The sequence below is a fragment of the Mercenaria mercenaria genome, chromosome 10, assembly GCF_021730395.1.
Source record: "Mercenaria mercenaria strain notata chromosome 10, MADL_Memer_1, whole genome shotgun sequence".
NCBI lineage: Eukaryota > Metazoa > Mollusca > Bivalvia > Venerida > Veneridae > Mercenaria > Mercenaria mercenaria.
Genome location: NC_069370.1, coordinates 29,472,798 through 29,544,886, shown reverse-complemented (window position 1 = coordinate 29,544,886; position 72,089 = coordinate 29,472,798). Strand labels below are relative to the sequence as shown.

Below are 72,089 nucleotides of genomic sequence, written 5' to 3'. Positions count from 1 at the left end.
CGGAAAAAAAGGACATTTTTAGGGCTGTCCCACGACGAAACCGGGTTTTTCAAAATATACAAATTACATTCTGTTTAGACAATAAATTTTTATTAATTTTTTTAGAAGTTATTTATAAAAAAAAACTCGTGTTTGGGCATTTTTTTGAATTTTTAAGTTAAAACTTACCCTGCTAAATTTCTATAATGAACTTGTCCATCCTTCAATTTGGACAGTTCCATTAACTGTTACAAAGGGTGCTATCCAAAAAGATACTTACTGAATGGCGAACAGTGCAGATCATGATCAAACTGCACGGATATGCAGGCTGATCATGATCTACACTGATCGTAAAGGCAGAATCAATCTTGTCCAGCAGGTTAAAGGTTATTAAAAACACGGACTTTTTCCGCACGGAAAAGTACGGAAATACAGCTGATATCCTAAATTACGTACAGACGAAGGAACAGATAATATTGTCTTTTGATACAGACTTTCAGATAGTGTCATTTTCTATAAAAAAAAGTTTTATTTGCAGTTATTTACCCCAAATAAATATTTCATAAGCACTTTTTCCTTATTGTACGGCTAATATTTTAAGCAAAAATTGCAAAGTTCAGCAAATTTTTCCGATGGCGTGTAGAAAATTGTTTTCATACTCGTTTTTAGTCAATATTTCGTCGGCATTCAATGGGACACTAACCGGATTCCGTAGTTTCCCTTTGTCAACGGTGTAGCAGAAAATTTCACCAACGGTGCTGTAGTAAGAAATAATCCCTATCACCGGGCGACAAAGCGACAATGCGACAATGCGAGATTTTACTAATTCTCGCAAGTATGTATATTGGATTTCAGTTTCACGATGCGAGGTTTAAAAAAGACAAGCGACAATTAAGACGATAATTGTCGCCCTCTTAACCTCGCGAGGATTGTTAAATCTCGCATGTAAGTATGTTTTCGGACAAGGCGACAACGCGATAATTATCGCGTTGTCGCGTGTTGGCGAGGCGACAATTTAAGTGGCACGAACAGGATTCCGTACTAAATAGAAAAATGGCGCGGAAAAAATTGGTAGTCGCATAATGGCGGATACAAATAGTCCTCAGTTTTTTTTTTTGCTCTATAGAGCTATTTTCCTTATTTTCTTTGCATTATTTTTTGCTAAAATCACATGACAGATCTATGCTTGACATGTAGTATCATTTTCATAATGAAATGACAACATGACAAAATTTTTCATGGAAACCTAGATCATACACCACCAGTATAATTTGGGGTCTCATTTTTTAGCTGATTTTGCAGTTTGTGTGTTTGACTGAAATTATTTTTCTTGCATCAAACATGACCCCCACTTTTCTTCTGATTTTTATTTAGCACTGACAATATTCTTCAAGAAAATGTAGGTTACAGATATTTAAAATGGGTCCTGATGTGTGCTGCGGCCATTGGAAATAGGTCAGTTTTACAAAGAATAAAGAACAACAACTATTTAGTGTGTTATAACCAAAAGCCATTTAAGTTTCAAGTTTTACGATTAGAAATCTACTTGAACTGTTTTATAAGCAATTAAAAAAAAAAGAACATGTGTAAAGTCGTGTTCATAAAATTGTTCTACTACTGTTTTTACTCTTCTGTGGCGGTGAATAAGAATTTTTAATTTTTTGAAATTTCGTTTGGCCAGAACCAAAACAAAAATGCTTGTATATAAAAGTATTTTAAACAATAGCTGTTTTAGTAAAGAAGGATCTTTTGACAGATGTTGTTATTTGTCGCTGCAGCAGTCTTAATGAGGCGTGACGGCTGCAAAACATTTTCTTATAGGTTATATTTAAACTGTTTAAAATAATTCTATTCCAGTATCATATCAATTTTCAATTACAAATGAAGCGTTTTATGATAAGGTTGTTTTAACAATTCGTACGCCAAAACAGTAACCATACACTGCTACAACATAACTATGCGAAACGTACATACCAGCAAGTCCCAAAAGTGTTCCAAATAATATCAATTTAAACATTCTTAATCCACTCAGTGATTTTCTCTATATCCTTGATTAAAACTGTTCAATTATAATGTTACTGATGGGCATCTCTCACTTGTCAAAATCGTCGTAATAAAGCGGATATGGGCTGCAAATTGCCGCGAGACACTAAACATTTAATTTATATGTCCATCTTTCCATTTATTATATCTTGTTCTTTTAAATGACAACTTAAAATATATTAGACATATTAAATTTAAATGTTTGCATAATATTGCTGCACTACGGAGACTGCTAGGCATTCTTCCCAATGATATAGCCAGGAGTTGCACAATGCACTACGGAGACTGCCAGGCCTTCTTCCCAGTAATATAGCCAGCAGTTGCACAATGCACTACGGAGACTGCCAAGCCTTATTCCCAGTAATATAGCCAGCAGTTGCACAATGCACTATGGAGACTGCCAGGCCTTCTTCCCAGTAATATAGCAGCAGTTGCACAACGCACTACGGAGACTGCCATGCAGGCCTTATTGCACAATGCACTACGGAGACTGCTAGGCATTCTTCCCAGTAATATAGCCAGCAGTTGCACAATGCACTACGGAGACTGCCAGGCATTCTTCCCAGTAATATAGCCAGCAGTTGCACAATGCACTACGGAGACTGCCATGCAGGCCTTATTGCACAATGCACTACGGAGACTGCTAGGCATTCTTCCCAGTAATATAGCCAGCAGTTGCACAACGCACTACGGAGACTGCCAGGCATTCTTCCCAATAATATAGCCAGCCAGGCCTTATTCCCAGCAATATAGCCAGCAGTTGCACAACGCACTACGGAGACTGCCAGGCAGCAGTTGCACAACGCACTACGGAGACTGCCAGGCCTTCTTCCCAGTAATATAGCCAGCAGTTGCACAATGCACTACGGAGACTGCCAGGCCTTATTCCCAGTAATATAGCCAGCAGTTGCACAACACACTACGGAGACTGCCAGGCCTTCTTCCCAGTAATGTAGCCAGCAGTTGCACAACACACTACGGAGACTGCCAGGCTTTCTTCCCAGTTATATAGCCAGCAGTTGCACAACGCACTACGGAGACTGCCAAGCCTTCTTCCCAGTAATATAGCCAGCTGTTACACAACGCACTACGGAGACTGCCAGGCCTTATTCCCAGTAATATAGCCAGCAGTTGCACAACGCACTTCGGAGACTGCCAGGCCTTATTCCCAGTAATATAGCCAGCAGTTGCACAACGCACTACGGAGACTGCCAGGCATTCTTCCCAGTAATATAGCCAGCAGTTGCACAGCGCACAACGGAGACTGCCAGGCCTTATTCCCAGTAATATAGCCAGCAGTTGCACAATGCACTACGGAGACTGCCAGGCATTCTTCCCAGTAATATAGCCAGCAGGTGCACAATGCACTACGGAGACTGCCAGGTCTTATTCCCAGTAATATAGCCAGCAGTTGCACAACGCACTACGGAGACTGCCAGGCATTCTTCCCAATAATATAGCCAACAGTTACACAACGCACTATGGAGACTGCCAGGCCTTCTTCCCAATAATATAGCCAATAGCCAGCAGTTACACAACGCACTACGGAGACTGCCAGGCCTTCTTCCAAGTAATATAGCCAGCAGTTGCACAATGCACTACGGAGACTGCCAGGCCTTCTTCCCAGTAATATAGCCAGCAGTTGCACAACGCACTACGGAGACTGCCAGGCCTTCTTCCCAGTAATATAGCCAGCAGTTGCACAATGCACTACGGAGACTGCCAGGCCTTCTTCCCAGTAATATAGCCAGCAGTTGCACAATGCACTACGGAGACTGCCAGGCCTTCTTCCCAGTAATATAGCCAGCAGTTGCACAACGCACTACGGAGACTGCCAGGCCTTCTTCCCAGTAATATAGCCAGCAGTTGCACAACGCACTACGGAGACTGCCAAGCCTTCTTCCCAGTAATACAGCCAGCAGTTGCACAACGCACTACGGAGACAGCCAGACATTCTTCCCAGTTATATAGCCAGCAGTTGCACAAAGCACTACGGAGACTGCCAGGCCTTTTTCCCAGTAATATAGCCAGCAGTTGCACAATGCACTACGGAGACTGCCAGGCCTTCTTCCCAATAATATAGCCAGCAGTTGCACAATGCACTACGGAGACTGCCAGGCCTTCTTCCAAATAATAATAGCAACTTCATTTAAAGACGGAAACACATAAGAAAGAAAAAGAAATCTAAGCAACGGATATTCTGTCACATTGTTTTCTGCCATACGCATAACGTCACCTCAACAAAACAAAGTCGTATCTTATTATAACAGATACGACTTTGTTGCGTTGAGGTGACGATACAGAGTGTCTTGTAACTTGCATGTTATTAAGTACTGTTATATTAGCTTTGTATAAATTGTTTCTGTGAATGATTGCGTTAATGAAAAATTGAATATCATTGTTAATGTATTTATTCGTCTTGAAAGCTTAAAATGTGCAAAAATGAGTCCAAAGTATCATTGACTAAAACTTCAAATACCACTTGGCTGGCACTTACTTGCATTTAACTTGGAAAATTGTAATGAGTTCAGTAGCGTTATCACAATCATTATACTTACAGGGACACTGACATCAGTGTTAATGTTTGGAAGTCTGAGTATTTCTTCCATTTTGAAAGAATAACATCAACGTCACCAGAAATAGAACTGTCATCTTGTACGACTTCCACAGGGATATAACTTTTAATTTAGTAATTTACACGAATATTGTCAACGCTCGTTTAAAACTTTATCCTGTTGTGAAAACCAGTGGATACGTTTCGCTCCTCTGTGTACCGCGCAATCAAGCAATTTGCGTTTACTTACAATTATATGACCGTAAATCACCTTTTCGTGTATTACTTACTTTTGCTGGACTAAAATCAAATTTTGAAGAAAAAATCATGAAAAATAAAAATTGTTTCTGAGATCATGTAATAAAACTCTGATTGAATGGCTTGACAATCAATAACAGAAACTACTTGCCCACTTACTGAATGTTTTCACTATAAGACTATTGACCAAGCCGTTCAGAAAGTGGCTATTATTAAGCACGTACTTCCAATTTATAAATAATTGTTTTTATTTTGGCCCTAATTTTCGCACTTGGGGGAGGGGGTCGGGGTTAAATTTAAGTTAAAACAGCCTAAATGCATGATTAAAACCCTTTACCCAAGAAGAGCATTGGTTTTCTGCTGATGAGATGTGTAAATGATAAAATTGTTCGCACAAATTTGACCTTCGCAATACTTATGTATTTCCTTGACCACAAGATTACTTTCCTGGTAGCAAATTATGTATGGAAATGATCGCGGTTAGGCTTTGTAGTTGCCTCATTATCGTAAGCCGGTCACATGTGCTGCACAAAGTGGTGTATAATTGACTAGCCCCATGACTTAAAATAGAAAGAAAACGACTTAAAATGAAACGCTTTATGGATGTTCACCACACTCTCTGCACTATATATGAAGTCTCTGCGAACAACACCGCTTGATCTCTCTTAGACGCAATTGGAAACGTGAACTGCGAACTGCGAACTGCAGACCAACTTAACTGAAATCTTAGAGACTCCATTAGCTCCAAGTTTTTATAAAACGTTGAAATCTCAGTACATTTGGCCTAGACGGCTGACTTACAAAGACTTTTTGACGGGAGTAACTCTAACGTAGTAGTTTTCTCTGTGTGGAGGGTTTACTTCCCTGAACCAAACTCCAGATACAATGTGTTTATCAACGTCTGGTGTTCACAAGTGGAAGATATTTTTATTTTGTGTGTAAAACAAACACATTTTCCTTTTATTTCATGTTTATTTGACTACTTTTAACCAGATCTCAACCATTTTGAGAATCCGTACCAGTGGAAAATATATTTTATGCATATGGTGAAATTATTCCGCAGAAGTGTAATGGATGTATTTTCGGGCATAGAAATCATTCCACTTTTGATAAAGTTCGCCTTTAAGGTGTTGAAATAATGTTAAATCTTACCAGTGGTAATGCAGATTTTCAAAACACGCCATTATTTACAGCTCAATAACTAGCTATATCCGCTGTACGATGTTTCACCGTGTCTCTGTCGTGGTTAAATCATATTAAATCGCTTCTGCTATGTATTATTTCGATTCTGATAAGTCTTTTATGTCAAATAAGTGGATGTATGAGCACACTGGCCATAGCTTTATCAGATCAAGTGGTTCCAACGTTGTTTGAGCGGTGAATTTTACGCCGATCAGATGGAGAAATATGGCCGATACTACAAATTTCCGGTATTGTAAGTATGATTTAAAGGAATTTCTACCCGTTAAATAACGAATCAAATGAAAACGATGGGTGCACCTGGAGCGCAAATGTGTCTATGTTTTAGCACATATATCCGTTTAGCTGAGATTTGTGCCGTTTATTCAAACACTTCTGTACAGTCCGGCGGGGGAAGGAGATTTTTGACAGTTTTTGACAATGTCGCATCAAATACAGTGTTAATCAGGAACAAGTAACTGTTAAAACACTTTTTATGTAAAGGGCTACCTCTTAAAACAAAGAGAGTGTATTTTCACAGAATTATTCAGGGTTATTTGTGAAAAATCGGCCGAAAACCTAATGCAACGCCGTTTCGAGTGGGTCGCTATGCAACGCAATCAAGTGGATACCGTTCTGTGTCTTACTTGCGAAGTCTTATCCGTCCTAAAAGCAGTCATTAAAGCTTAACAATGAATACATTTAGAGAGTTTTATATCATTATAATGATCCCGCCATTTCTAATATATGTACTTTTACATTTTTATGCTCACTTAACATTTAACATATTTTTGTGGACATTGTCAAAAAACATCAACACCAAAACATAAAGCAAGGATGAACATCGAACAATATCATTAAGTAAATAATAGTGATAGTTCGTAAATCAAGAACCAGTCCACGGATATTTATCTCCTCCACGAATGTTACTGAACAGCATACCAAAATCGGGTTGTCTCTTTAAATCAGTACAGTTACAGTTGGTTACCGTTTAGTCCCTTAAAACCAATACATTGCGATTTCATTACTGATTTGTTGTGCATTCGAGCTGTTCATAAAAAATAAATAAAATTCGGTCCATGATAAAAGTATTGATCAGTTGTTTGTACATATTTTCATTCATATTCCTGTGGTAGCGTTCATTTATTTTCAGAGAGATAAATCAAAGAGAACGTTAAAATTGGCCAGGGAAAAGACAATATTTCATTTATCCTCCATAAAACAGAAACGACGTAATAAACCTCTGTGGTCGCCGTTCAAAAATGAAAATAGAAATGAAATACAAACACCAATGAAAGAAAATAAACGGACCAGCAATACTAATAGAGATGTGCCGCAGTTTTACTATTTAACTGTCTCTAACCAAAGAAGATAGGCGATGTTTGCCAAAGGGTACTTTAATATTCGATTTGATAAGAGTTAAAATATTGTAAAATACTGTATCTTTTGCTTCAGAAAGTTGTCTCAGGACAGCCTTGTCGCTTGCAATGTCGTAATATCTGTATCTTCCTCTGTTAATTCTTCACACATTTCATCACATAAAACTCTCTCTTTTAATACCTTATTGTAAACAGGTTTTTTTTCTTGATATTTTGGTGCTTGAAGTTTGAGTTAGCAGTCTTTTCCGTTTTTTGTGGGTGGGGTGGGAGAGGGGTGTATTCACTTTGAGCACATGGGGAAAACGCTCTTAATCGTTTGTTTGATGACACGTCTCTATTAGTATTGCTGGTCCGTTTTTTTTCTTTCATTGGTGTCTGTATTTCATTTCTATTTTCATTTTTGAACGGCGACCATAGAGGTTTATTACGTCGTTTCTGTTTTATGGAGGACAAATAAAATATTGTCTTTTCCCTGGCCAATTTTAACGTTCTCTGTGATTTATCTCTCTGAAAATAAATGAACGCTACACCAGCAATATGAATGAAAAATTATACAAACAACTGATCAATACTTTTATCATGGACCAAATTTTATTTATTTTGTATGAACAGCTTAAATGCACAACAAATCAGTAATGAAATCGCAATGTATTGGTTTTAAGGGACTAAAAGGTAACCAACTGTAACTATACTGATTTAAAGAGTCAACCCGATTTCGGTATGCTGTTCAGTACCATTCGTGGGGGAGAAAAAAATCCGTGAACTGGTTCTTGTTTTTACGAACTATTACTATTATTTACTTAATGATATTGTTCGATGTTCATCCTTGCTTTATGTTTTTGTGTTGATGTTCTTTGACAATGTCCACAAAAATATGTTAAATGTTAAGCTAACATAAAATGTAAAAGTACCATATATTAGAAATGGCGGGATCATTATAATGATATAAAACTCTCTAAATTTATTCATTGTTAGGCTTTAATGACTGTTTTTAGGACGGATAAGACTTCGCAAGTAAGACACAGAACGGTATCCACTTGATTGCGTTGCATAGCGGCCCACTCGAAACGGCGTTGCATTAGGTTTTCGGCCGATTTTTCAGAAACAACGCTGAATAATTCTATGAAAATACACTCTCTTTGTTTTAAGAGGTAGCCCTTTACATAAAAAGTGTTTGAACGGTTACTTGTTCCCGATTAACACTATATTTGAGGCGATATTGTCAAAAACTGTAAAAAATCTCCTTCCCCCGCCGGACTGTACAGAAGTGTTTGAATAAACGGCACAAATCTCAGTTAAATGGACATATGTGCTAAAACATAGACACATTTGTGCTCCAGGTGCACTCATCGTTTTCATTTGATTCGTTATTTAACGGATAGAAATTCCTTTAAATCATACTTACAATACCGGAAATTTGTAGTATCGGCCATATTTCTCCATTTGATCGGCGTAAAATTCACCGCTCAAACAACGTTGGAACCACTTGATCTGATAAAGCTATGGCCAGTGTGATGAGAAGGCAAAGGGGAGTGTAAGTTCTAATTTTATAACATTGATCTTGACCTAATTAACATCAGGTGTCTTCTACTGACTACAAACATTACATTTTAACAAGATCGTCAGACAAAACGTCCCTTATTTACTGAGTAGTAATCATATTAGACTTGAGCCAGGTAATTGTGACCTTCATCCTTGATCAATTGTCGCAAAACAATATTGCCCATTTACTGACCACAGAAAATAATTCTTTTAAATTCAATGAATGTAGTTGATAAGATTTTTTACGTCATTGAGGGGAAACCTTTTTTCAGTCTGTATGTAACTGTGACCCCAAAAACAATAGGAGCCAGCTACTGACAACAGGCAATCATCCTATGAAGATTGGCGATTGTAAGTCAAATCATTCTTAAAGTCGCTGTGACCTTGACTACTGACCTACTAACCCCCAAATTAATAAAGGTTATTATCTGCTGATCATACGCATTCATCTTTTGAAGTTTGACAATTGTAGGCCAAAGTGATGTTTGTTAGCAGAAATATTTTTCGGAATCAATTCTGGTGACTAGATATGTCTTTAACTGACCCCAAAACAATACGTTTTATGACTACGAACTTCGTTAAGTTATAGTATTTTGGACCACAAATTTAAATTGAAACATCTCTCATTTAACAGCTTTAGATTTTACGTAACCCGGTGTGCGTCATGTCATTAACGAGGACATGCAAGCATGCAGTTATTTGTTGCATATTGCATGGTCGTAAAATTCAAGTACAGTATGAACATATAGTACAGTATGCCCTTAGACAAAATGAGGATTCATTTAGACTTATTTTAAATCGGCTGGCTATATCAATATCCTTTACAAGTCTAGTGTCTATTGTACTCGAGTATCATATTAACCTGACCAATACAACTTGGGCGTCACTATGCAGTGGCCCAGTATTATTTAATCATGATGATTAAGCCTTCAAAGCCAGCTGTATTCTGTAAAGGCCCGAAATGGGAAGTCATCTAGAAATTGTATCTGCGCTGAAATGACCTGAATAGGTCCAAATAAAGATGTCTGTATTAGACACAGAAGTTAAATGCAATTTGATTGATACTGGTGTATAAGTGTAAAAAAGACATATTGAATTGTTACAGTCTAAAATCACATATTTAAAGTTAAAACAAGATAACGTATTACCATTTACACTGGCAGTGCAAGTTATATTTATACAGTACGAGATAAAATCATTTTTGTGGTGTGGCCATAAAGTTTCAATTGATACAAGTATGTCTATATACAGATCGGAAAAAATAGTTACGCATGATATTAGAAAGTATTGTGTTAATATCTACTTATATTACATGTACAGATGTAACTATTTGTCGTCAGTACTGCAGAAATGTCTAACTAAAATTGTGCTCCAGATGGACCGCATATAAATTAAATTCCAATCACTAAACCAGTGCCGAACCAGTAAATGTTATCTAAAATGATATGACTCTTTGTATAAAATACTTGGTCCATGATGTGCGTGAAATTAGCCAGAGCAGCCAGAGTAGCCAGAGTTCAGCCAGAGTTTAGCCAGAGTAGCCAGAGAAGTCAGAACTCTGGTTACTCTGGCTAGCCAGAGTTCAGCCAGAGTAGCCAGAGTTCAGCCAGAGAAGTCAAAACTCTGGTTACTCTGGCTGGCCAGAGTAGCCAGAGTTCAGCCAAAGAAGTCATAGCTCTGGTTACTCTGGCTGGCCAGAGTAGTCAGAGTTCAGCAGAGTAGCCAGAGTTCAGCAAGAGTAGTCAGAACTCTGGTTAGTTACTCTGGCTGGCCAGAGTAGCCAGAGTTCAGCAAGAGTAAACAGAGTTCATCCAGTATCCAGAACTCCGGTTACTCTGGCTGGCCACAGTAGCCCGAGTCACCAGGATATCATTTGTTCTGGTTACTCTGGCTGTTTTTAACAGAGTAGCCGAGTTCAGCCAGAGTAGCTAGAGTTTCTAGGATTTTAACATGTTCTGGCTACTCTGGTCAGCCAGCGTAGCCAGAGTAGCCAGAGTAACCAGGTACCATGTTCGCAAAATATTTTCAGTCTTAGCTAAGTTTAATTACGAAACTTAATATGTCATTTCTATCTTAATAGCATATTTATTTTCAGTTTTATGTATTTTTTACTTTCAGTTTGGTGCCATCTTTTTCAACAGAAGGAATATGAGACAATACACTGGGGATAAAATATGCCATGAATAAGATCCAGAATGGGTCAATGCAAAACAAAATACCATGACTGCACTAAATCACAGTCCAGTGTGGTATGGCATACAGCCGTACAAGTACTGAAGATCCAGGATGGATCGGTGCCGCTTCGTCGTATCTACCCTTCGTGGGAGGCAGGCTACTTTGTAAAATTACAACTTGTATAAAAAGAAAACATACCTAAGCATTATTTACAATGTATATAAACAAACAGCCTTTGCATGTACCCTTTTATTTATCTAATTTTTTAGTGTCATTTTCTGATTCGTGTTACTCTTAACTTTGTTCGAAAATCATGCCGTCTTACTGTTTCTTTGTTGTTGTTGTTGTTATTTTATTTGATATTTTAGGCTTGTTTTAAAGATTTTCAATCTACCAGAAATATATAGACCTGTTCACTTTAATCTTTGTGAATTTCAGCCTTCATATACCACACACACAACACGCAACAGGTCTAACTTTATTTACATTATAATTATATACAACAGTTAGTGCAACCTAATCATGTATATGATTTTTATGAAAAAGGGTCATACATTTTAAAATGACTCTAGTTTACATGTTTGTCTGTATTTTCTCTGGCTGTTCTGGCCAGCCAGAGTAACCAGAACCCGTGCGCATTTCAGTTACATCTGGTTACTCTGGCCAGCCAGAGTAGCCAAGCTATGTAAAAAATATGAAACAGGTTGTCCTGGTCAGCCACAGTAACCAGAGTTCTGATTACTCTGGCTACTCTGGCAACAGGTTTTACTGTATTTTCTTTGGCTATTTCTGATTAGCAGGGTAGCTAGTACCAATGGCCATCTCGGAAATTCTGGCTACTCTGGCTGCTCTGGCTAATTTCACGCACATTGGTCCATGACAGTTTGTTGTTCAATTCGTAAAAAATACAACAAATGTTTAATTCTAATGCCATGTAATATAACACTAAATATAGGGCTTGCCTATCAAAATTATTTGTTGTTTATCATGCAGACATATAGAGCAATATACTAGGTAATTTATAAGTAATGACAAACAAGCCATTCAATAAGTCTATAATTTAGATTATCTAGCATTGTCTCAGAATATGCCAGTTTTCTAACTGAACAGAGTTCGTATTGTGACTTAAGTTGTAAGTGTGGTTAAAGCCAAGCGTAAAATGTCATTTCTAGCGTGTTCATAATGTAACAATTAACAAATTTTGGCACTTTCATGGTTCAAATAGGTGCGATTATTCTGGAACCTATTATTTGATCTGATGAAGTCATCATAGAATGCAAGATCTATTGCTGTTAAAGATATTTTGCAAGTTTGTTTCAAATCAAACTATAAGTGAAGTGTATATTTGGATACAAAAGCCCACATGGCAAATTTTGGCCCTTTAAGGGGCCACTACTTTAGAACACATCATGGGATCTCGCCAGTTTTTGACAGGAACCGAGATATTATGCCAATAGAATTTGTGTGCAAGTTTGATTAAAATCAGTTGCAAAATGTGGTTTCTACCCTGTTCACAAGCCAAAACAGAAACTTTTGGCTCTTTAAGGGGCCCTAACTCTGGAACCCATTATGGGATTGGCAAGTTTTCAAAGGGAGATTGTATGCCAATACAAGTTGCTATGTTGTTTCTCATCAGTGTTAGGATTCCTCCCTTGCTCATACCCAACCTGTCACAAAAGAAGCACTGGTGGCCTCAAACCTTGAAGGATTTTTCCTCGCTAAGGTGAGTCTCTTGGATGCAGCAGACCTGATTGTCCTTATCAAAAAATATGTTCTCTGAGCCCATTTCCTTATTGAGAAGTCCTTCTGTATTCCAATGCATAACCTTGAAAGGTTGTATTGGCTTCTTTTTTGTTCCCGTGGGCCAGTAGATTTCCTCCCTCGTCTCCTGTCCAAGTTGTGTGCAAGTTTAATTAAAATCAATAGTAAAATGTGGTCTCTATCGTGTTCACAAGTAATTATGCACAGATCACAAAAGCTTACCTTGTGTCACTACGTGACAGGTTAGCTAAAAACACTGATAGCATCTATTTGAATTATATATGTTTGGGGTGGTGGGGGGGGGGGGGATATAATTACTACTGTTTTTGTACAATTTGTAAAATTTCTTGAATAGTGTTATAATGAATTATCATTACATTAATTAGATGTCTCATTTATAAATGTGACAGAGGTGTATTTGATTTATTTCTGGGGGTTGTCACAAAATAAGATTCATAAGGGTTTGTCGATATTTATTCCATTTTTGGAAGATTATGCAGATACTGACTGGTAGAATTGCAGGGTTTCCTGCAAACAAACAAACACAGGCATAAGCTATAATATGAAATAAGATAAAAGCAAATAAAAGCAAAATTAAAGCAGTTAGCTATTAGCAAATAAAGCTAAATTGCATCATTCTATGGAAAATTTACTTATATGAAAATAATGTTTTCTTGTGAAAACAACTGACAGTTTAGAAAACAGCTGAAATGTCATTATTTATGAAAACTGGACAAAAGGGAATTTTAACCAAGCAATTCATGAACAAGGGACAGGACAATGGACAACCTGGGATTTACCTGAGCTGTAAAATAGCTGTAAGTCTTTTAGAATCAGAAGAAATGTTGTAGTTGTGAAAACTACAAGTGCAGTGTATAATTTCAATTACCGCCAAAAACGTGATTTTGTGAGATTTTAGTGTGCAGCCAATCAAAACTTGTTTAACATACTCTCTCGCATCAGTGATTTAGGTATTACAATGCCAATTCATTTCGCTCACTGTGACATAAACATTAAAGTAATTATTATTCATTATGTCATATTTCTCCATTACATTCAACATGTTAGAACTACATTCCATCTATCTGTTTATTATGAGAAAGGTAAAAACAGATGTATGGATCGATCAATCCCATTTTATACATAGTTTTAAATGGGTGGGGTAATGTTCATACCCCTATATTTTCTTGATTTTGACAAAATTGCACAAAAATAGTATTTAAATAATTTATTTTCAAATAAATACTTTGCAAGTAAAGATTTCGTCGCCTTTTATTATTGTTGCTTGTATTTATTAAATGGTAAATCACGGGTTGTTTGTTCTAATTATCGGTCGTAAAATGCATAGGTTTTCCTACCCTATTTTTCTATTAAATTCTTTTTTAAATACCCAATCATCCTTCTTTAAATTGTTATGAATATAAATTATATTGTATATGTGATAAAAAAATATATTTCATTGATTTTTGGTCGAATATTTTTATTATACATTTTTGCATTATATATAGTGGGTGGGGTTAATGAAATACCCCGGATTTGCGTATTTCTTAGCCACGCCTGAAGTAGATTGCACAAAAGAGTATTTCCAACTGGATAGTTTGTAAGTAAAGGTTTCATCGCCTTTCATTAGTGTTGCTTTTATCTAATAACGGGTTGTTAATTCTAATTATCGGTTTTAAAATACATAGGTTTTCCTACCCCCTTTTTCTATTTAAAATCTTTTGAATACCCCTCATCCAGCTTTATATGGTCAAAAATACAGATTATATTGTATACTTGATGAAAAGACTATATCTCCTTGGTCTTTGATCGAATATTTTTTTTTTATTATACTTTTTTTGCATTATATAAAGTGGGTGGGGTACATAAAATACCCCGGATTAGCGTATGTCTTAGCCAAAATTGAACAAGATTGCACGAATGAGTATTTAAATAAATTACTTTCCAAAGAATAGTTTGCAAGTAAAGGTTTCATCGCTTTTCATTAGTGTTGCTCTTATTTAATAACGTGTTGTTAATTCTAATTATCGGTTGCAAAATATATATCTTCTTGGTTGTGGGCGAATATTTTTATTAAACATTTTTTGCATTATATAATGTATGTATTTCTTAGCCAAACCTTAACTAAAGTATCTAGATGATTTTCTATTCTTACAAACTGTTTCGCATATGTATTTATAAATTACATTGAGAAATAAGACCATTTTAAAGGTTACTTCTTCATACTGTAATTTTTACGTTAAATATTTCTAGTTTATTCTCTGGTATGTAGCTGCATGCAAAATTCTTTCCTAGTCGTGAATCTATTGCTATTCCGTCAGTTTGTACGTTGTGTTTTTGGCCTAAATCAAAATTGTTGTTGTCCAGTACAGTTTCTATCATTCGTAGGATATATCTAGTTGGGATTATTGGCTTAGATCTCTTTGTCAACCCCTCTTCACATGCCTGCAGGCCCTCAACTCTTGGTACTGATGGATATAGTTTGCAAACATCAAAACAAAAGAGAATGGTGTCACTTGGAATGGGCTGTTTAATCTGTAAAATCTTGTCTATAAAATCTGTTGTGTCCCGTAAGTTTTACCTATGACACAAAGCAGGTCTTTTGTTTATCAAAATTGATGTGTCTGTGTGCATTCCTACACTTTAATGTTAAAAATGTCCACCTTATATAAAGTTTGACCACAAGTTCCAATCAAGCAGCGACGGTCATAGAGGGACATAATTAACAATATTCCATGTAGAGACACGAAAATCTTATGTTGAAATTTATAATCTAAAAAGGGAGATGATTTTGTTAAAATTCACGTCAGAGTTATGGAACTTGGCTTGGTACAGTGCCTAATGACCATGAAGGCATGTGTGAAGTTTCAACCCAATAAACTTAGTAGTTTCTCAGAAAAAGACTTAATACGAAGACTTAACGTTGAAATTTCTAAGTTAAAAAGGGGGATAATTTTGTTAAAATGTATGTCAAGACGCCGGAAAGGCTAGGCGAGACAAAGACTGTCCTCTAACACTCTAAATATGTTATTTGACAAAAGCATTAATATTAATTTATCTAGGAACGTCAGTGTTAATGGCAAATTAGTACTTTTTACATGAAACGGCGGCCATCTTGAAAAAAGACGCCGTATTGGATTTTGGAACCAGTCTTTTGTGTATTAAAAATAGGTTTTGCACACTTAAAACATCTTAAAAGATATCTTTTCCTCAAAATTGACAAAATGAACTCGGTATAGGTCTGTTCAAGTCAAAAATCAACTTCCTATGACCGCCATTTTGAATGTTCAAGTGGCTTACGGGTTTTTTGAAAAAAGTAGGCTCAGACGAGTAAACATGCCGAATTTCATGCTTGCATCACCAAATGCAGTATTTTCCCGAATAAATGACTTAATCTGCCCAACTATTACCAGTTGTAGTGATACCAATCTAGTGTCTGGATTACTGTGCAAACCATGTAATAAAACAGTATGTGTTGGGGAAACTGAAAGGAGTCTGAAAGAAAGAATAAGTGAACATTTATCAATCGTCATTTTATAGATCATACTGAAAGGGACTTGCAGGTGGTAGTACTGCAAAAGTTATACCACGAAGGCCGCCTTTACAGACAGATAATAGAGGAGAAATGGATGAAGAAGCTTGCATGGTTGCAATGTTAAATATAACACATAAACTGAGTGACAGACACATGTGTAATAAAACGGGAAGTCGTTTGACGTCGTGTTTACGGGAAATGACGTTACGTCATTGAGACAAAACAAGTATTATAAAATGGATGCTACATAGTCATAGCTTCTATGCCGTCTAAACAGCTGATCGCATGTATTGACATGCTGCCGTTTGACGTCATAAGCCACTCCTGTCAAAAAATGTCAATATAAGAAGGAGAATTTAGAATGTGCTGTGCAACTCCATGCAAGGATTTCGGAAGATTTTGTATAGAAATAAATAAACATAAATTGTCATTTTTTTATATTGGATACCATTTGAATCAGTGCAAGAAAAACGTTTTCTTTACCTCTGTGATTCGGTCATGTTTTCAAACAGCGGCCGCCATTTTACGAATTTTTCCACATTGTAAGATGTCACAAATATGCAAATCATTGGGGTCAAACCTGCGGTTTCCCACGGGTTTCTTTACCAAGATGGAAAGCGAATTATTACTGCTTCTTTAAAACGGAACTCGCCTCCTCTATTAAAAAGTGAGTTGTAATATATTTCTAGACAGCTACGTAACATGTCTATGTTACAAATAAACTGTTCGGAGAAAGAGCCCTGACAAATTGACAATCTTTTGTAGTTCTAAGTTCAGTATACGGAGTACAGTATACCCGAATGCGCCTCATGTAAATTTGCATGAAGCTCTCGGCCTTCTTACGTCATTTGTCTCATACGTCACCTGTTTCGGAGAAGTGAAACAGTAACAACAAGGACGCGAGCATAGAGAATAACCATGAAAAAAATTGTTGTGTTCAGCAGGTCAAAACGCAAGAGGAATCAGTATAAGTTCTATTACGATAATAGTGAACTTGATATTGTAGATGAATTTTCTTACCTTGGTGTGAAATTCAATTATAATGGTAGATTTAACTTTTTGAAAACTAAAAAACTTTAAGTTGATCAGGCCAGAAAAGCAATGTTTGCTCTGATTGCAAAAGTCCGTAAACTGAACTTGCCGTTCTCTTTACAACTGCGTTTGTTTGATGCAACAGTAACGCCAATATTACTATATGCATCGGAAGTATAGGGTTTTGAAAATATTAAGAACAGTTTCAACTTAAGTAGATCTATTGTACATTTTTGTTTAGACTTAAATCTTCTACACCAAATGTTATGTTATATGGTGAACTGAGCATTAAACCCATAACTTTGCTTATTAAAGCAAGATTATTATGTTACTGGAGTAAGATATTGAATGCAAAGAATGACAAGATTTGTGGAATCCTGTATAGAACAATGTTAACTTTACATAATGCAGGTACTTTAATTTTAGCTCTCCATGGATTGTATATGTTAGAAAAATATGTTGATAACGTATTTCATTTCAAGGCTCTAGTAAAAACAAGGCTATATGATCAGTTCTTGCAGTCCTGTAATAGCACTGTTAATGACTCTTCAAAATGCTTGTGTACCATATTTTTAAGCAGAAACATTGCTTTGAAGAGTATCTTGATATATTACCTACATTTAGCCTGATCACTTTGTAAGTTTCGTACTACAAATCATAGATTACCTATTGAAAAAGCAGGTTCTTGGGTATTGAAAGAGAACAGCGACTGTGTGGTTTTTGTTTGAATAACTGTCTCGGTGACGAATATCATTACGTTATGGAATGTCAAGTATTTGTAAATGTCAGAACTAAATATTTGGAACAGCATTATTTGAATAATCCAAATACCTAGAAATTCGAGAAGCTTATGAATAGCAATGACAAACCTTTACTTATTAAACTCGCTCTGTTTTGTAAATCCATTATGTCGTGTTTTAGCTAGCTAGATGTTACACTTTGTTAAACCTCATTTCATATAACTCATTCTCCGTGTAAAACATATTTTGGCATATCTTCATAGTTTTAGACTTTTTAACACTTATAACATGACTAAATCCCTGTCAGTTGCTTGTACAACTATATATAATCCTTTTCTCTAGTCATTCAGAGTATTGTAAGTAGTATCCATATGTATATTCTACTTACTGTCAAATTGTTACCTTTCTAGTCATTAAAGTAAATATAAGTATTTGCAACTATTGTAAAACTTACTTATTCTAATTATGAACTTTATAACAACCAACTATATGCATTCCACACTGATGTTTTATTTGTTATGTTATACTGTTATAGTCTCATGCATGTAATATGCCATGACTAAATGAATAAACTTGAAACTTATTCTATTTATTTATTAAAACTGTTGGAAAATGATTGCTAAAGGAACTGGAAATAATTCAATAAGGATACTAAACTACAGGTTATCTTTGAACCATGCTTTTGGAAATGATGTTGAATTCAATGAATCATCGTTTCAAGAGCGATCGGTGCCTGGATTTCATTGAGATGATCGACGAAGTCAGACTTATGATGTCGTCGAGGAGACAGACAATTAAAAGGAAATTTGTTAGGGAATTGTAAATTTTGGAGGGATCACAACTTTGGAAGATTAACAGTGAGTCAGTTTACCTTATAAAAGTTCATATTTCTTTTTAAAATAACTTTTGTTTATTCAGAACACGATCGTCAATTTTCAGTATAATCGCAACTATCAAAATTAGTTTCGAGTCGCTCGTGAGACGTGGAATTTGATTCATTTCCCGTAATTATGTAATTACTTTCCATTTTCATTGACCTACCTAATTTGCATATTTCCCATGATGCCTTGTGGTCAAATTCAACATGGCGTCCCGCATAGATTTACATGCGCGATTGATACGGAAAAACATAACTAAAAGTAATCACTGGAACATTCCGGAAAGAGTCGACTTCATAGAAATGTAGAAAAAGTGGCAATCAGTTAGCGAAGTAAACAAATTTTGGCAAAATGCGTATATAGAACATACATAAGCTGAAACCTTATATTGCATATTTTTGAATGGAAGGAAATAGAGCTCTGACTGAGGCCCGATATGGGTAGCCGAATTCAGAGCTCTATGTATAGATCTATGATGCTACATAGCTGTATCAATGACTTTACATGTTTTGAGAAAGGCCAGGTGACCGAAAATTCAATAAAGAGTGGTTTTTAACATGAATTATTATACCTACTTCCCTTTGGAAGATTGAATGAATATATACAGTTAGAATAGTTTCGCTCTGAGCCTTCGATTTGGCAGAAACTTTGTGAACGCAGGTGAACGTTGCATTCATATCATGTCATGGTCTGATGGAGACAGGACAATACATTTCCGGTATCTCTTCATAAAGAATGCTCTTTATGACATTTTAATTTGTCGAACGTAAATGTTGTATGACGATTATTTTTTCACAGTTAAAGTAACCTTTCTTGATTGAAATGACATTTATTTTCCACAGCTTTTTTCAATTCAAGGATGTTTGAATTTTCTGTACGAGTGCGTTAAAAATATACGCACTTATTTTCAACTTGGATTTAGGAAGGTTGAGTTATATTCTCAGCCGTACATTTGTTCCTTGTTCTGTGTTGTTCTGAGTAACGTATGGTTGTCTGTACTTTTCGGTTTATTGGGTTGTTTATATTGATTTGTCTGTCTGTTTACCAAGCCCGCCCGCTTAGCTCAGTAGGGAGAGCGTTGGTCTAGGTTAGAGATCACCAATTGTTTTCCCATAGACTTACATTGTAACATTATGGCGTGTACGGCCTTCCATACATCGAAACATGTATATCTAATTACAAGTTTTTCAAGAACTATATCTTAGTTCTACCAAAATATCGGACCAAAACATATGAATAGTGATACTTTATTTAAGTAATTTTCGTGAAATGAGATGACCCCCTGTTTACATCATTGACGTGGCGGGAGAAATTCATTTGATACAACTTTTTTTCAATACACATAAAATGTAGCAAATTTTGTCAAAATTTATAATAAAATACTGTAAATGCAGTGAAAAAGATCAATTTTGAAAAAATAATCACTTCCTGGGTTTGTTTACATGACTGACCAATCAGAACGCACAGACGTTACCTTATTCCCAGGTATACACTTACCTCATTCCCAGTAAGTTCCCTGTACTTTTTTGAATTGGTGGTCTCTGACCTATAGATGAATGTTTCGTTTCACGTTTTCCAATTTTACAGTGATATTGTAAAACATGACCCAATACCAAATGTCTTACAAAGTTTCATCAAGAAATGTTTAGTTTTAAGAAAGATATGGACAGTTTACTGAGGTCACCCCCTGTCGATTTATATGCCCAGACTCAGTCCCTGTCGTCGTCAGATTGCATTTTTTCGCGAAAATTTCAGTTATCTGCATTTGATTTGACTTGGAAGCTGAAATACGATTCATTCCGTAAAAAATAGAAATAAGGTCTAATAATTTTGATCATTCTCTAACATTACAGAGATATAAATGATCCTTTTTGGCCCAAAAGCTCAGATAAAAAAAGGGCACACCTGTTAAAAAAAGAGGCCTCAATTTAAAAAAAAAATCAAATTTCACGCTTATTTTACACGAAAACGTCTTTCTACATCATTTACGACAGATTTGTGGCCATTTACATTACCTGTGATGGCTTCCGACGAAAGTCATGTTTTAGCTCTATTATAGGTTAGAGACCACCAATTGTTTTCCCATAGACTTACATTGTAACATTATGGCGTGTACGGCCTTCCATACATCGAAACATGTATATCTAATTACAAGTTTTTCAAGAACTATCTTAGTTCTACCAAAATATCGGACTAAAAACATATGAATAGTGATACTTTATTTAAGTAATTTTCGTGTGAATGAGATGACCCCCTGTTTACATCATTGACGTGGCGGGAGAAATTCATTTGATACAACTTTTTTTCAATACACATAAAATGTAGCAAATTTTGTCAAAATGTATAATAAAATACTGTAAATGCAGTGAAAAAATATCAATTTTGAAAAAATAATCACTTCCTGGGTTTGTTTACATGACTGACCAATCAGAACGCACAGACGTTACCTTATTCCCAGGTATACACTTACCTCATTCCCAGTAAGTTCCCTGTACTTTTTTGAATTGGTGGTCTCTGACCTCTACGGATCACGGGGTCGCGAGTTCGATCCTCGGGCGGGGCGTATGTTCTCCGTGACGATTTGATAAAAGACATTGTGTCTGAAATCATTCGTCCTCCACCTCTGATAATTCATGTGGGGAAGTTGGCAGTTGCTTGCGGAGAACAGGTTTGTACTGGTACAGAATGCAGGAACACTGGTTAGGTTAACTGCCCGCCGTTACATGACTGAAATACTGTGTTAAACCCAAAACAAAAACAAACAAAAAACTGTCTGTTTACCGGTAAGCGGTCAGAGTCGTGGCATAGGATAATTACTTGTAGTCAGTAGATAATCCTAGTAGGTTTTAAAATTCGGTAAGCAAACGCCAAGGTTGCTTAAGTAGATAATCCTAGTAGGTTTTAAAATTCGGTAAGCAAAAGCCAAGGCTGCTTAAGTAGATAATCGTAGTAGGTTTTAAAATTCGGTAAGCAAAGGCCAAGGCCGCTTAAGTAGATAATCTTAGTAGGTTTAAAAGTTCGGTAAGCAAAAGCCAAGGCTGCTTACGTTGAGTCTGAAACGGTTTCCGGACACTTACTGGAGAATATCTGTTGTAGAAGCACGTGCACGGAGAGAACATGTTGGTTAGCTGGTGGATAAGAAAAATAAAGGCGATTAAGATTTTATAAGCTTTACTTTTCTGTACAATCGATGGCTCTACTGGTCCCATAAAAAGTTTGCAAATGGCGATGTAAGAGCGTATATAAGTGGAAAGTAAAAAATAATAAAATAAAAAAAAAACAAACACAAGGCTTCATCCTACAATAAACAACACACAGAATCTGACAAACATGCATTTGTAAACAGACAAAGTGCTTATATATCCTCTATTTTAGACCGGTTGTCAGTGAGATGTTGATAACGGTTCTGTCATGCCTGCTGTGTCAACTTGAGAATCGCGTCTGAAATATATAAAAGTATACATGTGTATGCTTCGAAAATATTTTACAGAATCACACATAATTGTTACTGCATCTAGCTGTTATTGCAATTGACATTTCATAATTCCACTGCTTAGACGGGAAATAATCCAACATGTGCTTTCTATCAAGTATGATTTGACACATGATTCTTTGCATATTCAAATGTACGAAAGCCCTGGAGGGACATTACGAGATTTTATTGTTACTTATTACTTTCAATTATTTCTCAACATGTTTTATGGTAAAGTAGGCCTATAGTGTCATATTAGAGTCAGTTTTAAGTCTGAAATGGTTTAAATACTAATACCTCAATTCATAACACCCCTGCTTTATTGAGCCAAGCGGCCTTCGTGAATAGCACAGATTTTTTCTCAGTGGGACATCATTTGCTATTATCTATATACTTTTTACTTTAAGTTTTAACTTATTTGTCATTTCTTTTTAGGTACTACTTCAACTTAGTTCTTATTTGGAAAGTTAGACTAAGGATTGTACTAGTTAAGGTCAATCCCAACCTTAAACCACTAACCCTAAACCACTATCCACAACCCTATGTATAACCCTAAACCCTAACACTAATCCTAAACCACTTACCCCAACCCTGTACATAAACCTAAACCACTAACACTAAACCACTATCCCCAACCCTATGTATAACCCTAAACCCTAACACTAATCCTAAATCACTTACCCCAACCCTGTACATAAACCTAAACCCTAACACTAATCCTAAACCACTTACCCCAACCCTGTACATAAACCTAAACCACTAATCCTAAACCACTATCCCCAACCCTATGCATAACCCTGAATCCTAACACTAATCCTAAACCACTTACCCCAACCCTATACATAAACCTAAACCACTAACACTAAACCACTATCCCCAACCCTATGTATAACCCTAAACCCTAACACTACCCTAAACCACTTACCCCAACCCTGTACATAAACCTAAACCACTAACACTAAACCACTATCCCCAACCCTATGTATAACACTAAACCCTAACACTAATCCTAAACCACTTACCCCAACCCTGTACATAAACCTAAACCCTAACACTAAACCACTATCACCAACCCTATGTATAACACTAAACCCTAACACTAATCCAAAACCACTTACCCCAACCCTGTACATAAACCTAAACCACTAACACTAAACCACTATCCCCAACCCTATGTATAACCCTAAACCCTAACACTACCCTAAACCACTTACCCCAACCCTGTACATAAACCTAAACCACTAACACTAAACCACTATCCCCAACCCTATGTATAACCCTAAACCCTAACACTACCCTAAACCACTTACCCCAACCCTGTACATAAACCTAAACCACTAACACTAAACCACTATCCCCAACCCTATGTATAACACTAAACCCTAACACTAATCCTAAACCACTTACCCCAACCCTGTACATAAACCTAAACCCTAACACTAACCTACTTACCCCAACCCTGTATATAAACCTAAACCACGAACCCTAAACCACTATCCCCAACCCTCTGCATAACCCTTAACCCTAACACTAATCCTAAACCACTATCCCCAACCCTATGCATAACCCTAAACCCTAACACTAATCCTAATCCACTTACCCCAACCCTGTACATAAATCTAAACCACTAACACTAAACCACTATCCCCAACCCTATGTATAACCATAAACCCTAACAATAACCCTAAACCACTTACCCCAACCCTGTATATAAACCCTAACCACTAACACTAAACCACTATCCCCAGCCCTATGCATAACCCTAAACCCTAACACTAATCCTAAACCACTATCCCCAACCCTATGCATAACCCTAAACTCTAACATTAATCCTAAACCACTTACCCAAACCATGTGCATAAACCTAAACCACTAACACTAATCCTAAATCACTTACCCCAATGTTATGTATAAGCCGATACCATTAACCCTAAACCCTAAGCCTTAAACCACTGATCACAAACCTCCTCGTATAGTATATATTTTCCTGTTTATTTATAACTTTTATATTGTCTGCATGAGCAAATGTGTGTAAAAGTGTCTAACGGTTAAAATTATTTAATTTGGAACAATGCCGATCATCAATACATCTCGACTTAAATGCAAAGAAAACATATTTCTCAGAATCGCAACGTAGTTTTGTCTTACACTTTTATTTTGTGGAATCACGAATTCTCATTTTAAAGATAAAATATCTAGTCGAACATAGTAATTGCACAGTATTTTATTGTATGTACATGTTATCTTAACGTTGCATTATAATGAAGGCAGCCTGCCTGGTTAACTCATTAGGTGGAGCGCGAACAATAATAAAAATAGAATAAAATATAAAAAATAAAAACAATAACAAAAAAAAAAAAAAAAAAAAAAACCCAACAAAATACAGATACAAGTTACCTGCCTAACTTGCTGCAAAGTTTCTGGCAAGCATCAAGGTAGTCGTGTCTCGGAGACAGCAGCCGGTGCCTAAAGCGCTGCATTTGAGAAGATTAGGCATATTGTAAGTACGCATAGAGATCATATCACATATTTCCTTATAGTTGGCACATGGAACAAACCGAAGGTTGGCCGTGTTACGGCATAGGAATACGCCGTTTATATCGTTACCTCCGCTGGAACCGCCGGAATTGCCTTGACTGGCACCGCCAGAGGCACCACCAGCCATGTTCTGCATCATTTGCATCATCATATAGCTCTGAGGATTGAATTGACCAACTGAAAGCGAAAATAGAGATGGATTTATTACAAAAATAGACGTAGCACTTTTATAAAATGTGACTCATCGTTACTTTTTGTTATCATCGTTATCTTAGTCACAATCGTTTCATCATCATCATTATCACCGTCATCATCATCATCATCATCATCATCACAAACATCGTCATCGTCATTATCATCTTTACCATTATCGCCATCACTACAAACATCATCATCATCGTCATCGTCATCATCATTACCATCATTACCGCCATCATCACCAACATCATCATCATCTTTGTCGTCATCATCCTTATCATCTGTAGGTCAGAGACCACCAATTCAAAAAAGTACAGGGAACTTACTGGGAATGAGGTAAGTGTATACCTGGGAATAAGGTAACATCTGTGCGTTCTGATTGGTCAGTCATGTAAACAAACCAAGGAAGTGATTATTTTTTTCAAAATTGATCTTTTTTCACTGCATTTACAGTATTTTATTATACATTTTGACAAAATTTGCTACATTTTATGTGTATTGAAAAAAAGTTTTATCAAACGAATTTCTCTCGCCATGTCAATGATGTAAACAGGGGGTCATCTCATTCACACGAAAATTACTTAAATAAAGTATCACTATTCATATGTTTTTGGTCCGATATTTTGGTAGAACTAAGATAGTTCTTGAAAAACTTGTAATTAGATATACATGTTTCGATGTATGGAAGGCCGTACACGCTATAATGTTACAATGTAAGTCTATGGGAAAACAATTGGTGGTCTCTAACCTATAATAGAGCTAAAACATGACTTTCGTCGGAAGTCATCACAGGTAGTATAAATGGCCAAAAATCTGTTGTAAATGATGTAGTAAGACGTTTTCGTGCAAAAATAAGCGTGAAATTTGATTTTTTTTTTATTTGGCCTTTTTTTTTTAACAGGTGTGCCCATTTTTATCTGAGCTTTTTGGACAAAAAGGATCATTTTTATCTCTGTAATGTTAGAGAATGATCAAAATTATTAGACCTTATTTCTATTTCTTATGGAATGAATCGTATTTCAGCTTCCAAGTCAAATCAAAAGCAGACAACTGAAATTTTCACGACAAATTGCAATCTGACGACGACAGGGACTGAGTCTGGGCATATAAATCGACAGCGGGTGACCTCAGTAAACTGTCCATATCTTTCTTAAAACTGAACATTTGTTGATGAAACTTTGTAAGACATTTGGTATTGGATCATGTTTCACAATATCACTGTAAAATTGGAAAACGTGACACGAAACATTCATCTATAGGTTAGAGACCACCAATTCAGAAAAGTACAGGGAACTTACTGGGAATGAGGTAAGAGTATACCTGGGAATAAGGTAACATCTGTGCGTTCTGATTGGTCAGTCATGTAAACAAACCCAGGAAGTGATTATTTTTTCAAAATTGATCTTTTTCACTGCATTTACAGTATTTTATTATACATTTTGACAAAATTTGCTACATTTTATGTGTATTGAAAAAAAGTTTTATCAAACGAATTTTTCCCGCCATGTCAATGATGTAAACAGGGGGTCATCTCATTCACACGAAAATTACTTAAATAAAGTATCACTATTCATATGTTTTTGGTCCGATATTTTGGTAGAACTAAGATAGTTCTTGAAAAACTTGTAATTAGATATACATGTTTCGATGTATGGAAGGCCGTACACGCCATAATGTTACAATGTAAGTCTATGGGAAAACAATTGGTGGTCTCTAACCTTTACCATTACCGACATCACTACCATCTCCATTATTTCAAGCTAAATTCATTAATACACTAATGTAATAAACCTTCGATGTCGACGTCGTCGGACACGTTGGTCAAATTGATTGTAGGGATAATACACGTTTTTTTGTGTATTAACGTCTGCAGAAGCCCGCGGGATTGTTTGTGACCGAGACCGAAAAAATAAAAAAAAATATTTCACGACGATTTATGTATTGTTTTCATATGTGATGACTTGACGATTCCGGTACATTTTTTATTTACCATTCCTGTTGTTCTTGGAAACGGTAAACATGTTTTAAATATCCGTATCCCGGGCCCGGAAATAAACAACACTATCAAAAGCACATCCTGAAAGTTTTTAAGCGATTTTTTATCTCTCATTATTACAAACATAAAATTACCAGTAACTGTTCATATCATTTCACAATTTGGTGGACTCGATCACAATTTCAAGAATAATAATTTTACATTCGAGTTATATTGAGTACGGACACGCATTTGGAGTACGGATGAGTACGAACGTAGTGTCAAGTTTCCAAGCTGTTTATACAAATTCTTCGAGAAATTAGATAAAAACATACTGACTGATACTTACCAAAATCATAAATATAATACCTAAAAACGAACAATAGCACAAATTACACGCGGTACTTATTTATTCACAGTTATTTACAATGACTGAACAGACGCTTTTTAAAGGGAGTGAACTCTAAGAGAAGCTAGTGCGTATATTGATGGGGGCAGTACGTTTGGGGTTGGAAACAGATACAGCTAAATATACTATGGATTACATTGTATCTATAATGCTACAAGAAGAGGTTGTTATGGAAGAAACAAGACGCAGATGCCAAATATCAGTGTGCGCAAAAATATACATATATATCCCTGGCAAAGCATTTCAGAAATAAAAATCATGTATTAACAGCCCGTGAATTGCCTTGTTTGCACACGATTTTTCTCCCGTTTATACATGGGCGGATCCAGTGTAAAACATAGTTTTTATGCAAGAATTGTTTTTAATAGCAAAAATGAGGAAGAATTTTTGATGTTTCGGCAAAAAAATTATATAGTATCTACCACGTTGCGTAGCGTTGTATAACATACAAGAACATCGGAAGGTATAAGGCAAAGATATAACGGTGCTTACGAATGTAAAACAACAGGTGTCAAACTTGACCTAAATACGTGTGTTTGAACCCTGTTTTAGGGTCTTAGTCGTGATTTTACAAGAGGGAAACAGGCTTCAACTTTATTGAAATAAATTAAGTTGTATTATTTTTCAAAATTAGGCTAAAATAAATCGTAAGTTTAATTAGAATAGTCATCTATCTGAGTTAGTCAAACATGTTTTACACCGGCACAACTACAGGAGCAATTGATGCAGTCAAACAGTCGTTGTTTTATATATCAAAACATACAGGATGGGTTATGATTGATTTATGGAGCTCTTAGTATAATAAGATAACTTTGTGATGGTATTATGTAAATGTTGTTTACGTGTTGTCTGTCAACCTTGAAACGCATTTATATATATTGTAACTTGAGAATGTTAATAATGACCAAAAAAGATAACTTCCAGTAGAAATACTGGCTGGGGTCACAGACAAAGTAATCCCTACTGCCCATCCGAAAGGTCATCTCGCTAACAGGTGCAAATACTAATTAAGGTCATAGCTTATTAATCGAGTTGTAATAAAGCGCTCATAGACACTGGGGACACAGACAATCGAATTTCCAATCGAACGGTTATACAGCGCTCACAGACATAGTGGGGCCACAGCAGAACTAACTTCAAATAGAACAGTGAATCAGCGATCACAGACACTGGGGTCACAGAAAAGCTTATTACCAATCGATCGGTGATATAGTGTTCACAGACACACTGGTGTCACAAACAAGCAATTTAAAAACAAATCTCGCAAAAAAAAAAAAAAAAAAAAAAAAGACTATTTGTGTTGCAGAGAATTTTTTCCGGTGGAACAGACTTTGAATTTTCCACATTGGTTTGACCAGTCATGTTAATTATATCTTGGAGATAGGTTTTTGGCTAATTTCCAAACTAATGGTGATACAGCGTTCACAGACATTAATTTCACAGACAATCTAATTTCCAATCGAACGGCGATGCAGCACACTAAGACACTTAGATCACAGAAAAGCTAATTTTCAGTTAAACAACGCTTACAGACACACTTGGATCACAGCTGAGCTCATTTCCAATCAAACCATAATACAACACTCACATACAATATGGTAGAAACAACCAAATTTCCAGTCGAACAGTTATGTCGCACTCACACACATTACTGAGGGGTCACAGACATGCTAATTTCCAGTCGAACGGTCAAATAGCGCTCAAAGACACTCGGGTTACATATATGCTAATTTCCAATTGATCGGTTGTAAAGCTCTCATATGTACTGGGGACACAGACAAGCTAATGTCAATTTGAACGGTAATACAGCGCTAAGACACTGGAGTCACAGACATGCTTATTGCCTATCGAGTGGTGATAAAGCGCTCACAGACACACTGAGGACAAAGACAACTTCATTTCCAGTCAAGCGGTAAAACAGCACTTACAGACACACTGGGGTCACAGACAACCTAATTTTCAAAGGAACGGACACACAGTGCTCACAGACACTCTTGGGTTACAGATATGTTAATTTAAGATCGAACTAATTTCACAGACAATGTAATTTTTAATCGAACGGTGATACAGTGCTGGTAAAACAGCGCTCACAGACACGCTAGGGTCACATAAAAGCTATATTCCATTCTTACAATGAGATAATAATAATGCTTACATCCTTTAAGGTCACAGACAACTAATTTACAATCAATCGATAATAGAGAGCTCACAGACGCATTTGGGTCAAAAATGAGCAGAATTCCAGTCGTACAGTTAAATGCTCTAACAGACATTAAGGGTCCAGTACACGCTAATTTCCAATCCAACGATGACAAAGCACTCACATACAGTGGGCTCACATACATTCCAATCGAACGGTGATATAACGTTCACAGACACTGGGGTCACATACACACTCATTTCCAGTCGAACGGTGGTATAGCGTTCACAGACACTGAAGTCACATACACACTCATTTCTAATCGAAGGGTGATATAGCGTTCACAGACACTGGGGTCACATACACACTCATTTCCAATCGAACGGTGATATAGCGCTCACAGACATGGGGTCACATACACACTCATTTCCAATCGAATGGTGATATAGCGCTCACAGACACTGGGTCACATACATGTTAATTTCTAATCGATCGGTAATAAAGCGCTCACAAACAATGGTGTCATAGATATGTTACTTTCTAATCAAACGGTAATACAGCGCTCAAAGACACACTTTGGTCACGGACAAGCTAGCTTCCAGTAGCCAGTCAAGCGGTAATATAGCGCTCCGCTGACAATTACATTACAAACAAGTTAATTTCTTAAGTTCTGCTGACCGTTGAAAAAGCGCCCACAGACGCCTGGAATACCGGCAAGATAGTTCGAAAAGAACTTACCACGGTTTCATTAGCCACTCACTCCCACTTACAAATATGACAATCTTACCGCATCAACCTCAAGCAGATGACGTTTCAGTTGGATGTAGTGAAGCACAAATACCCCAAACCAAAACTATTGTCAGTTGTTTTCTTGTTTGAATCTGGACACAGGTTTCGTTATATATTTGCTTATTGGGTATCACAGTTCTTGATTAAAGTTTTCAAAAATTAGTTAACGGTTTTCAATTTATATATTGTTGGTATTTCTTTTTTAAAACATGATTATAATTTATAAATCTACTTAATGAGCTGGTTAATTATTATATATTAGTTATACTTGTACTGCTTTCAACCACCTTTCGCATGATATTACAGAACAACTTTTTATTTACGTCTGTCCAACTAAAATGTAATTGTTTTAAACTCAGACCGCCATACTTCCTCTCTTTTAATGTCACTGAAAAACTTAATGTCACTCTAAGTGAAAAGATTATTTCAGACATTTATGGTATAAACACACTAAATATAGGCTTCAGCACGCACCAGGGCCAATTTTAAATGTCTGAAACCAACATTTTTTTTAGAAAATTAATTAAGTTAACGGTAGAAATTTGGTTTGAAATATTTTTTTTTAAATGTCTATGAAGATATTAGGTTTATGATTCGATGGTCAAATTTGAAATTACCACAAAACCACCACCACCACCAACAACAACAACATAATTTACGTGATATGGCCTCTCTCCAGTATGCATAGTTTTATGAAATTCGCATGATACTCGTATTTTGCTTGTATACAGTCACTGGCGCCAGACCAGAAAGAAAATGCCTCTGTACATTTTATACCCTACCCCTAGGTATTCTATAAGAACCATGGTCATGAAGGGGAAAATATACTAACCCGTTTCAATCGCGCATTTCATCACGGTGGGGAAACCACGTGACTAAATCGGATAACGTGCACGCAAAAGTGCTAAAAATAGGCCCGCTTCAGGTATGTTTTTTCACTATAACCTTTTTGATCCGCAATTGTTTTAAACGAGATAACGTGCATAAACCCCGCAATAAAAAGCTCTTTCAGCGGATATATGTAACTTGATGAAACCCCCTCCCGTTTTTACGTAATCCTTGCCCAACCGATTCGAAAGATGCAAAATATTTTGGTAACGTACACGTCTGTTCACAAGTTACGCATCTAGGACAGATTCTGCAGAGAATTTTTGCTGGAATGTAGGTTTAGAATAAAGCTTGTCATTGTCCAAAGTCCTGTACCAAATATTTAACATGACTATTCATGAATATTGAAGATATCGTAAGACAAAGGGTGCGGTAATGTACACGTTGCGGTTTTCAGGAGGTAACGTACACGTCATTTTCCCCAGAGGATAACGTACACGTCAAAGACTATTTATCATGCATGTAGAACATATTTGTCTTTAAATGATTGAACTGTAAACATTTTGATATTGTTAAAAAAAGATGCAGATGCTGGAAATAGGCTGTTTTTCTTTCGATAGGTTAATATATACACAAAAATGCTACAGTGAAAATGAGCAGCGTCATTCCTCACCCTAACTTGGAAATAATTATACGTTTACTGCTCTTTAAACGTTTCTTGTATACCACTTTGTAGCAGGCGACACAAAAACTGTCTAAGTTATCTGTACTTGTTTAAAAATACTCACATTTTTATAAAATCGCAATCCAATATAGCTTAGTTTAGTTTAATAGTTAATTATAATCTCTTTAATGTTTATACATGTACAATAAATTAGGAAAAAAATGAAATAATTATCAATACATATAAGATATTTGATTTTGTGACTTAACCGAGTCTGTTATTTTAAAACTTTGAATGTAATTGACGCATTTATAGATCTATATTATCAGAATATGTCAGCATTTATAACTTAATCAATCAAGGAATGGCTATAGTCTTTAGATATGCTAAATTTAGGTCAATACTGATATGTTGTTTCAGTAAGGAGGTCTAAATGAATATCTAGCTGACCAGCAAAATGATATGTCACTAACCTCCAGAAAGAATAACATATTACTCCCGCACGATAGTTTAAACGACAACGTGTTTATATTATTGGTTGATTGTTATGGTCCCATGCATAACTGAACTGAAAAATGTTGTCAGTGATACAAATAAAGTGCATGCTGTCATATTATACAAAAAGATTTTCTGTATTGAAATGTTTTAATGAAGAAAATCATGGTTATCAAACATGTTATTCGTTCGAGTTATCGGTCGGAATTTATACTAATTCCAGCATCTTTTAACAATACCAAAAAATGTTTACAGTTCAACGGGTCATCAAAAAGATTTGAACACATGGATTTGATTAAACACCGCTGACAGACAAAACTATATGGTTTATTCCCAGAAACCTAATCGACTTTTGATATTTGGAAAGAAAACAAGTTGACATTTAAAATGGAAACTGCTAACAATGTCTACTTGTCAAAATAATATACACGTTTAGACCATAAAATTCCAACTGCTGCTCATTTTCACTGTAGCATTTCTGTATATAATAGCCTATCGAAAGAAAAACATAAAATTCCAACTGCTGCTCATTTTCACTGTAGCATTTCTGTATATAATAGCCTATCGAAAGAAAAACAGCCTATTCCCAGCATCTGCATCTTTTTTAACAATATCAAAATGTTTACAATTCAGTCATTTAAAAACAAAGATGTTCTACATGCGTGATAAATAGTCTTTGACGTGTACGTTACCCTCTGGGGAAAAATGACGTGTACGTTACCTCCTGAAAACCGCAACGTGTACGTTACCGCACCCTTTGTCTTACGATATCTTCAATATTCATGAATAGTCATGTTAAATATTTGGTATAGGACTTTGGACAATGACAAGCTTTATTTTAAACCTACATTCCAGCGAAAATTCTCTGCAGAATATGTCCTAGATGCGTAACTTGTGAACAGACGTGTTCGTTACCAAAATATTTTGCATCTTTCGAATCGGTTGGGCAAGGATTACGTAAAAACGGGAGGGGGTTTCATCAAGTTACATATATCCGCTGAAAGAACTTCTTATTGCGGGGTTTATGCACGTTATCTCGTTTAAAACAATTCCGTATCAAAAAAGTTATAGTGAAAAAACATACCTGAAGCGGGCCTATTTTTAGCACTTTTGCGTGCACGTTATCCGATTTAGTCACGTGGTTTCCCCACCGTGTTCATACTAAAATACGCAGTTCGGTAAATGTGTACTATGGATATCAACAAGTGGTAATTTATCTTCCATTGTGTACCGGTCACATTTCTTCAATACATTTTATCTTAGAAAAACAACGCGTAGTTTATAGTTATTTCAACGTTACACAAAAAAACTTGCTTGATGATCCCTGGTGAAGTTCCGTTCTAGATGAAAATAGCCTATATGTCAATCGTCATTTTACTACACGTGTTCGCTAAAATGTGTATATGCAGCATAAATGTGCAAAATGAATAAAATAAACAGAAAAGATGCAGACCAATGTACGATTTCAAATTAAAGATCATATACTAGATGAATTTCATTCATCATTTCGAGTTTTAGTGTAAAATTGTTATTGTTTTCAATTCCGTTTTTGTTTGTTTACATTTCGCCAAACAAGTGCACACTGCCGTCACGGATGTTCATTAGGGAAGGTCACGCAAGTTTTTTCTGTAACGTTGACGAAAGCATAAAATATCTTGATAATCTCAGCAATATGGAATATTGCGACAATGTGACTGGTGCACGATGGAAGATAAATTATCGCTTGTTCAATATACTAAGTACCCATTCATCGAACTGCGCGTTTAAGTTGAGAAATGTACGATTGAAACGGGTTAGTATATTTTCCCCTTCATGACCATGGTTCTTATAGAATACCTAGGGGTAAGGTATAACATGTACAGAGGCATTTTCTTTCTGTTCTGGTGCCAGTGTATACAGTATGCTATATATTTTCCTACATAATGAGTCATAATTCTCATTGTCTTTCACATTGTCTACAATGTCTGTGAGTTATGTTTAATGGTAACGAGCATAACCTATACTCAGTATGGAAAAATCGCCCAAAAATCTATTGATTTTATTTTATAAGTCAATATTGCTGAAATGACTTGAAACAGACATACTAGTAGTTGAAATATATCAACTTTAATTTAATATATTTACAAGATTGTCAGCCTTGGTTGCTGATACTTATACTTCTAAAGAATCCTCAATATAGCTCTACTAAATTAAATTTCACGAACATAGTGTATGAAAACGGTAAAACATGTACTTTGGAATTTAACCTTATAATGCCGGACACGATTGATTCTGTCTTTGCGACCAGTGTAGAGCATGACCGTACAATCAAGATCTGCACTGTTCTCAATTCAGTCAGTATATCTTTGGTAAGCACCCCTTTTAACAGCTAATGATACTGTCCAAGTTAAAAGATTGACAAGTTCATTATAGAAAATTAGCAGGGTAAGGGCTAATATCTGCTACAGATTTTTGTATATACAGACATCTGTGATATAAACATGTCGACTGAGCTGGATATTCAATATACATGTATGCCAATTAAGGTCAATATCAAATACATAATAGCTGTATTTTGCTAATAAGACTTGTAAACATAACATATTGCGATTTATACATACTAAGGCAATTCAGTTGTGTCGAGCACCTGGGATCACATATGCTTTTTAAAGATTTTCACCAAGCACTAGAACTTAAAACTTTTTAATTTAAAAGATTTGCCGGATTGTTACTAATATTCATGTGCAATAGAAAACTGCTGAAAATGTGAGTTTTCTTTCATATATTGTTTTGCTCTTGTTCTAAAGCATATTCTTCCAAAGCATAGTATATATCCATAAAATGTTCATAGATTTTTTTTATATGTAAAATATGTTCGAATATTTCTTCCAAATACTGTATGTGGCACAGTTTATGTTCGTTTAATAATCAGTGTCATTCATTATTAGATAATACATGTTTTACTGAAACATGTTTAACTTATATGTGTGTATCAGCTTAGTCCTTAAACCTCTACTCATGATGAATGGGCACTTTTGTTGTTGGGTTTAACGTCGCACCGACACAATTATAGGTCATATAGCGACCTTCCAACTTTGATGGTCGAGGAAGACTCCAGGCGCCTATCCGTGCATTATTTCATGAGCGGGTACCTTGGTAGAACCACCAACCTTCCGTAAGCCAGCTGGATAGCTACCTCACATGAAGAATTCAACGCCAAATTGGCCATGAGGGACAAGTGGTTCTAAGTCAGAGACCTTAACCACTTGGCCACGGAGGCCCCTTGAACGTGGAAACAAATATACATGTACTTGTATTGGTCTCATTCCTGTTTTTACCAGTAATATAGATACAAAATTATCGGAAGGAAACACCAACATAACAATAATTTTCTATATTCCGTATGAAGTGCTCAAAATAATTAAGGAGAAGTTGTTTTATGTCCTGCAGTTCCGGTAACACTAGTAAATAAATATATAATTTATTTCAGACTATCTGGTACGCTATATAAAGACACTTATCTAGCTAGACGACTTACGAAGGCATTCATAAATTATATCTTTAACAAATGTGAACATCAAATCATGCCGGAAATCACCTTATATGAATCAGAAAAGATAGGTGAATATATTTCGTCAAATATGCATTAAGACCAGCAACAGAAATAAATCTCTGACGACATGTTAACACATAAGAACAAGTTTATAGTACTTGTGCAATGGCAATGTATACCATGATAATTGTGTTTGTATTCAGTGCATATACGAAATGTGGTATATTGCTGAAGTCTCATCCACACTACACCGAGTAGCGTTAACGGACGACTTACGTATAACAAAATTTTCAACCCGTTCGTGTCCGTTCGCATGGGTTTCTTTTCCGTTTCTCGTGCGGCGCTTGCGCTCCTTGTCCGGCGACGTTTGTTTCATCCGGTGGAAGGTTTTCAAAATTTAGAACATACACCACCGGACAAAGTTGTCCGTTAGATGTACGGTATCAATGCGCTGATACGCGTTTTGTTCGTAACTCGTGCGTTCCCTATTCTGTACATGCCATGAATATCCTACCACTTTAGATTTCATACAGTTTGCCGGGTTTTAGTGATGAATATAGCCAGTCTATCCCTCTGATCCATGACATTCCGTGCAAAGTATGGTTGCAAATTCATTCCGTGCAAAGCATGGTTGTAAATTATCTAAATACATGTACACTGCTGACTAGCGTACAAATTAAACCAACTATAAGTCAAATCGGGTCTGCAATATTTACTATTTGTTTTGTCGTCGTTGCTTCTGAGGGATTTTTCAGATTTTGTTAGGGCCTAATATATTATGTTGTTATTAAGTGATTAAGTATATATCAATATCTATTTCAAGAAAAAAAATAATTTTAGGATTTTAATGATAACATCCTTACATCATTTAAATATGTTTCAGCAAATAACTTTTTATTTGTAAACACTACAGTATGTTCTTTGATTTTAATGCCGACCGTAACTTTGTAAATTCTTGTCCGGGCTGTAATTCTGTCATCCATGAAGGAAATTTTGAAATAGTTTGGCATAAATATATTAACCTTAATGAGACGACGTTTAATGTGTAACACTCAGACCCCTTTCTACAAGGTCAAGGTCACACTTAGAAGTCAAACAGTCTGTTTTGTGTCCGGATCGTAACCTTGCCATTCATCAAGAGGTTTTAAAAGTACTTAGCATAAATGTTTATCACTTGAAAATGAGAACCCTAGCTCCAAGGTCAAGGTGTTAACAGGGTTATTTTTGTGTCCGATCCATATTTCTGCTATCCATGGAGGGATTTTGAAATATCTTGGCGTAAATGGTAACTATACTGACGAGATAAAGAAACGCCTCATTGAAATTTGGCGTTATTTTTTTCCTAACGCTTTTAATTGTTGTGAAATGTAGTAAATCTACATGTACTCTGACCGACAAACACAGTGAACAAAAACTCGCGCGATTTCATTCAGCCATTTGTTCACTTCATGTACCTGGTCATGATTTCCTCGTGCAGTCCGTGCATGTAAACCATGTGGTTTGATTGATCGATTTTTGCACATGTACATGTGTAATACGACACACAACCATATTTTCAGCTATTCTCTGAAAAAAATATTAGTTTTCGTCATGCCGAGTTTGAATTCTGAAGAGAGGGCTCAGGTTTTGGCTATGCTTGAATGTGGGCGAACGCAGGAACAAGTTGCTAGACGTTTTAACGTCTCTCGTTCGACAATTGTGCGTCTTATTCGACGTGTTAGAGACACGGGAACGTCTATAGATAGACCACGTTCAGGTAGACCGCGTGTAACGTCAATACGACAGGATAATTATATACGTCAACGTCATTTACGTGACAGATTTGTGACGGCGCAATCTACGTCACGTATAGTTGTAGGTAACCGTGGACGTCCAATTAGTCGACATACAGTGAGAAATCGACTCAGAGAACGTGGAATTACCTGTCGTAGGCCCTACCGCGGTCTAATTCTAACGTTACACCACCGTCACCAACGTCTTATTTGGGCCCGCAACCATCGCGGCCAGCGTTGGCAGAACGTAGTGTTCAGTGACGAGTCGCGTTTCAACTTGTGGAACGCCGACGGACGTATCCGTGTCTATAGACGACGCCATGAACGCTACGCAAACAATTGCGTTTTGGAGCACAATCGTTACGGTGGAGGTGGAGTAATGGTGTGGGCAGCAATCAACCATAGGTTTAAGTCCCAGCTCGTCGTTTGCCAAGGTAATCTCACAGCCAGGCGTTACATCGACCAGATATTACGTCATGTAGTTGTCCCTTTATTCCGTCAACGTCAAGGATTAGTCTATCAGCACGACAACGCGCGACCTCACGTTGCACGCGTCACCAGGGACTTTCTACAGGCTAGAAACATTAATGTTTTACCTTGGCCGGCGTGTTCACAGGACTGCAATCCGATTGAACACGCGTGGGATTATCTCGGACGGCGGTTACGCCAACGTCAACCCCAGCCAGCAAACGTCCGGGAACTGGTAGCAGCGCTGCACCAGGAGTGGGCCAGAATCCCACGGTATCTGTTACGCAACTGGTGCGGCTCTATGAGGCGTCGCCTTGCTGCTGTGGTTGCTAGCAGAGGTGGCCACACGCGCTACTGATTTTTCTAATGCAATTTCTCCGACCGGGCTATTAAAATTCAAGATTTAAGCATAATGCGACAATGAAATGATTTCTTATTGACCATACATTCTTGTAAAGCATCTAATTTGCGAATGGAATTGTTCTTTTCTAATTTTGAATCACGGTTAACGAAAAATTGTATACCGAGTTTGAATGAGGCGTTTCTTTATCTCGTCAGTGTATAATCAGACAATGTGTCACGCGCAAGACCCAGATCCCTTGCTCCAAGGTCAGTGTCATATTTAAGAAGTCATATCATAATAGATCTTTACGTGTCCGATATATAACTCTGTTATCCATGAGGGGGTTTTGAAACAACTTGGCATAAGTGTTTACCATAAGGAGACAATGTGTTACGCGCAAGACCCAGACCCCTAGCTCCAAGATCAAGTTTACACTTAGAAATCAAGTGAAAGGTTAAAAGGGTCTGTTTCATATCCGATTCGTAACTCTGTCATTAATCATGTTACAATCTAAATATTTTAAGATTTTGTACCAATTGCAATTAGCTCAGTGGTAAAGCATACAGTCCATGTTAAACAGATCTTTTACCGTGTGGGTTCGAAACTCACCATCGACATTATTTTTTTTTCTCATATTACTAAACATTTAGATTCCTTCATGAACTATGTGACAACACAACAGAGAAGTATCATAAGCCGACATGGCAGATCAGAAAAGTTTACCATTATATCAACGATGATATTGACTAAATGCATGCATTTAAGCCATGCACATAATAAACATACTGTTGTTTTATATAAAGGCAACCATACAAATACAAACTATCAAAGAAAGAAACAAAAATATGGGAATGAAAATGAAAACGAAAAGAAAAAAAAAACACACACACACAAACACACACAAAGAATAAACATGAAAAAAACTCACGCAGATTCGACCCCACAAAATGATTACACGCAAGACCCAGACCCCTAGCTCCAAGATCAAGTTTACACTTAGAGGTCAAGTGAAAGGTTAAAAGGGTCTGTTTCATACCCGGTTCGTAACTCTGTCATTAATCAAGAAATTTCGAAATTAATTAGCAGAAATATTCCCCGAAAACGAGAAAACGTGTCGTGCATAACAACCAGACCACTAGCTCCACGATCGATGTCACATTTAGAGGTTAACGGTTTGCATGAAGTGTTTCTTGTCAGTTCCATACCTATTCCGTCGATGAAGACATTTTAAAATTACATGGCATAAACGTTCCCTTTATTAAAATGACGTGTCAGACGCCAGTCCAAACTCTCTAGTTTCAAAGTCAAAGTCAAACTTAGATTAAAAAGCAAAAATTTATGTTTCTTGTCCAGTCAATAACTCTGTCATCATCAAACATTATTTGTCACAATTTTCCCTATGATGAGTTAGTGTGTCATGTTCAAGACCCAGACCCTAGCTCTAAGGTCAAGGTTACCTTCGGAGAAATTTTTTCTCTTGTCGGAAAATTAGTCAATTAGAAAATTAGTTAATACCTTAACTATTCTGGCATATTTTGCGCATCGGACTGTAGCATTCTTGGACAAACCTCTAGGGGCGTTTGTCACTAATAGTGCCATCTCATGTTTGAGCTTCAATTCTAACTTTGAGAGTTATATATATTTGTACTTATCCCTTTAAAATGTCAAGGTCAGTAGTGGCTATTGTCAAGTTACCTTAAAGACACACCACTAACTGTAACCTTTTGTATTTCCATAATGCTGTCTGACTAAAGTACATCTCCTGTTACGCTATACTTAGGATCTGAAGACGTGCTATTGATAGCCTCGTTCTGACGACCATTCCGTTAGCCAGGCAGAAGGCTTACTTACAACATTTTGTAAGAATAAAAAATTTGTAAGCGACTGGTCCCGGATTCGAGTCCCTGACAGCCTACACATTTTTACTTACTTACAACATTTTGTGAGAATAAAAAATCTATATTTTGACTGGGATTTTTATAGTTACATTTTTTATGACGTAAAGTGTCAGCCGGTTAGCTCTGTCGGTAGAGCACTTGCTCTATAAGAGACTGGTCCCGGATTCGAGTCCCTGACAGCCTACACATTTTTCTTAATCTTTGACATTCAAACAAGTCGGCTGATTGGTTAAAATAAAAAAATAGAATTGCGAAAATAAAAATAGCAATTCTGGAAATCAAAAATATTCAGAAGACGATTAAGAATGGGTCATTCTCGGATCTTCGTTTAGAAGATCAAGTACTTCAGTCAGATTGTTCCATAATTGTAATTATACATTTTTGTATGGAGAAATGAGAAATGACAAGTGTCTAATTACAGTTTGACAGTAACAGATATAAGGCTAAGACAATGTATTACTAAATATATTATTCAATTCACGGCACTTCATGTATTAAGGTGAGTTTAGATCACACTTTGTTTCTATATACAGTGTAAGATAGTTATTATTCTATTTTTTTTATAAAACTATACTGAGAAGAGAATGACTGAGTAAGTTTGCAGACGAAGTTATGAAAACCGGACTGAGCTTGTCCACCTGTCATCTTGTAGAATAGTTGTATGATACCAGTATTACCAGAATTATTTGCACAAAGTTCATGTGGGAGGAAAAAGTAGACCACTAGGTATTGGTAGGTCTTTAACTCTTCTAACTTGTTAAATACCGATGAATAAAAATAAATGCTATAGTCTACAATTAACGGTCAATGCGAATACGTTAATGTTACACACCGATAGCCACACGAAAAAACTACATGCAGATATAGACTTGCCACAGTTATCTACTGCGAAAATCTAAAGTGGTAATTTTGACTGGGAATTCACGGCATGTGTACTTGTACGGTTCGCATCCGTTCTTGTCCGGTTCGCGTCCGTTCTTGTCCGGTGGACCTGATTCATGGCCGGACTACTACCGGACATGCAACGGATGTAACGTATTTTCAACGGACGATAACTGACAAGAACGTTTAGTCAGTTTCTCATGCGTTGCGCTTACGTTTTACGCGGTACAAATCCGTTACTAGCACGGTGTTATCCGTTAATTGAACGTTGTTCGTCCTGTATATGTGCGTTAATCATGCGGTCATTGTGCGTTTTATGCGCCCCATACACCGATCGCGAGAGCATCGAGCAGCAGCAGGGGATACCTTTCGCCAGTCGCAATTTTTCTATACGTTTGGCGTCCGTTAACACTTTACGGTGTAGTATGACTGACACATGAGAATGAAATAAAGACTAAATTCTTATAAAAAGAACATATAAACTCTTTGCCAGTTAATATATAGATATAAATTCTTCTCGTGGCAAAACATTTGGAACGATTTTTAAAATGTTCTTATGTATATACAATCAACATGATCTGAGCCAAATAAAACGTTGTAAAAGAAAGCCACTATAATTGTAAAATCTGATTGTAAAGGTAACTATTTCATCCTCTCATTTAAGAAAGTTTTGCACGTTTAAAACATCGGAAATGATGGTGTTACGACATTTATCCATACACACACAATACAGCCTGGACCCAGCATACGGAAAAGAAAATCTTTTTTGTTTTAATAAATGGCCACCAGTGAAAAAAAAAAAATAAAATGACTATGTTATTTTCTTCCTAGCTTATTTTTAAGGTTAAAGTTTTTCGGCAACCTTGTTTTTTTTCTGTCATATCTTTGATACAATTGCTTATAATTAACCTCTGTAACTTCACATAAACATTGTCCAGCATACAAACAAAGTATGTGCTGGGGCTGGGCCCATTATACCCAAGGTCAAGGTCACCAAGGTGTTATACTTGGAATTATTTTCATGTTAATTTTTGGAAAGCTTTTAAGGACATGTCTTTGGTACTTCAAAAGACAATGACTTGAAATTAAAATTATTTCTTTACTCAGTATAATTATCATCTGCATGTGTGGTTACAATCCTCATAACTCTATTTGTATTTTTTGACAGAATTATGCCCCTATCATACTTAAAGTTTTGGGCAATCTTTGCTTTCTGGATATAACTTTAGTACAATATAAGATAATGACTTAAAACTTAAAATGTATCTTCATCTTACAATCTCAATAACTCTGATTTGTATTTTTGACCAAATTATGCCCCTTTCATACTTTTTCTTTTTTTTGACAATCTTCGTTTTCTGGACATAATTTTGGTATAAGATAATGACTTGAAATTCAAAGTATATCCTTACCATCATAATCAGTACCCCTTCCATACTTGACCTTTAACGCCTCTGAGTAGTAGGGTCTTTTTATATCTTGGTGTATCTTCCTTTTAAAGTAGAAGTCTCTTCTTGAGACATAAATTCATTTTACTGTCAAATCGCCAAATAGTGGAGCTGGTTCACGGACAGCTATTGTTGTTGTTTTTTTCAAACCAGTCTAGCAAAAAATCAAGCACACGTCGAATTTTCTATGTAATCCATGTTCTGCAGTTTTTACAAAATGAGAGTCTAATAATAATAAACAACAGCTGTCTGTAAGACAGCAAAGCTCGACTGTTCGAAATATTGTCACAGAAGCAGGAAATTTTTACCCAAAATGTTAAATATCAAAAGAGTTTTAAGTTCGAAAGGGGACATAACTTGACCAAAATGCATATCAGAGTTATGGGACTTGATGCTATCAACTAGTTTTATAACCCCAAAGAAACATGTTAAGTTTCAATTCCATACCTGCATTAGTTTTGGAGATAGTAACTTGCATGTAAAACTTTAACCAGAATTTTCTAAGTCCGAAAGGGGGCATAATTTGCTCAAAATACATGTTAGAGTTACGGAACTTGATCCAGTGAGGTTGGTAATTGACCTAGAAAAAGAATAAATAAGTTTCAAAGCTATATGCATTTTGGTAATATCTGTATGTACTTGCACGCAAAACTTTAACCAGGATTTTCTAAGTCCAAAAGGGGGCATAATTTGCCCAAAGTACATGTCAGAGTTATGGGACTTGACCCAGTTATGTAGGTAATTGATCTAGAAAAAGAAAAAATAAGTTTCGAATCTATATGCCTTTTAGTAATAGCTGTATGTACTTGCACGCAAACGTTAACCAAAGTCCAAAAGGGGGCATAAGTTGGACAAAATGAAGGTCAGAGTTATGGGACTTGGTGCTATCAACTAGTTTTATAACCCCGAAGACACATGTGAAGTTTCAATTCAATATCTGCATTAGTTTTGGAGATAGTAACTTGCATGTAAAACTTAAACCAGAATTTTCTAAGTCCAAAAGGGAGCATAAATAGTAACTTGCATGTAAAACTTTAACCAGAATTGTCCCAGAAGCAGGAAAATATTACCCAAAAAGGTTAAATATTAAAAGTTTTAAGTTCAAAAGGGGGCATAATTTGACCAAAATGCATATCAGTTATGGGACTTGCTGCTATCAACTAGTTTTATAACCCCGAAGGCACATGTGAAGTTTTAATTCAATACCTGCATTAGTTTTGGAGATAGAAACTGGCATGTAAAACTTTAACCAGAATTTTCAAAGTCCAAAAGGGGGCATAATTTGCTCAAAATACATGTTAGAGTTATGGAACTTGACCCAGTGAGGTTGGTAATTGACCTAGAAAACGAATAAATAAGTTTCAAAGCTATATGCCTTTAAATGATAGCTGTGTGTACTTGCATGCAAAAACTTAACCAAGGTGTGACGCCAGCGCCGACGCCAGGGTGAGTAGATAGCTAGACTAGTCGAGCTAAAAATGATCCGAACGTGCAGAACTACAGCGCAAAATTATTTGTGTCGAGAGATCACCTGCCAACAAAGGCAACATTAATTGCCTAAGGGGACTTTATTGACATGGATACTAATTAATATAGAACTACCATAGCTTTATATATCTGTGGAAGAGTTACAATTGTCCGTCTTACAATAAAAAAAAATAGAATATTGCTTAAGAAAGTAAAATGATATATCAAAACGAATTACATCAAAATTTAAAATAGTTGAATTCAGATAATTTGTCAATAACACGACCATTAGGCATTTTATGACTGCTTTTTGTAAGCATTTCTTTTTCATCAGATAAATGTTGTTTTCATCAGATAAATGTTGAGATCATCATACCTGTATACAAGGTGCTAAAATATTTGTGATGCATACATTCATTTGTTGAAAATGCAAAACTTGTAATTGAGTAGACAGAACTCGCTCAGCACGAAAAGTTTTAATATTGTATTAACAACTTGCTTATATTAAAAATATGAACATATAAAAGGAGACTTTAACTATACATATATTTGCAAAATCAGTAATTTGCGTTACTCCTTATTAGTCCCCTACTGGTTGAAAACCAGTTTCGGGGACTATAGGAATGCGCATTTCCGTCCGTCCGTCATTCTGTCATTCCATCTGTCTTTCAGTCCTTCCGTCCGTCCGCAATTTCGTGTCCGGTCCATAAATCTGTCATCCATGAAGGGATTTAAATATTACTTGGCACAAACGTTCCCCATGATGAGACTTTCAGACCCCCTAGCTCAAAGGCCAAGGTCACACTTGGCAGTCAAATGTAAACATTGCATGAACAGGGTCAGTTTTGTGTCCGGTCCATAACTCTGCCATCCATGAAGGTATTTTAATATTACTTGGCACAAATGTTCCCCATGATGAGATGAGTTGTCATGCGCAAAGCCCGGACCCCTAGCTTAAAGGTCAAGGTCACACTTGGAGATCAAAGGTCAGTGGGGCATTTTTCCTGTCCGGTGTATAACTTTGTCATGCAAAAAGGATTTGAATATTACTTGGCACAAATGTTCACCACTATGAGACGGAGTGCCATGCGCAAGAACCTGGTCCCTAGGTTGAAGGTCAAGGTCACACAAAGAGGCCAAATGTCAGATACAAGAATGACTTTGCCTGGAACACTTCTTCTTCATGCATGGAGGGATTTTGATGTAACTTGGCATAAATGTTCACAACCATGAGACAGATTGTTTTGCGCAAGAACCAGGTCCCTAGGTCTAAGGTCAATGTCACACTTAGAGGTCAAATGCCAAATTTAAGAATGACTTTTTCTGGAGCATTTCTACTGTATGCATGGAGGGATTTTGATGTAACTTGAAAATGATGACTACCATGAGGCACGCTTGTTTTTAGAGTTATGTCCCTTTGTTTTACTATAAATAGCTTATATTGTAACTTATTTATTACAGGCCGTAGGTAAAAATTGAGACCAGTTTTCTGTGGTACAACATGCATGTTACATCCAATTGTTAGGTGTATTTTGACGTATCTCTACCTGGTGAAGAGTTTTGTGTGGACTTGTATAGAACTTTTTTTTTTACTATAAAAATATATTATAAGGATCAAACGATGCATACTTTGTACTAGGTTTATAATCTATAGAATAGTTTCTTTTTGATACCAAGTTTTACATGATCTAATATTCACCGTTCAGTCTATACATGAGAGGGGGGCTGACCCGGTATTCCTAACTAGCTCCGCCCCAACCTTCTCAACATCCAGCATAAAAAATTTGATATTCTAATAAAAGTTAAATGCGTGTACTGGTGGATTCCTCTAGATATCTGCCCAAACCTCCAACTCCTTAATCTTTCTCTGCACATAATGTGAGGCATAGTTTTCTTTTTATTGTCGAACTGCTAAACTGATACATATTTCTTAATGATGAGTGCGTTCATTCGCAGAAAAGATAAAAAAACTAAAACTAATTAAGCCTAAGTTGTCAAAACATATTGCAAATTGTGATTTAATGAACGTTTTTAGTTTGTTTTTATTGCCTTTGTTTTAACATGTAAAATGTTAAACATGGTCTTATGTATAAGAATGTAACGATGTTGTCTGTACAAACAATTAAAATTATTGTCTCTTACATTCTAAAGTATGTATTCGTCATACAAGTTGTCAGTTTATGTCAACTTTACGTCCCATATTACTGGAATTAATGAGGAAAAGTAAATTTATAGCATAACCTGTCACCGTATTATTCTTTGACGTGTTTTTATCGTGTACGTTTTACGTAGGTTTTCATTTGTTATAATTATGAAAGTTTTTATTTTCCAAACGTACTTAACCTAAAACATGTATTTCCATACGTAAAATTCCCAACAATTAGCTATAGTAAACATAAACACAAATGTCAGCCAGTATCTCGTCATGGTCTTCTTCGTGTCAAGATTGCACGTTCTTGGTATTTTGACGTATGTTTACGACGTCGTTTAAAAACACATAAAGTTTGTTGTTCTTTCTTGATTTGTTGTGTTAAAATGTCATTTTTTTTTCAACAGTATTTCATTTATATTAACGGTGTTCAGCTGACCAAACCGGTGATCCTCTTTGTTTCCGCAAATAACTTGCAACCTCCTTTGAAATGGGGAGTAAGATATTTAACATTCTTTGGAAATTATTCTGATTAGTGTTGACAGACAACAAAAATGCATTCCTAGTTTTAGATAGCAATTTCATCACTTTTAAAAAATAATTCAGCGAAAGTGCATTTTAAAAAAAATGATCTACATTTTCATACAGATAAAACATTGTTCGTCCACACCTCAGTTTCGCATATTTAGGCAAGCTTCGTGTACTTTGGTTTGGTCGCAAAATATTTCTCACCTCTTTCCAGAGTTAGAGCAATATTAAAACTAGATTGGCGCTAGACAAGAATGTCTATTTAAATCTACCAATTGCTTGTTATTATACATTTTCATATGTTATAATCATAACTGTCTGACAAGTACAAGGCGCAAGACTCTTTTCGCTCACTTAGTTGTTTGTGTGTTTGTGGAATAACCTGGAGCCATAAAATCCCTATTTCTTAGTTTGATGCTTAAATGACATTGTGTTAATGTTCTCTTTTAATGTTCTCTTCTTCTCTCTTCACTCACTGATCACAATTTCACAATTTAGCTGATGTTGGGCCCATTAGCCTTTTACATTTTAGATTTTTTTTCCCATCTTAACAGACAAGTCTAGGGGCGCATAGATAGATGAGACACATATGTTACGAGTATTAGTTTTGCAGTAAGAAGTTTCAGCTATACAAAATACTGGTATCAAACTATATTGAGGAAAAATTCAAAACATACATACCGACAAGGCCAAGCAGCGTTCCAAATAATATCAATTTAAGCATCTTTATTCCTTGCCAAGATTTATCAATCTTTATTTAAAATCCCACTTAAACACCCTACCTTTGTTCATTAATAACGTTACTGACAGACATCCCTCACTTGCCACAATATTGCCGTCGAAATCGTCACAAGTGAACGTTATACCTGACAGATTTCACCTTACGTTGTCTAACAAGCACCTGCACATTGATATATTTCTGTTACTAAGGACTGTTAGTAGTCTGAGACATTCTACATCTAATTGATTTGTTCAAATTACTTTAATCTCCTCTGTAGTTTTTGTGTAATTTTTATTTTTCCATTCGAAATGGTATAATTCATTGATATCTGTTTGTCAACCATTTTTGTGTTTTCACAAACTGTCGAAAACTTTAAAGCGTCATCGATGCTTTCTAAATAGCGTAACTTTTTCCAAATCTCAATAATAATATAACAATATATAAGGGCAAGGTACTGAATATCAAATGTGAATATGAAGAAAACTTTTCAGGGTTATTTTCTTCATCAAGATTTTAGCTTAAGAGGAATAGCTTAACGTGAAGACAGTCAGTCAATCTTCGGATTATACCGAATTTTTGCACATCAGACAGGATTTTCCCGTGTTTTTTGCCGGTGCTAGGACAACACTCTAATTTATGAATGAATGCGCAAATTCATACGCTACTATAACAAAGTAATGCTCAAAAGAAACAAATTCATTTTTGTGGTAATCGGCAGAGCCTCCATAACCAACTAAGCAGTTACTCTAGCCATATATTTCGGTCAGCACATTCAGCCAGTGAAAGATTCTTCTATTATTATTCGCGTACTTAATACGATGTGGAATCAACGCCAATATGCAGGATAAACTAGTTATTTGTGACTACAATCACAAAACAAAATGCAAATTACCGTGATCCAATTTACTTTCAAATTCAATATACCACAGCCAATAAAAACAATGACAGCTTTTTGGTATATCTTTGAATATCTTGTTTATTAATTTTTTGACTTAATTAACGAATGGCTTATAACATGTATAATGGACTCGGCTCCAGTTAATCTTTTAAATCGGGATACCGGGCAATACTTCGTTTGGGCATCCCTTAAGCAAAACAAACATATATGAAATCACTAATAGTGTTCAGCAAATAGATCTAGGCAACAAATGTCATCCGTCACAAGTTGTGGGAAACTCCAAAGTAGTCCATAAAAATCACACTGATGCTTTATGCGATAAGGCCCTTGGAAACACGGGCATTATCGCCGACGATTCGCCGGCCGCTTTCCCAGAACTAACTATACCGCGCTTAACCGGCTGCGTTGAAAAATATTTCTTTTTCCGTCAGCGCTGAGAGGAGCCGTACCTTAAGGACTGCCGTCTGGACCATAAGCACTGGTCCAGCAGAAATACATAAAACCTTGGACAGAAACGAGAGAAAATTAGCATTAATAAACTGATTATGAATAACGATTGTAATAGATCAATGTTACATCATAGGTCTGATATTAAATTTCGTAATGATGCCCGAGGAGGGTGGGCGGGTTTTTAATTTTCCCTTGTCCTTTTGCGTGTCTCAATCTGCGCGAGACTGCAAGAAAGAAAAGGACGTATAGGGGTACGAGTGACGCCACAAGTAACAGGGTGGCAGATAAGTTGTAGCCCAAATAACAGAGACTATCCAACATAGATAGTCGTCACTAGTTATTAGGCCTATATTAATGTTGCATTTAAAGTAGAAGTGAGGCAAAATGATCATTTTAATAAGTTTACTTCAGTAGAACTACAGTAAAAATAAATTGATATTGATATCAACTAGGTATGGTAATTTATTTATCTTATTCAATTTATGTGCGTAAGAAATTACACTAACAAAACTTTTCATATGCACCATTTTAACAAACAAGGGTAGTGACAGCGTCTGCATTGATGATCGAAGTCTCTTGTTCTCGAGAGAAAGCGAGTGGCCAGTTTCAAATCTGGTGTTTTTGCAATACTACATTGAAATTTGAGTACAAGGTATTTTTTTAACAGAAAACAACATCCGGGATGTACGAGTTATTACTAGGGACGAGTTTATTTAATATGAGTTACGGCAGTATTGCGCTCAGTCCTCGATTTATGTTTTTAGTGTCTATCTAATATTGTGTGGCCAATGTCATAAACCAGTGACAGCAATGACTTGTACCACTAATAAATCTGTTTTAAATGTGTCATGAAAACAACAAAACTGATATATGTATAATAAGTATGGTTATATTGAACCTGCTAAAACCTATTTTGAGAAGTGACGTTGTTTTGAGTCACCATAAACAAATTATTCACCTATTATATCCAACGTTGTTTTTAGATTTTCATAAATTTTGCAATTCACTTCAATATTTTTGTTTTACTTTCACTGCTTACCATAAAAGTCATTATTTGACATAATTTAAAAGCTGTAGCCAGCGAATTTGAAGAGGCGAATATTTAAACAATTTAATAGAGCTCTTTAAGACGTTCATAAGCATTTCCATGTTTGAAAGGCTTAATTTGACATCCCACGTTAAGAATGAACAAATACAGTCAGACTTGTTCGTTACTTATCACGCGAATTTTCGAACTTATTAAAGAATCTTTTTATACTGTTAAGTGAAAGCCGTCTTTATTACGAATGTACGAAAGGTATCAGTTTTCCAACTAATTTCGAAATAAAACATTTTCAGCATGACCGTATATTTATCTACAATTCGCAATGGGTTGTACTCTGTGTTCTTGCATAAAACCTTTAATTTTTTGCCGATTTCGGGCATGTAGAAACAGGAGAAAAAATCTGTACAAGCAAGATGATTCTCGTGAGCACGCGCTGTTAGTAAACGTTTTGGATATGCCGTTCGCCCGATGCAGAAAAAAAAATGGACACCGAATCAGTTTTAGTCGAAGACGAAATGTCCGAGACTTATAAAATCTTCATTAAAAATCATTTTTCAACCTTACTTTACTTTCAACTTGCAAAAAGTGCTTCCTCTCTTGATACGCGACTGCATTGACGTTGCAAGCCATTGCATAAAAATGATAATACGCTAACACACAATAATTTTTATCACATGTTTGACGCCGCTAGAGTGAAATAAAGCCATACCACGAGTGAAAATGACTTTTTTTGGTGCTCACGAGTGAAATAAAATTGATATTTCACTGACACAAACAAATTTTCTTTTTATTTCATGTGTAAAACTCTACTTTTATTGCGTAATTTATAAAATGTCGAAAATAGCGGGGAAGATCAACAGAAAGCATAACACAAGTGACGTCATTTTAACGACGTCATCGCCATTATGGTCCCCGGTATTCATAACGCTCGGTATACAATTTGACTTCAATCGCGACGGAGGACCGGAACTAGTTCGGCAAAAACAGTGAAAAATAAAAATGATAATCTACTGTTTCAAAACTGTATATTATCACTTTTATTTCACTGAGAAAACTCTATAATTCACTGGAAAACATAAAATAAATAAATTAATAATACAGTAGTGTAATAAAGCTTTGACGTCGACGTCGTTTACAATATAGGAGACGTTGGTCAAATGACTTGTTTATAACAGTTAAAGAAAGTATGTTTTTATGTTTCGTCAGGAAAAACTAGCATGTGATAAAAAGAATATTACATTTGTGATTTTCTACATTGAATTTATTAAACTCATTTAATAAAATTGATAGAATGCTCGACAGAGCCTCGCATTTTATTATTTTATTCAACTCGTTTAAAAAATTAAATATGAAAAGACACTATAGCGTAATATCCTCTATGTATTTGTTATTAAGGCATATAAACAAAATATGAACACAAAAGTAACATATACAAATGGATTGGACCACGAGTTTCAACATCAGCAAACGGCCCGTTTATCATGAAGTCATATTAACTGTTACAGATCTGTAAACAAAGTGACAACTCATAGACTCATATGTCTATGAAAAACTTTTTAACTATGGACTATGTATGAAAATACATGAACAGTTATAAGTGGTTAATTTATGATCGGTAAAGGGATGAAAAGAGACTGAGATAATCTGAGAAAATATAACGGTAAACAAGGTGACAAAATTAACTTTGAACTGAGATTAGATACACACACCATCGATTCACTAAAAATAAGTTGTTTTAATGGTTGAAAAAAATCGGAAATCTACAAAGAGGAAAAAGAGTAAAAAAAGAGTGGATTCATCTATATTGTTCGGCAGCCAACAGCAACGCAAACACCACATGGGCTCATCATCTACATTGACTATAACATAAGGGACGACAGTAGTTAAACATTGTATTCTTTACAAAATTTTGAACTTCTGCAAAATGTATAACATTTTCTCCGTCAGTTTACTCTACTTATTCCAAATACTAATGTGAATATTTATCAGATGAAACGGTCGTGTTTTTTGAAATAATATTACTCTTTGGTCGGCAAATAAGCGGCATCTGAAAAAAAAAGTTCTGCATTTTCGAATTTATGACCACAGTCACATTTTGGACTGTCTTTTAGATGTTTATTGAATAAGTCTGCATGTAATCTACTACAATTATTTCTAATACGGGCATGATACACCTGTTCAGCTCGATTTCCACTAAGGGAGAATGTTGGTACGACAAGGGTTTTGTATATCTCTTTCAATTTATGTTTAAATTCTATGAGTGTATCTGTTTCGCGGATATTTTGCTCTTGCTCGTCCCACAGTTTTATCGCTGATGGCATTACAGATTTTGAATATATTTCTAGGCGTCTGGGTAGCCTTACAAAGTCTGGGTTATTTCTTAAGAAGTACGGGTTAGATTCTATAAAACAGTTGGCGGAAATAGTGTATTTAAGTAATCAGGAAGTTGACCATATTTATATTTATGAACACGAATCAATATTTGGCATGTTTCTTCTGTCTACAAGAGATACCCAACCTAATTCGCGTAAGAGATTTTCTATTGAGACTGACCTAGTAAGACTGCATACTATTCTCGCTGCTTCCTTCATATTGCAATTTTTCAAAACTATCCTTTTCATAAGAAGTACAATTATCCCAAACGCTTAAGTATGAAATATAAATCTGATCGAGTGATTTTCATTTTAGTTAGAATTTAAGCATTCTCATAGATCCCAGTACTTTAGAGGCTGATGCTAGATGTTAGAAATATGAGTGTTTCAAGAGCCGTCATGGCTAAAAGTTAGACCTTAGTGTTTACGATTGTCAATGAAATTTAACTGTGAGTTTTGGAAAATTAATTTAGGTCTATCTATATCTGAAAGGGAGAAAAATAAGACTTCCGTTTTCGGAGGATTGAAGTTAACTAACCATTGTTTGGCCCATTTAGTAATTGCATCCAGATCTACATTCAAAATTGATTCCATGTATTGTGTATTCGAAGATGAAACTACAAGAGAACAGTCGTCTGCGAAAAGACGTGAAACACTAATAAGGGACTCAGCAATTATCATTGACGTAAAGGAGAAAAAGTAAAGGTCCAAGCACCGATCCCTGTGACATGCCTTTTTCATTAGAGAACGTGAGGCGACAAATACTTTTTGGGTGCCATTAGATCTACTAAGATAATATGTGATCTATTCAATAATATTTCCAGAAATACCGTATTAGTATGTGTATCAATAATAAGAGGTTAATATACGGCTTGGTTGTGCCTTCTTGCCATAATGGCACACCTAGTGTCATAATTGCCCGAGGGCCATTATGATTATGGCTAGAAGGCACAAACAGCCGTTAATTGACCTTTTTATTATATACCTTCGCTTCATACTCATCTTGTTCTTTTCATTTTACATATCTTTTCTACACACTTATGGGGCCTAAGCATCATTTGTATTGATTTTTTCATCAACAGTGCCATCCTTATTTGACAATCGATCTGAAAATGATTCAGCACCCTTTCATCCGCCGTAATGATGTTGCTACATGACGTCAAAATCAGAACGCGCTGACGTTCCGGTTACCCTGGGCCATTATGATTATGGCGCGTGAGGCGCACTGCGCCATTATGGATTCGTCAATAGAGGCCGTAATAACCTTTTTAAACGGCTTTTTGTTACTATTTATAGTAAGGTATATAATAATGACCTTTTTATTATATACATTCGCTTCATACTCATCTTGTTATTTTTATTTACATATCTTTTCAACAAACTTATGGGGCCTAAGCATTATTTGTATTGATTTTTAGCTCACCTGAGCACGAGGTGCCCAAGGTGAGCTTTTGTGATCGCCCTGTGTCCGTCGTCCGTCGTCGTCAGTCGTCCGTCGTCCGTCCGTCCGTCGTCAACAATTTGACTGTTAACACTCTAGAGGTCACAATTTTGGCCCGATCTTAATGAAACTTAGTCAGAATGTTACCCTTAATAAAACCTTGGAAGAGTTCGATATTGGATCATCTGGGATCAAAAACTAGGTCACCAGGTCAGATCAAAGGAAAAGCTTAATAACACTCTAGAGGTCACAATTTTGGCCCAATCTTAATGAAACTTAGTCAGAATGTTACCCTCAATAAAATCTTAGAGGAGTTTGATATTAGGTCACCTAGGATCAAAAACTAGGTCACCAGGTCAAATCAAAGGAAAATCTTGTTAACACTCTAGAGGTCACAATTTTAGCCCAATCTTAATGAAACTTGAGCAGAATGTTACCCTCAATAAAATCTTAGATGAGTTTGATATTGGGTCATCTAGGGTCAAAAACCAGGTCACCAGGTCAAATCAAAGAAAATACTGTTAACACTCTAGACGTCACAATTTTAGCCCAATCTTAATGAAACTTGATCAGAATGTTACCCTTGATAAAATCTTAGAGGAATTTGATATTGGGTCATCTAGGGTCAAAAACTAGGTCACCAGGTCAAATCAAAGAAAATCTTGTTTAACACTCTAGAGGTCACAATTTTGGCCCAATCTTAATGAAACTTGGTCAGAATTTTACCTTCAATAAAATCTTGGACGAGTCTGGGGTCAAAAACTAGGTCACCAGGTCAAATCAAAGGAGAAGCTTGTTAACACTGTAGAGGCCACATTTATGACTGTATCTTCATGAAATTTGGTCAGAATGTTGATCATAATGATCTCAAAGTCCAGTTTGAATCTGGGTCAAGTAGGGTAAAAAACTAGGTCACCAGGTCAAATCAAAGAAAAGCTATTTAACACTGTAGAGGCCACATTTATGACCATATCTTAATGAAACTTAGTCAGAATGTTAATCTTGATGATCTGTAGGTCAAATTCAAATCTGGGTCAGGTGGGGTCAAAAACTAGGTCACCGGGTCAAATCAAGGGAAAAGCTATTTAACACTCTAGAGGCCACATTTATGACTGTATCTTCATAAAACTTAGTCGGAAAGTTATCTTGATGATCTTTAGGTCAATTTCGAATCTGGGTCATGTGGGGTAAAAGCTAGGTCACCGGGTCAAATCAAAGGAAAAGCTACTTAACACTTTAGAGGCCACATTTATGACCATATCTTAATGAAACTATCTTGATGATCTTTAGGTCAATAGGTCAGGTGAGCGATACAGGGCCTTTATGGCCCTCTTGTTTATCAACAATGCCATCATTATTTGACAATCGATCTGAAAATGATTCAGCACCCTTTCACCCGCCATAATGACGTTGCTACATGACGTCAACGTTAGAACGCGTTGACGTTTCGGTTACTCGGGGCCATTATGATTATGGCGCGTGAGGCGCACTGCGCCATTATAGATTCGTCAATAGAGACCGTAATGACCGTTTTTTTTTTGTTACTATTTATAGTAAGGTATATAATAAGTTGGTATATTGTAGAATGTCCTGGAAGAAATCCTGCCTGTTTTTATATCATATTTGAACTCCAATTCACAATTAAGGTAATTATATAAATATTTAAACACGATACGTTCCATAACCTTTCCTACGCAACTTATTAATGAAATATGTCTATAGCTCGACGTCACACCCTTTGAATCCTTTTTAAACAGAGGCATAACATGAGCTCTTTTCCAAGAGGTTGGAAAAGAGTGTTCTCTAAGTGATCTGTTGAAAAAACAACAACAAAAAACAAAGCGGTTTGCAAATAGCTGGCGTTGTTCCATTAGTATTCGATGGATTATTTGATCTGGGCCACTCGCTTTATTGATCATTATGTTTGATAGTACATCTATCACATCTTGTCCTATTAAAACAAAATTATCTGGTGTAGGGTCAGTTTTAATCTAAATCTGGAAGATCTGTATTAGAGTCATCGACATTAGAAACAGCGACAAAGAAGCCATTACGTATAAGCGTATTTGGAGTGTGGTTTTGTGAATGTATGCTACATGTGATGATCCAGAATCAGCCTCAGAAATAATCACATACAATAAATTGGGATATATTTATGTTAATAAACACTATGTGAACTTTCGCTCACCATTGTCATTTTCAATAATGGATTTTAAAATGTATGACAGTAATTTTCTACACCAAATTGGACAATCGACAAAATGTAGACCTAATCCTATTGTGTTATCAAGATTAAAAGATTTGAGAATCTTGAATCAGTACAGAGGAACAAGAGCTGGTCGCCTGAAGGCTCAAGCCTTGAACAATAGCAAATTTAAAAGTGGTTACCGTAAACCAGTTTATCGAGGTGTAAACTTTAGCAGTATTGTATATCCTAAGAGAAATGGCAATACATTGAATAGACAAAATGAACAGCAAACATGTCTGACGCTGAATTGTCGCTCTGCAGTAAACAAAGATGTTCTTATTGGTCAGTTATTATGTGAGGAAAAGATAGATTTTGCCCTTCTTACAGAGAATTGGTATTTCGACGACAAACAACATCAATATGAAACGTCTAATTTCAATCAAAATGGCTATAAATTGGGTGTTACAAACAGGCAAAATAGGGTAGGTGATGGTGTTGCACTGGCATGAAGATCTGCTGTAAACATACACAAACTATCAGCTGGAAATTCTCAAAGTTTTGAATATGGTGTTTGACAGTTGATTTTCAAGAACATTACCATGCATAGTTGGGACATACAGACCTCTATCTTTGTCAACTAGTTCCCAGTTGTCACAGACTTCTTTCAATATATGGAGGGAGTACTACCACAGTATTCAAATGTAATGGTCATGGGTGACTTTAATCTTCACATCCACGATGGCACAAATGCAGTAACAGAATTCAACAATTCCTTGTATACCATGGGTTTGCCGCAGCATGTACAAATCAGTACACACACTGGTGGTAATATTCTTGATCTAGTCCTTACGGAAGTGGTGAATGGAGTAAAAGTAATTTATTTCCATATATTTCCGATCACTGTGCAGTTAAAATTGTGACAAATGTTAAAAGGGAAAATATAACCAGTGAGTTGGTGCTTTTTTAGAAATTTCAAAGACATGGATACAAACACATTTTCAAGTGATCTGGGAGAAATGGTCATCGAAAGTGACAATGTCGACTCTTTTGTTGATGAGTTTCAGACAGCAGTAGAAAAAATTATGAACTCATACGCACCAATTATAGAAAAGAAACAATCATCCGTCGCGCTCCAAAACCCTGGTTCACAGAAAAAGCTCCTTCATCTTGAAAGAGCGGCACGCAAATCTGAACGTTTGTGGAAGAAACATAGACAATCAGATCTGTATGAAGCCTTTAAAATAGCACGTAAAAATTACCAAAAAGACCTCAAACGTGAGAAAAGATCATCTCTGAGTGAAAAAGTTCTAAATGCCTAAGGTGACTCGAAAAAGCTTGCTTTATAAATTGGTATCTGAGACAACTGGCACTAGGTCTGAGAACCCTATGCCAACTGGACATGACAGTACATTGGCAAAGAAATTTGCAGATCATTTCATGAACAAAATCGAAAAAAATCGAAAATCGAAACAACTCGATAATTTGAAACCATGTGAAAAAGATATTCCTTGCTTAAAGATCTGAGAGAGGAAGAAGTTAGAAAACTTATGAACTAACTACAGGCTAAATCATGTGAACTTGATATTCTTTCAACAAAAGTGATAAAATCGTACTTAGATGAACTATTGCCTCTTATTACCAAATTAGTAAATTTGTCGTTGCGTGAAGGCATTTTTTAAAAAATATGGAAACAGGCAAATGTAAGACCTTTGTTAAAGAAAGTGGGTCTGGAAAAACCATTCTTGTGAATCAGCATTGATATGTCTAGTAAATGATTTACTGGGTGCTATGGAAAAGAAAGATGTTACGGCGCTAATTGCCTACAATCTCAGTGCCTCCTTTGATACTGTAGTCCATGACATTCTCGTTGATGTGTTGAACAAGCAGTATGGCGTTTGTGGAACAGAACTGAGCTGGGCTGATTCCTATCTGCGGCCCAGAAGTTGCCGTGTATGTGTCAATTCAACCATGTCCTTTCCACGCCAGTTACATTGTTGCCGACAAGGAGTTGCTTAGGACCGTGGCTCTATTTGACATACTAATATGTGGGGACACTGTTTGATGTTATTCCGTCATCGATTTCAGTTTATGGCTTTGCGGATGACCACACTGCAGTAATAAATGCTTTAAACCATCATCTACAACAGTGGAATCCCAGGCAATACAAGAACTAGAACAATGTGCTATAACAATCAACAACTGGATGAACGAAAATAAGCTCAAAATGAATACTTCCAAAATCGAAGAAAATATGATAGTTCAAAACTAGCGCTCTATGATCTTCACTGGCTACCCATCAAAGCCAAAATCACATTCAAGATTCTCACCTGCATGTATAATTGTTCAGTCGGAAATTCTCCGAATCACTTGCCCCTCATTGATGTGGGTTCGAGCCTCACTCGGGGCGTTGAGTTCTTCATGTGAGGAAGCCATCCAGCTGGCTTACAGAAGGTCGGTGGTTCTACCCAGATGCCCGCTCGTGATGAAATAATGCACGGAGGGGCACCTGGGGTCTCCCTCCACCATTAAAGCTGGAAAGTCGCCAGATCATGTGTCGGTGCGACGTTAAATCAACAACAACAAAAAAAGAGAATATCTTTCAGAACTTCTAATAAAACAAACTCAGACAAGGAACTTGCGTTCTTCAAATTCCGTTACTGGGTGCTTTGTTGTTCTTTTCAACAAGCGTAAAACGTTCAGTGACAAAAGTTTTAGTACTGTTGGGCATGCCTAAACTCTGGTTAAAAAAAACATCTACAGAATCCCTCGGGCTATGTTGGTGCACGAGCCCGTACAACCAATTCCTCGGGATTCTGCAAATGATGTTACACGAAAATAAACGTACAATGATTAATTCATACATTTCTTTTATTTTTGTTTCTGATTCGTTTTGTACAGCTAAAAATAATACACAATTTGCATACAGTGAATATCAAAATATAGTAGGGATTTTTACAGTAGATCCCTAATCTATAATCCTACTTATTTATGATCGGCACTTCCCGTGATATGATAAGCGGAGATAGCCGACCCATAACGGGTTGCAACACTCGCTAAAAATATCCGATAGTGATCGATATTTAGCTAGACGGTCTAAGGGAGATAACAATGTATAGCGTTGATCTCGATAAACAAGGAAAGATAATAGAATCGGTTTTTACCCAATTCTTCAGTATGAAAAAGAAAACACGATTTCATAATTTTTTCTACTGTAGAGCAGCTAGTTGAAAATAGAATTTCATAATTTTTTTCACTGTAGTTAAAGTAGAATTATTTCCTCAGCTTTCATGTTTACAAACTTGCTTATGAACCCAGCCTGATATTCAAGAGTGGTTGTATTCCCGCCAAGAATCTCGGAGTGTTTATGGATTTTTATCGAATCTTTTTTTTTCATCTTTGTGTTGAAAAATGTTTTTGAAGAGAATGTCAGAGTGTTCGCTTTCAAAGAGGGTAACCATATATTATCTATTACAAAGTGTATATACTAAAACGTGTGTATAATTTATCTAAGGATGTGTTCACCTTCCCAATGTAATTAGAACGCGCAATTACAGCTCGGTTCACTGTTTATATTGTACTATAATGACATCATCCGCTCGGCCACGTCACATATTTACAAACAGAAAAAAATGGCGCTTCATTTTGTTCTTGCAAACTCCAACACAGTGTTCCCTCCCCCTTATTGGTACAGTAGATGATTGTTTGACAATATTCCTGCGCGGAGGTTGTTTTTCTTGTTTTTAACTGTTTGAATACGACAACGTGTATTTTAGCGCAATTTTACTCTTATGGTTGTAAATTAAATATTGCGCGTATAATGTTTAGAGAAACTACTTTAGAATTTATGAAAGACGTATTCACAAGGCCAACAGAGTACAATCATTATACATGTACTATATAGCTATGTTCAATATCTATAGGTTTCAATATCTTTAGCTACATTGATAAATAAATAAAATCGCCATTGTATATCTCGGTCAGACAGGTTTGATAAAGATAAATATTTCATTGCAAATATTAACAGCATGTGATGTACAGATTTGAACAGTTTATAGTACACTTCTGTTGATTTCTGCACAATGCGGATAGTAGCTGTAGCCTCCTTGTATTTTCTTTACTTATTTCTTCATTTGATTGCTGGTGATACTGTTGTTGATACGAAGTATGGTCAAGTTAGGGGAAAACAGACAGAGCATGCGAACTGTTTTCTAGGAATCCCATATGCTAAACCGCCGACAAATGAATTAAGGTAAGTACACATATTATTTATCAAAATAAATATGTCAAGTCTCCTTGTCATGTATCCTGGTATAAAACTGTTGTTGTTGTCGTTTTCAATGAGAATTAACTTGCTTGCCTTTATGCTGCATGTAATAACACCTTTTTATGTATGTTCATGGCGAGACAAACGTATTACATGTACAACCCTAAAGCGCATTTCGGCGAAATCAACACTATTAGAATAATATACTGTTCTATTATTTATTTCCATTAAATGATCTGCAGATTCTCGCGAGATACGGTCTTGTCTAGTGTAATCCCTTGAGATGCGTTTTTGTCTATTGGGCAGTGCATCAACTAATCACGTGATTGAGATGTGTTTTGTCTAGCGGGCGGTGCGGTGCATCAACTGATCCCATTGGATTCGTTTTGTCTAGTGGGCAGTGCATCAACTAATCCCTCAGGATACGCTTTTGTCTAGTGGGCTGAGCATCCACTAATTCCTCAGGAGACGTTTTTGTTTAGTGGCATGTCAACTAATCCCTTAGGATACGCTTTTGTCTAGTGGGCTGTGCATCCACTAATCCCTCAGGATACGTTTTTCTTTAGCGGGCTGTGCATCAACTAATCCCTCAGAATACGTTTTTGTCTAGTGGGCTGAGCATCTACTAAACGCTTAGGATACGTTTTTGTTTAGTGGCCTGCCAACTAATCCCTTAGGATACGCTTTTGTCTAGTGGGCGGTGCATCCACTAATCCCACAGGATACATTTTTAGTGGACTGTGCATCAACTAATCCCTCAGGATATGTTTTTGTTTAGTGGGCTGTGCATCAACTAATCTCTCAGGATACGCTTTTGTTTAGCGGGCTGAGCATCCACTAACTCTTCAGGATACGCGTTTGTCTAGTGGGCTGTGTATCCACTTATTCCTCAGAATACGTTTTTGTCTAGTGGGCTGTGCATCCACTAATCCCTAAGGATACGTCTTTTTTTCTAGTAAGTAAAGCATCAACTTGTTCCTGTCTAGTGGATGGTGCATCAACTAATCCCTCGGGATACGTCCTTGTCTACCGGCCTGGACATCAACTAATCTCTCTGGAGCCGTAATAACCCGAAAACATCATGCCATATAGTCTTATAATTCAAGGTTAGTCTTCGGAAGAAAGATATCTTTATATATGTCTATGTTCATGTTCTTACTAAGGTTATGAAATTTCAATGATGTACTAGTTTGCCAAACTGAAAATACACTTATAAGACCATGCGTACACTATAAATATGTTGTTATATATAATTCCAACTAAGTGTCTATTAGATATTTTGTAGTATCTGTTTGCAGATGGCAGCCACCCGAGGACCCACAAGTCTGGACTGATGTGTACAATGCAACAGAGTTAAAACCAGGATGTCCGCAGCATGGATGCTTCTCTACAAATCCGTCTTTTGTCTGTCCAAAACAGGTAACATAAGCTTTTTTATAAAACCAAAATCTTAGGTGCGCAGAAGTGTTGAACTCTAACCAAAATAACGTACCGTTTGTTTAAAAATCTGAAATATTTCGAGCGATATAATACTCAGCGTATAACTATACACGCTAAGCGTATTAACATACACGATGAATGTAGGGATAACGCATGTTTTTTCGTGTTATAACGTCTGCAGAATCCCGAGGGATTGGTTGGTGCCCGAGCCTGTAGGGCGAGGGTACCAACGTAACCCGAGGAATTCTGAAGATGTTATAACATGAAAATAACATGCGCTAACGCTATTCTAGCATAAAATGCGAAAAAACGAATAAATGAATACATTTTCTCACTTATCGGACAGAAAAATTTCTATTTTTAGAAGTGCTGGAAAATCTTATCTCACATGGGTTATCCCACACTCCTGTGACGGACTCCTTCATGCGCTGAATATACATATTATTTATGTAAAATAATTAAAAATCAGGTACCTTTATCTTTTCTCTCCGTTCCTTATAGTGTATTTCTCGATTCAAAATTCATTACTTTATGATCAGAACGTACCGTTACGTTACAAACGATAAAACTAAAGCGGAACTTTGTTATTGTGTGTCACTGAAATATCACGACGTCACTTCTGCTTACGGACGCCAATTTCCCGCGTTTTAAGTAGTTTCATATTTTTATGCTTGTTTTTATTGTTTCTGTTGTGGTAAGTGAGAAATAGAATCCATCATTGGTGTTCGGTGAAGATCGGAAATCCCAACCCTCGGGCGCACCGCTCAAGTCTTAAACTCGGCTCAGCCTCGTTTAAGACTTGAGCGGTGCGCCCTCGGGTTGGGATTTTCTGATCTTAAGGAGGTAGGTTACCTTGTTACCAGGGTAAATTCAAATTAGTTGAACCGCAGTGATTTTTAGCTCATCTGATTTTTTGAAAAAAAATGATGAGTTATTGTCATCACTTGAGCGGTTGTCGGCGTCGGCGTCGGCGTCGGCGTCGGCGTTGCCTGGTTAAGTTTTATGTTTAGGTCAGCTTTTCTCCTAAACTATCAAAGCTATTGCTTTGAAACTTGGAAGACTTGTTCACCATCATAAGCTGACCCTGTATAGCAAGAAACATAACTCCATCTTACTTTTTGCAAGATTTATGGCCCCTTTTGTACTTAGAAAATATCAGATTTCTTGGTTAAGTTTTATGTTTAGGTCAACTTTTCTCCTAAACTATCAAAGCTATTGCTTTGAAACTTGGAATACTTGTTCACCATCATAAGCAGACCCTGTACAGAAAGAAACATAACTCCATCGTGCTTTTTGCAAGAATTATTGCCCCTTTTGGACTTAGAAAATCAGTTTTCTTGGTTAAGTTTTATGTTTAGGTCAGCTTTTATCCTAAACTATCAAAGCTATTGCTTTAAAACTTGCAACACTTGTCCACCATCATAAGCTGACCCTGTACAGCAAGAAACATAACTCCATCTTGCTTTTTGCAAGATTTATGGCCCCTTTTGGACTTAGAAAATATCAGATTTCTTGGTTAAGTTTTATGTTTAGGTCAACTTTTTCTCTTGAACTATCAAAGCTATTGCTTTGAAACTTGCAACACTTGTTCACCATCATAAGCTGACCCTGTACAGCAAGCAACATAACTCCATCCTGCTTTTTGCAATAATTATTGCCCCTTTTGGACTTAGAAAATCATTTTCTTGGTTGAGTATTATGTTTAAGGCAACTTTTCTCATAAACTATCAAAGCTATTGCTTTAAAACTTGCAACAGTTTTTCACAATCATAAGAGGACACTGTACATCAAGAAACATAACTCTATCCTGCTTTTTGCAAGAATGATGGCCCTCTTTAGACTTAGAAAATCATGGGTAGGACAATATTTCTATTATACAAAAAAAATCAGATGAGCGTCAGCACCCGCAAGGCGGTGCTCTTGTTTGTATTTCGTGTAATTTAATGTTTTAGCTGCTACAATCTCAGTTCCGTTTATCTCTGTCCCTTCAAGTACAATTTTTATCCAGGTTTGAAGTACATGACCCTCTTAGGGTATTTTATATAGAAAGAAGAAGGAAAATGCGGATATTTAACACTTTTCAGTGTATTTTGGTTTCATTGTTATCCGTAGAAGTCTGCATAATTAATAGTTTTACTAGTATGCGCATTAGCTTTCTAATAAAAGCTTAAAATGTATATGTCGCGGGGCTCGTGTTTCCATGGTAACGCATTTTCTCTCATTTTTTCAAGAATTATGTATGAAAACGGGGTTTTCAACGGCTTCAGTGCCATTCTGTTATTGACCAACATGGAATATTTGGGTAATATGATTAGCAAAATACCAAGAACTTTACATGGTACTGTGTTTTTCTTAAAGTTTAGAGTAACCATGGCAACAGAGATGTTTAAAATAGCTTATATGTTGCTTTTTATCCTAATTTCTTATAAAAAATATTATATAAAATTATCTTTCTTGATAATGTAGCTTTAAAACATCTTATTTCTAACGTTAGTAATATTTTCGTATGAACTGCAGTTAATTTAACAAATTTCACAGCTTAAAATACTTACAGCAGTGCCCGTCGTCTGACATTTTTATTGAAAAATCGTTCTGCATGCTGCTATTATTCTCATGGATATTGTTGAAATGAAAATAAAAAGCCGAAGCTGTGTTCCTTAAATAGACCAGTGTCAACGCTTTTGAATTTTACAATTAGACATATAGGTCACGGGCTTCGTTTCCATGGTAACATCAATTTAATTCAAGACACCACAATTTTATACTGAAATTTGAACAATTTTAGAGCTTAGTTTTAGTATTTAAGTAACAAATTATCAACGGAAATTGGGAAATAGGTATAACAAATCAAACTGCCCAATTTTTAGTTGTAAATGACCGTAATAAGTTACCTTTCAGCCAACTATATTCCCAATCACATCAGTTACTATCACACATTTTCTTACATTCCGCATAACATTTCAATATAATTACATAAAAGAAGCAAAATATTGATCATTTTTTCAGAGCAAAAGACTAATAAAAAGTATTTCAGCAAATAATGACTGTTTAAAAATAGTTCAAATAAAGAAAAAGCACAGAATAACGTACTTTCAAAATAAAAGCCATTAATTTTGCGCGGTAACTGACACGTAACGTCATGACGTCAATGACGTCATTTTAAGGCAACAATGTTTTGAAGCGTTTCTGCGGCAATTCATTCATTATTTCTGCATTATTAAACCATTAAACATAAGATTGGAGGCAGGTTCAAGATTTATTTCCAGAAGAATGGATATACAAATACATTTAGTTTGTCGTAAACATCGTCGTAAATCGTCACGTTAGCTTCCGGTTGGACATGCGCACTTACAAATATCAAGGTAACCTACCTCCTCAACCGAAGACCAATGATGGATTCTCTATATCCCTCAACGTCATAAATTTCCATGAAATGCGCGGGAATGTCCGTGTTGTTTTTTCACGTTGGCGTCATTTCCATTTGAATTATCCGTTTTGGGGCCGTATTACGTTTACGCTCTGCCACGGAACGCGCATATCTAAAAAGGTGTTATAACAGCGCGAGAATCTTTCTGTTTACACACGTTTTCTCTCCTGTTAAAACACACTCAAAAAGTGACAAGAACAGCAGTTTTATGCTAGAACGTGTATTTTTCACGCCGGCCGTATACAGTACTCGCTAAACGTATAAATATACACGCTCAGCGCATAAGTTTACACGCTAAGCGCGTATTTTTGTTGACCCGTTTTCAAATTTTTGACCCAAACGGTACGTCATACGAATTTCGAGAGGGTTGGAATACGAACGCGACCATCAACCCTCAACCATTACAACCAAAAATCACATGTACATGTGCAAGCATTGTAGTTAACATAATTTTCGAAAAAAAATCCTCAAAGATCGATACGAAATGAATGAAACAAAACTATAATTGAAAATTTTTAGGCTAACCTATGAGGTACTTCATTGAATAAACAATGTAATGACAAGAAATGATTAAGCAAAAATCACGACAATGGCCCACATTAAAAGAATAGTTTATTCAAATGGACCGAATGCAAGATGTTTTTCATAGTAGGCCTATGATATGAGCAAAATTTGATAACATTTAAATTTTGAAAGATTTTCCGGCTATACATTTAATTAACAAATAATCAAGGCCTTCGAGCTGTTTATCGTCTGATTTACCACGGTTCAGAGTTCAGATGCGTAGGAATTGAACCACGAGGGCGTTAGCCCGAGTGGTTAAATACTGAAGCATCTGAACGATGAACCGTGGTAAATTAGACGATAAATAACAAGAAGGCGTTGGTTGTTTTCATTCTGACATGCTCATTGATACATTTTAATAGACATTATGCTGGACTTCGTTTACCTGAGGAGTAATGTACCGAACGTCATGCGGCAATATGACGTCATAATTGACGTCATAATGCTCTCTTACCGGTCCGCGCGTCTACCGTTGTTTATCGCAGAATATAGAGCTTGATTTTCTTCTTTGTTGAACTGGAAAACAAATCGAACCATGTTAGAAGTAAATTTAAACAGTGAAAGAAGTAATGTTTGTTTTTTATTTCTTTTGAAATTAATATGTAAGGTTTCAGTCAGAACTCGTATGGATTTACTGGAGAAAATAAAAAAGAATAGCTTAAATAAATGGCACATTTCTCATTTCAATTCTTGTTTGTTTGACTTTTTTTGTATGTTTTTCAATCTGAAATTTAACAGTGAAATAAAATTGATATTTTCACTGTTTCAGACAGTGAAAATATCATTTTTATTTTTCACTGGTACGGAACTACACTTGAATGTGGAAGAATATAAATTATGACGATAATAGAAAATCCCACGCAAAATATACTTCAGTAAAGATATAGATGTACATAAATATTTACAGGATCATAAAGATATACGTTTCATCATTATAGAATCTATATGCTTTGTTTATTTAGACATCGGAGAGTTGCCTTTTCCTGAACGTCTTTACACCTGCAAACGCCTCAGCGGCTCAGATGCTTCCGGTTATGGTATACATACATGGCGGGAACTTTGTACACATAAGTGCAAGCAGTCCTATATATAAGGGAGATTACTTTGCTAACAAGGGACAAGTTGTACTTGTTACGTTTGACTACAGACTAGGCTAGTATAAATAGATCTACATACAACTTTTCTCTGAATGAGGAAGAAACATCGCTTGGTGTGTTATACAAACGAGATGAATATAAATAAAGATAACTCATATTATGAACGTGATAGCTAACACGTGCGCACGTGATAAATAAATATTTCCTATGTCCCCTCTATGCCACCGTATACAAAGAGTTTGTGTACACATGTATTTAAAGTTGATTTTTTTTCTGCAGGTGTACTAGGCTTCTTATATACAGGTCCTAAGAGCTCTGATGCAGCTGGTAACTATGGTATCCAGGACCAGAGACTTGCTCTACGATGGGTTAATGAAAACATCAAGTATTTTGGTGGAGACCCAGAGAAGGTGAGTTTTTTCTATAGCAATCTGAAGTTGCTTTTAATACAAAATATATTCAGATAAAATGACCGTGTAGCATTTTGATTTGCACGATTCTTGTTTCATTGTATTCAAATACCCGAGCTATTGCTTAACATCACTCTTCATTTATAATCGTTTTATTTTCTAGTCACCGGGCAATGTGTACTGGCAATACAAGATAATAATAGTCAGCAACGTTTGATGATTTTAGAATAAACACTGGTATTAAACTGGTTATTAATATATATATGTTTATGAATTGTCAAACAATGTCATATAATACTGCAAAAACTGTCCTTTTACGTTCAATCAAAACAGCTCGAAACGTAAAATTGACAGAACAATAGTTTCCCTATTATATTCAAGGTGACACTTTTTGGACAAAGTGCTGGAGGTCAGTCGATTCCTATACACTTGATGTCAGAAGGTACCGACGATCTATTCAGGAATGTGATTATTGAGAGCGCACCATTTGACATTCCATTTAAATCCCCTGTAGAGGCTGTCTACCTGGCTAACCTTGTGTTGCAATTTCTCAACTGTACACAGGATGACTATATGCCTTGTTTACGGTATGATGAATCTTCTTGTGGACCTCGTATAAGAAAGAGCTTGGTGAAATATCAACACTCACAAATAATTATGATAATCCGACTTCAAACAAAAACATATATGGCTGACTTTCCATGTAAAGAAATGGCTAACATCTATCCTTTCTTACGTAGACTTTACCTTAAATGGCAAATCATGTACATGTACATGTAATAACAACCAAGAGACTCATAATTTGCAGGTCATAAAACTATATGAATTTGAAGTCCACATTTTAAATGAATATAACGTACATTTGTCATAAGTACCATATTTAGTAATGCTTACTTAATTAAGGAAAGAACAATGACGTTATCGTACCCCAAAATGGATGTTGTTGCATTTAATAGATGATACTAAGATACGATTATCATACGTTTTCGCCAGTTTACTAACCTGATAAAATTCTAGATAGCTAAATTGTCAAAAGATCCATATTCCCTTTTAATACGCAGACATTGCTGTTATTTGATGATTGCTCACCTTGTTTATTTCGGCTTGGTTCTACCTTTGTGTTACCGGAGTGGCATTTTATATATTTGTCATATACGCTAGTCGCAATATACCGATTTGTCTGGGGCGTATATGGTCTTGTACATTCCATAACTTCTTACGAATAGACTCAATCGAACCGAGTTTGCTATTATGCTTCCAAAGGATCTTCTCACAGGTTTTAAACTCCACAATGAAATAAAGTAAAGTTATGCCATGAAACCCGAAAACAAAAACATACATTGTATCTAAAGGTTAACCTTACTGTTGTTATACTCTTTAACTCAGAAAACAAGTTATCGCTTATTGCTGTGGTACTCTTTAGGGCTGGAAACATACATTACTATCTAAAGCTTTTAGCTTATTGTTGTGATACTCTTTAACTTTATTCAAATCTCCATATTCAACTATTTTTCATTTTATAGTTATTTCATTGTAAGGCATATGAGGACAGCTTGTTTAGCTTATTACCTAAAATTACAGTACATGTTTTTGTTTGTGTTTAGGTCTAAAACTGCTGATGAGATAGCACAAGCTCAGCTGGAATCAAGAGCCAAACCCACTTCTCTGAAGATTCTGGAGTTTTTCGAACCCCTTGGCCCTTTTGTAGATGGGAATATTGTACCGTATGAACCTGTCTATGCCATCCAGCATAACCAATTAAGAAAAGTACCAGTTATGATTGGTACCATGACTGAAGAAGCTAGAATATTTGTTTACGAAGCATGGGGAAAACCGGTGCCACCAGCAGAATACCTTGCCATACTGTTTGCTACCTATCCATCTCATGTAGACCAGATGTTAAAGATGTATCCCTATGGAAGTGCTACTGACACTAGAGATAATATAACAAAACTCGGCACAGATTTTATCTTTACATGCGCTACTAGAAACATGAGCAGACATTTTTACGAAAACGGTCAAAATGTTTTCAGATTCGAATTTGCGCATTCATTCTCATTTAACGGGTGGGGTAATTTCTCATATTGCGAAGGGCATGTCTGCCACGGAGAAGAGATTGTGTATGTTTTCCATAGCGCTGATCAATCTGGATTTAGCTTTAATGAAGCAGAGGAAGTACTATCCAACCAAATGATTTACTATTGGACAAATTTTGCATACACATCGGACCCTAACAAAGGACCACATACAGTCAACTTGCAATGGCCGCCTTATGACTCAAAGTCAAAAATGATTAATTTTAAAACTCCAAACAATGCTGTGATAGATCATTATGTAGAAAAGTATTGTGACTTTTGGGATTCCATTGGTTACAGAGCTTAGTGACGTGGTTTCATACACTTTTTACGCTGACAAATTGAAAACATGTCACTTACCCATTACTTCTATGCTGTATTGTGATAATAAAATCTAAATGTCAGTTATAAACTTCTTCATTTCATTATCGATACATCATTAAATTTTGTTATGCCAAAGTCCAATAAAAATCTTATAGGTATTAACAGGCCAGACCAGCATCGGTATAAATTATACATACACAAATATAGTACATTAAATGGTCTAAAAGCCAATGTTTTCACTGATATATATGTTTAGCTTACAGTTTAAGAAGGAAAAGTGATATTTTTCTCTTTGCATAAGACTAGGTCTCATTTGAAGATGTAAAATCATTGGCTACATTTCAATTAACGCGAAAGTTCCACAAAGTATGTAGGCACGTACACATTTAGGGACCTATCTTTTACCCATAATCACCTATAAAAAGATATGTCAGGATAAACACAACATAAAGTCTGATACAGTAAGTATGGAAGAAACGGTATACTTCAAATGAAAATTAAGTCACCTTCCGTAATCTAAAAACGGAACGGGTTTTTGTGCTACCATATATTTTTGAGATATTCAGTAATATATTCACTAATTTGTTTCGTACAACTTCATTATATTTGAAGTCATGTTAGTTTGTTGAAAGACTGTCAACCTTTTGCAAACTTAATTGCAATATTGTTTTCGTCTATTAAGCAATAATGACAAAATAGGTTGATGCAGGATTTATATGAACTAAATTCATACCAAATTTGAAATTCTTAAACTTCTGTATGCGGCCTTTCCTCCATGCTTCTTATTAACACTCCACCAGGTGTCATTGGTACCCTGCCGTTTTTTCTGATTTCCCTATAAACAAATTCTCTTAATGTCCTGGTTGTTTGTCTTTCAATGGAACTGTTTAAGTTTAATCTTCAATCATTTATTAAAGTAGAAGTTTCATTTAGTCCAGTAATCTTGTTTTTGACAACGTTAAGTTTTAGCTAAAAGGACACTCCAATTTATCATAAGTAAACACATCTGAATACACTTTTAAGTTGATTTTTAAAGTCGAAGAACAAAAACAGAACAGAACATATATTTAGATTTAAGCATTACAGCTGATAATCTGTTTTAGATTTAAGCATTACAGTTGATAATCTGTCTCCATAACAAGAAGAACGTGAATGCCGTGTACATATTACATATACACGAGAGTGTAAACATATTGGTACAATTTCATTTACACAGGGACATTTATTTTCCTATCTTTTACCTTTAATGCCTTAACAACATAATATGTTAGCCAGCCGATGGAGCAGTACTCCATTATTACTTATTACCAAGATTATAAACTTGAACATATTAGGACGATTCGTATAAACTGATGGTATATATCTTTTCACAATTGCCATAAGCATCACATACAAGCATAAGATGGTATTTGTCCTCAAAGTCATTTGTTATATTATTAAAAGAGAAATAGTAATTAACTATGATGGAAGAATCAAATCAGTGAACTCGTGTTAACAGTGAATAACGACGACAAATACAGGCTGATCAAAATAGCTCACCTTGGGCTGTTTGTGCTAGGGTAACCTAAAATCGCCATGTGCTTGATACCATAGGCACGACCATCTTGTTTACATCTGGAAAATGCATACTGAATACTAAATCTTCTCAGTATTTAAACCATTTCTCGTTAAAATTGTGCATTTATCTTAATTCATTATTCTTTAAAATTACAAGATGTGTGCTTTCTCGAGTGTTAAAATGAAACCAAACCCATGGCTAAATTCTCCACAAATGCTTGGTCGGTACATATTACAGTGAAGTTTAAATTATGGAATGTAAGCATTAAGCAAATAATTTCTTAAAAGGTATTAATCTGTTATATTGGTGTATATTGTTTTTGCTTGTTGCAAGGTATTGTTTGAAATTATTCATTTTAAAATCCCTCAAACTGAATTCACATACTTGTACACGTGTGCATCATTTATATTTCTACTATAATTGAAATTACACACTTCTACAGTCAGTTTTTATCTATAATTTGAATAAACATTCACCCGGTTGACATTGAAAGCATGTCGATTTTTCCACACCCTGTTCTAAATATATGTACTTAATGCCCCTGTTGTTTGTCGTTATGTGGTACTGTCAGGTCTGATCTTCAAATATTTATAAACTTGCACTTAATCTGACTTTAACAACATTAAGTTTTAGTGTGAATGCCATACTAATATAATCAAAGTAGAACTGGAAAAAAAATGGAAAGTTGAATTATGTCTTGAATTATTATCTTGTTTTGGTGTATGAAACGTTAGTAAACAATATTGAATTCAACGGCAAGAGTGT

General features: G+C 36.0%; 1 protein-coding gene and 1 long non-coding RNA gene across 2 annotated transcripts; one reads left to right on the top strand and one right to left on the bottom strand.

Moving 5' to 3' along the window:
* Positions 1-22,209: 22,209 nt before the first annotated feature.
* Positions 22,210-47,889, bottom strand: LOC123559564 (uncharacterized). The gene is made up of 3 exons (XR_006687952.2): positions 47,732-47,889; positions 24,925-25,242; positions 22,210-22,496 (listed from the first exon to the last, which is right to left on the bottom strand). It is a non-coding gene; the product is annotated as an uncharacterized LOC123559564 (long non-coding RNA).
* Positions 47,890-60,170: 12,281 nt separating this feature from the next.
* On the top strand, positions 60,171-69,846 carry LOC123559565 (crystal protein-like). The gene is made up of 6 exons (XM_045351496.2): positions 60,171-60,414; positions 61,728-61,848; positions 66,823-67,012; positions 67,237-67,367; positions 67,749-67,954; positions 68,972-69,846. Exons 1-6 carry the CDS (start codon positions 60,245-60,247, stop codon positions 69,747-69,749), a joined length of 1,596 nt encoding a protein of 531 aa, XP_045207431.2. The 5' UTR covers positions 60,171-60,244; the 3' UTR covers positions 69,750-69,846.
* Positions 69,847-72,089: the final 2,243 nt, after the last annotated feature.

What these genes read in the sequence shown, in the direction of transcription:
- LOC123559565 (XM_045351496.2), top strand. Translation starts at nt 60,245, where the DNA reads ATGCGGATAGTAGCTGTAGCCTCCTTGTATTTTCTTTACTTATTTCTT. An exon ending in TACGTTTGACTACAGACTAG is followed by an intron (nt 67,013 to 67,236) that starts GCTAGTATAAAT and finishes TTTTTTCTGCAG; the next exon opens with GTGTACTAGGCTTCTTATAT. An exon ending in TTGGTGGAGACCCAGAGAAG is followed by an intron (nt 67,368 to 67,748) that starts GTGAGTTTTTTC and finishes ATTATATTCAAG; the next exon opens with GTGACACTTTTTGGACAAAG.